Source organism: Eublepharis macularius, chromosome 3 (genome assembly GCF_028583425.1).
Source record: "Eublepharis macularius isolate TG4126 chromosome 3, MPM_Emac_v1.0, whole genome shotgun sequence".
Taxonomy (NCBI): domain Eukaryota; kingdom Metazoa; phylum Chordata; class Lepidosauria; order Squamata; family Eublepharidae; genus Eublepharis; species Eublepharis macularius.
Window position 1 is genome coordinate 106069253 of NC_072792.1, and position 72089 is coordinate 106141341.

The window sequence follows — 72089 nt, forward strand, 5'->3', positions numbered from 1 at the left end:
TAGTAAAAATTCATTTTATATTGAAGATGGATTTTCTTAATCTTTCTGAGTGACAGCTGGAGCTTTCATTGATTGGTAATAGCTAGAAATTCATCATAATGTGTTAATGATCTGTTGACAATTTCAAAAACATTAGCAGCCCTATAGACAATGGATTGGATCTAGGTTTGCTATTCCACTAGCATAATGGAAATTATGCTTGTTGACTAACACCGGTCGACAGAGGAGACTTGTTGATTTATGCTAGGAGGGATTTCCCCCTCCCATGCTGTTCCTGAGGACTTTTGACCCCCACTCCAATTATTTTAGAGGCATCTGTGGGCAGGTGTAAGATTGGAGAGTTGGGGAAGTCCCACTCTGTGAATTTCACTCTGCCAAACCAATACTGAAGAACACATAGCAGTTTAAGGGAATTGTGTTTTCAGTGCCAAAAATCAATGAAATAGTAAGATCCATTTGGTTAATTAGTACTTATGAAGACCAATGCTGCCCATTTAATTTAATAAATCCATCTGTGTGTCCAGTGGCTGCCCCCAATAGCCTTTGTCACGTACGGAAACTCCTGACTTCCTTCAAAATTAATTAGTTTTAAAGAATAGTATCTCGTACAAGTGACTGCATTAAAGGAAGATATATGAAAATTACTTTTAGAAGAATCTTTTTCTATTCTATCCAGTAGTAGCAATCAAGGCTCAGGCAGAAATTTTAAGGACAATTGACTTAATTTGCCTACAATGAAATGGTGGTCAGAATGAATATTCAGTACCATTACCTTGTCTTTTCCCCCTTCTTTCCACATTTATCTTCTAGTCCCATAAGGAACACAATGTGTGAGCTAGCAGAACTGACACATTCAGTTGCAAAAACTTGCATGATCAGGGCAGGACCAGAATTTATCTAATAAACTAAGAAAATGTCTATGTGACCTTCAGAAGCTTTTAGTTCACATTAAGGGGGATAGGGGGAAAAAAGCAGAATAAGGTAATAAATGAATCAGCCTAATATGTTGTGCTCTTGAATTTTATTCTGAGTGACACCATATTAATAACATAAGAGGTGTCTGGCAGAATAAGACCTCTGGTCCATCTAGTATAGCACTCTGTCTCACATTTTGGCTGTCCAGATACTATGGAAGGCCAAGGCGTACCACTGATATTTCCCTCTAACACTGGTACAATTTTACTGCATCTGGATATGGAAGCTACTTCTGCTTATTGTTTGGACCCATTGATAGACTTATCCTCCATGCATATGTCTTACTTCCTTTTTTCATCATCTCTAATAATTTGGCATGATCTTTTAACTTGACCATTACACTGCTCACTCCCACTTCCAAATTATTTATGAACAAATTAAATACCTCTGGTCCTGATAACAATCCTTGTGAGATCCCACTGTTTAATCCCCTGCATTGTGAGAACTGTCCTACTATTCCTACTTTCTGCTTCCTCTCATTTAAACAAATATCTATAGTTCTCTGTATTAGAGACTTACTTTACCAGTAAGTTATATATTCTGGCTAGAAAAGCTTCACACTTATTTATCTTTTATTTATTTACATTACTTATAGTGTCTGCCTTTCTCACCTGGACTCAAGCAGAGTACATAGAATAAGGCAATACAATCAACAGGATGGGAAATCTAATAGACAATAGGATTTGACTTGGAGAATTCTGGAGTCAACCAGAGATCAGTAACAGTGGTGAAGCAAAGTCCTGCAATTTTGGATGGAAAGCTGGCTGTTTAATGGTTGTTGGGGGTTTTCCGGGCTGTATTGCCGTGGTCTTGGCATTGTAGTTCCTGACGTTTCGCCAGCAGCTGTGGCTGGCATCTTCAGAGGTGTAGCACCAAAAGACAGAGATCTCTCAGGAACTACAATACCAAGACCACGGCAATACAGCCCGGAAAACCCCCAACAACCATCGTTCTCCGGCCGTGAAAACCTTCGACAATACATCTGGCTGTTTAACTTTTTTAAAAAATAAAGTATTAACACAACACATTGAATGATGGGAACATTACATAGTGGGAATATACTTAATATATACTTAATATAACCTATATCACAGGAATGGAATGTCCTCACTACATTTCTGTGATATAGGTTAGACTGAGAATCTGGTAGAGGTGGTATTCAGGCTTCCATCTTCTAGATCCTAGTCAAATGCTTTAATCACTTGTACTGCCAAAGGCAGGGGTTCTTCTGAGGATTTAAAAGGTCAAGAAAACTCACTTGAGGCAAGATACTTTGGCATGATAAGTAGGCTTTTTAATTGGGAAGGGGAGAGACATATAGCACTCTTTTGCTATAGAGAAAACAAAATAACAATCCTTTAACTGAGAGCACCCAACACACTTTTGAGTGGCTCCAGCACAGACAGGCTTCAACACAAGCTCAAGTACATGCAGCCTGGGTAGGGCTCTTCATCCTGGTATTATGTACGGAGCCTCTGCTTACCAGGTGCAGCTAGACATGGGCGTGAACAGCATTATGCACGGAAAAACAACAACAAACAGGCTGCTTGACTGCTCGTAAATGGGCTGTCCATGAGGCGCCATTCCAGCCGAACAGTGGTCATCACATGCCTTGTTCATTGCACTCAGCTGCCATTCGGGAAGCTAGACACTCAGGCACCTTCAATCAATTGCCTCAGCAATGGAGGGAGGGAGTGCCTGAACTCTGTCTGCACTCCCTCTGTCACCCCAGACACCCCAATCAAAGCCCAAATTAGCTTGATGGGCAGGTCATCCTTCCAAGTGTGGAGCTGCAAATTGGTTACAATTGGTAATGTGGGAGAAGACACTGGGGGGGGAGGGAGGAGGGGGGGTGTTCTGTGGCCTTGATTACTCCAATCTCATCCCTGCAAACCCTGTTAGGCACTTCTTACTGCCAACCACAGACCTCCTGCATTTCTCAATGAGACTTCTGCTTATAAAAGGGCACTGCGCTCCCAGTTCTGTCTTTCACTTTCAGTAAGTAGTGGAGTGGAACAGAGCTGTTGATAGCCTTTTGGGAGAGAGAGAGGGAGAGTGCATTGGAACTGTGCTTTTTTCTGTGTGTGGTGGGTGGGATAGGAAACTATCCCCTCTGGTTCCAGGGCTGCTGCCAGGCCCTGGGGCCAAGCTCAGTGGGCACCTCGGCTGAGGGCTCACCCTGATTATTACTGCCTGATCTGATCAGGCCTCTGGGAGTGCTGGGCTAGGGCTGTAGCCCCAGCCTCTGTTTCCAGGGCTGCTGTCAGGCTCTGGGACTAAGCTCAGTGGGCACCTTGGCTGAGGGATCACATTATTATTATTATTATTATTATTATTATTATTATTATTATTATTATTATTATTATTATTATTATCAGTGCCTGATCTGGTGGTCAAGCTTGTGGGTGTGCTGGGCTAGGGCTCTAACTTCAGCCTCTGGTTCCAGAGTTGCTGCCAGGCTCTGGGGCCAAGCTCAGTGGGCACCTTGGCTAAGGGCTCACCCTGACTATTATTATTATCAATATCAGTGCCTGATCTGGTCAGGCTTGTGGGTCTGCTGGGCTAGGGCTGTAGCCCCAGCCTATGTTTCCAGGGCTGCTGCCAGGCTCTGGGGCCAAGCTTTGTGGGCACCTCGGCTGAGGGCTCACAGTGTTCTCTCCTTTTCTGTCCTCCTTAATTCTAGTTTGGTGGCACAATGAGTCTTCATGTTGTGGTGGCCACCTTGGGTGGCCGTGGGGGGAAGTGCAAAGGCAGTCCTCCTGGTTTCCTCATGGCAAGCAGTACTGAGTGTGGCTCTGGGGCAGCAGAGAGTTCTCCCGTTCCCCCAGATTCACCTGTGGGGGCTGTGGAGGAGGCCAAGGAGGTCTTTCTGCTGGGGGGAGAGGATCTCTCTCAACATTTTGAGGAGGATGTGGGTGATGGATCCCTGGAAGAATGGTTTGTGTTTTATGAAACATCCCTCCCATCTCCATTCCAAACTCTCTGTGGTGCTCCTGCCTGCAATCCACCCCTTACCCCATCATCCGTGGCCAGCTCCTCGGTGCAGCCTGTAACCATTCATCCTCCTTCCCCTGGGACAGTTATTGTTCCAAGTTTCAACACCTCCATATGGAGGCACTTTCAGGCCCTTCCTAATGACCCCCGTGTGGTGCGGTGATGTGCCTGTGATGTCCTGGTGCGCAGGGGCAAAAACCCAAAGCACCTGTCATCAACGGTCCTGACTTGGCACCTGAAGACGCTCCAGCCGAGCCTGTGGTCTCCATCCTTGTCCAGCGAAACATCCGTTGGGGGGAGAAAGGGAGCGGCCAGCTCTTCTGAGTGGGGATCAGTGGGAGTGTCACTGGAATCCACCCCAAGCAAGTATCCTTGCCCTGCGGGTGTTGCTGGTGGAAGCGGAGCGCTCAGGCAGGCGGCGCTCATGGAGGTTGTTCCCTCGCTTAGAACGGCGATGTTGAGTGTTCAGGAGGTGGGCCTTTGCATCTTAGCAGAGACGATTGCCCTACACGGCTTGCCCATATCCATCGTGGAGTGTGTGGTCTTCCGCAGGCTACTAAAACATCTTGCCCCTTGGTTCTCCATGCAGTCGCCATGCACCCTTGCCCATCGAGTCCGCTGGGTATCTCGAATGAGGGCTGGCATATTTGGGTCAGGTTTACCCAGGCCTACTCCAACTGCTAACAGTCTTCTGAGGCCTTGCTAGACCTTCCTGGCACAGCCAGATCATCATGACACCTCCTGCGAAGGCAGGAAAGTGGGTGATGCTGGCGGCAGCCTGCTTTGGGCACTTGTGCAACAGCTCAGGAGCTGCTGCACATATAGTTGAGACTCATGGTGGCCTTATCCATTGCAAACGCTGCGCCCTCTGAGCTGGGGGGAATGGGTCCCTCTACTCATATCCTTTCTGCAAAGGCAGGAAAGTGGCCAATGTCAGGTGCTGCAGCTGCCCCGTTTCTTTCTCTCCCTCTCTGAAACCACTTTGACCCATCCAAGCAACCTCTCCAGTCCCGTTCCATCCCCTCCTTTCTACGAAGGCGGGAGGATGGGTGATGCTGGCAGCAGCCTCCTTTGGCCAATTGGCCACATGTAGTTGAGCCATACGGTGCCCCAATCCATTGCGACCGCTGTGCCCTCTGAGCAGGGGGAATGGGTCCCTTGACTACTGTTCTTTCTGCAAAAGCAGTAAAGGCTCTCAGTAGTGAGTAGTGCCTGCTCAGGTTAGGTGACTGAGTAGTGGGTAAATGCACTAGCTCCCCCTAATTTCTCAGGGCTGCTTCCACTCTAACCTTTCCTAGCGACCTCTCCTGTCCTTTCTCTCCTGTCCTTTCCACGAAGGCATGAAGGTGGTTCATGTCTGCACATTTTATCATCACTCACACAGTCTCCATTTCTCCTTCTACAAACCCTTTGTAGACCTCTGCGCTCCAGTCCATCCCATCCTTTCGATGAAGGCAGGAAGGCGGTTGGTGTCTGGTGGTGCTGCCCAAACTGTTATGATTAGTGCCCATATTGCCTGCACAGCTGAGGTGTCTCGCAGTGGTGTGGAACTGCTCTGCCCCCCTCTTATTTCTTGGGGCTACTTGTCCCTCTTTCTACCTCTCCCTCTGTGGAACCACTCCGACACTTATGAATGACTTCTCCTGTCCTGCCCATTCCCTTCTTTCTGTGAAGGCAGAAGGATGTCAGCTACCTCTTCACAAGGGACTATCATGTTACTGCTCCCTCTTTGGTCACTAGGGACAGCTCAGCTGCAATTGCACAGCCAATTGTACCATATAGGGATACAGCACGGTTGCACAGCATGGTGGCTCCCCTGTCTACGGGACTGATTGGACCCCTTTGAGCCGGGGGGGGGATGTGTCCTGCAACTCCCGTCCTTTCCGCAAAGGCAGGAAGGTGGGTGATGGCAGCTGCTGCCACTGCCCTATTTCTTCCTCTCCCTCTTTGGGACCCCTCCGACCCCTCCCAACTACCTCTCGCTTGGGAGCTTTCCATTTCCCAGTCCATACCTCTCCATCTCAGGTACTGCCACAAGTCCCTTCCCAACCACTTGTACCGCCCCATCCCCTCCTTTACATGATGGCAGGGAGGTGGGTGATGCCAGGAGTTGCTGATTTGGGTTCTTCCCATCCCTCTCACAGGATCTTCCAGGTATGGCTCATTGCTGTTGCTGGATCCCCTTGTTCCCCCTCTCCCTGACCACTTTGTGTTCCTTCTTTCCTCCTCTCCATCTCAGGTACTGCCACAAGTCCCTTCCCAACCACTTGCACCGCCCCGTCCCCTTTTTTCCATGATGGCAGGGAAGTGGTTGTTGCCAGCAGCCGCTGATGGATTGGGGTCTTCCCATCCCCCTTGCAGGATCTTCCAGGTCGCCCTGGCTGGAACCCCTTGGTCCCCCTCTCCCTGACCACTTTGCGCTCCCTCTTTTCTCCTCTCCCTCTCAGGTACTTCCACGACCCTTCCCCACCACTTGCACTGCCCCATCTCCTTTCTGTGATGGTAGGGAGGTGGTTGATGCCAGCAGCCGCTGATGGATCGTGGTCTTCCAGGCCCTGTTGCAGGATCTTCCAGGTATGTCTCATCGCTTTGGCTGGAACCCCTTGGTCCCCCTCTCCCTGACCACTTTGTTTTCATTATTTCCTCTTCTCCCTCTCAGGTACTGCCATGACCCTTCCCCACCACTTGCACCGCCCCATCACCTCCTTTCTGTGACAGCAGGGAGGTGGTTGATGCCAGCAGCCACTGAACTTCTCGTTTCTTCTCACAGGATCTTCCAGGTACGGCTCATCACCATAGCTGGAACCCTTTGGTTCCCCTCTCCCTGACCACCCGGCAGCTGCAGTCATCAACCACCTTGCTGCGTAAGTGGATACTTTGTCTGGCTCTGACCTGGAGGCCTGGTGGGCAGGCACATGGGGGGTGCCGCCAGCAAGCAGCCAGAGCCCCTGCCCCTGAGAGGGGAGGTGGCCTGCCACTGCCTCCCCAAGCCCTGGCAGGCGGGCACATGGGGGGGTGCCGCCAGTGAGTGGACAGACCCCCTGATCCCGAGAGGGGAGGTGGCCTGCCACCACCTCCCCAAGCCCGCCAGGCCCAGTTGCCACAGGCCTCACCCACCTTGCTGCATAAGCAGATAAGTGTCCACCTCTGATCCAGAGGCCTGGTGGGCAGGCACATGGGGGTGGCACTGGAAAGCTGCCAGATTCCCCCACCCCCAAGAAAGGACATGGCCCACCACTGCCTCCCTGAGCCCATCAGGCCTGGTGGCCACAGGCTGCATCCACCTTGCTGCTAAAGTGAATAATTTGTCTGCCTCCAACCCAGAGGGCTGGTGGGCAGGCACATGGGGGATACCACCAGCAAGTGGCCAGACCCCCTGGGCTCTGAGAGGGGAGGGAGCCCACCACCACCTCCCCAAGCCTGCCAGGCCCAGTAGCCGTAGGCCTCACCCACCTTGCTGCATAACCAGATATTTTTCCGCCTCTGACCCGGAGGCCTGGCAGGAAGGCACATGGGGGGGGTGCTGTCAGAAAGCAGCCAGACCCCCTGCCTCCAAGAGGGGAAGCAGCCCACCACCGCCTCCCCGAGCCTGTCAGCCCCAGCAGTCATCAACCACCTTGCTGATATGTGGATACTTTGTCTGCCTCTGACCCGGAGGCCTGGCGGGCGGGCACATGGGGGGTGCTGATGGCCAGCGGCCAGACCCCCCACCCCTGAGAGGGGAGGCAACCCGCCTTCAGGACCACTGCATGGGGCCAAAGTGAACTGGTGACGGTGGCTCCATTTATGTTGAATGGGAGTTTCCTGGGGGTGTCAAATTTGAGAATGTATAACTCTGAGATCCACATTGCAATCTTGACCAAACTTGGGCAATGACTGGAGAAGAGCCTGCTGCACATTCCTTGTGAATATGGGCTCTCTAAGTGCTAAGGGGGGCACTCTGGCACTGATGAACACCGAATACGTTTGTTAACGGGACAAGTTTGGTTCCGTTCGTCTGTTCGTGTTCATTGTCAGGAACGAACAACTAACAGCCTGTTTGGGTTTTTTTTCCTGTTCGTGCCCATGTCTTGGTGCAGCTTCCAGGACCAGCAGCACATGGTAGCTTGTAAGGTCATGCTGGACTGGGGCCACTATCTGCAGCTGGCACACTTTTAACCCTTCCTTAGAAGGACACAAGAAGAAGATAATTTTGCAGCTACTTATGGCTATGGGTATGCTTGCAACCAAATTGGTTCGCTTGACAACACCATTCCCTAATCCTCCTCAGGGGTTCTTCCACAATGGCACTCCACCACTATACAACCCAGGCTGTGAGAACTCAGCCAGTGCTGCAAGGGGATTGTGCCCACAGCACAGTGGGATCAGATGATCTTGTCCCCACCACCACCTTTGAAAGTGCCAAAAGAGCCCCTCCCTCAGATCAGGACTGGGCTCTTGTGGCATTTTTAAATGATGAATTTTTTTTCTGAAATGGTATTGGTAGCCATGGGTCAAATCCCTGGCCATTGTAACAACTAGTTTACTCTATTGTTGCATTATAATAAATGTCAAGGGGAGAGTTAGTTGCTGTCCAGGGTCTGGGTCCCAGCCCCCAGACTTGCCAGGAGGGAGCAGTGGGAGGCAACCAGGAGGCAGTGGCCCTACCACCCCAGCCAGCAACCAGGTCCAGAACCTGCCCACTACAGGGGGAAGAGGTGAAAGGTCCAAGCCTCAGAGGGCTGGGGGGAGCAGGGGGAGACCAGCCAGTCCCACCCACCCTCCAGGGGGAAGAGAGGGGGCTAAGCAGGACAGAGGCAAAGGGCCAAGGCAGGGGAAACAGGGACCCAGCAACAGCCCAAACAGAGCCCTTACCTGCCAAAGAGGAGAAGCAGCCACTACAGCCCAGAGCCACACCCTGGCTAGAGGACAGCAGCCTGGCTCAGGAGGTGCTAGGAGCCAAGCCCCTCCAGGTAGAGCTGCCACAGGCATTCTGGGGGAGGAGATGGGTAGCCCCGCCCAGCATCAATGAGCAGGCAGCCCAGAACCTGGCCAGGGCAGCTCCTCGCGAGCAAGGCCAGGCATGCTCAGCAGCACAGAAGCCGGCTGGGGCAGCTCCTCATGAGCAAGGCCAAGGAGACCTCAGCTGGGGATGGCTCGCATTCAACCCCACCCTGCCAGCAAGGCAAGGAAGCCAAGAAGGGATTAGTGGTAGGAGGGAAACATCTGAGGGAAGGCACAGCTGGGCCAAGTCAGGAGAGGGAACAAGCCTAGAAGGAGGGCGGGGCTGGGAAAGGAAACCCTATATAAGGTGGCTAGGAAGACCTCTGAGGTGGTGGGTGTGAGTAAGGAGTGATGGTGTGGAGTGAGAACAGAGCAGTGCGAGAGTGGAGGCTTGGAGAAGAGTTCTGGGAGGAGGAGATGATGGAGGACGCAGAGGGTAAGCAGGCCAGGTTGCGCAGGCCAGCGAGTGGACTGAGAGGGAGTCTGGGTGATGTATACCGCCCCTCCTTCCACAGAGCAGGGTCCTGCAGTATCCCTGGCGCCCCTCTGATGTCAGGGCTGGCCCAGCTGGGGCCCTGCCCAGCGGTGGCAGTGACAAGCCCTGACAAGTTGGTGGCCCGTATGGGGAAAGTTGTTCTGATGCAGGCGCCAGTTGAAGGGATGTATCCCAACGCCCCAGCCCCAGCAGACCTCAGACTGTGGCTGGAGGAATGCTTGGACGGGATGTGGAGGAAGCTGGAGGCGGCCTTCCAAACAGCTCAGGTGGAGCTAATGCAGGCAGTGGAGCAGTGGATGCAAGCCTGTGCCCCCACAGCCTCCTCACCAGTGGTATGTGCGTTGGCTTGGGAAATTAACCCGCCAGCTGGCAGGGTGATGTATACCGCCCCTCCTTCCACAGAGCAGGGTCCTGCAGTATCCCTGGCGCCCCTCTGATGTCAGGGCCGGCCCAGCTGGGGCCCCGCCCAGCGGCGGCAGCGGCAAGCCCTGACAGTTGCTACCTTTGTTATATGTGTACCTCTTTAGGCAAGATGATGATGAAATAATGTTATACATAGAAAATTAATATATAAGCACCTCAAGCTTTGCTTTATAAAAATATAAAGGGGAATTTGACTTGACTAGTCCATTGTATTCATACATTCATATTACAAAACACTTTCCCTGATATTTGCATCACTGTCAACATTAAATCAATGTTCTGAGACAGGACAGGAAAACGCAATCTCCACTGTATCTCTCCAATAGTGAATATGACACAAGGCTTCAGTGACAGTGTGCCAGCATAAAAGTGCATTTGTGATCCATAGGATTCATTTAGTGTTAATGAGCAAGTTATGGAAAAGACTGGGACCAGCATTTGACTTGTTGCCGTAATTGTCTTTTTCCTCAAGATTTTCATCTTGATGAATGAGGATAAGGAATTCATGAACATTTAGGACTCTGAATCTTGACCATATGAAGGAGTTTTTCTCCTCTCCTCCCCAGGTAATTTTGAGAGAAGTCTGCTAATTAATACACCATCCCTAGACAAAACTGATGTGGCCAATTATTGTCCCGTTTCTAATCTGCCCTTTCTGGGCAAATTGATTGAGAGAGCAGTAGCTGACCAGATTTTCTTGGAATACTCTAGTGCTCTAGACCCTTTCCAGTCTTAATTCAGACCGCAGCATGGGACAGAGACAGCACTAGTAGCGTTAGTGGATGATCTCCATCTGAATATAGACAAAAGCCATGCCTCCTTATTGCTCCTCCGGGATCTATCTGCATCTTTGACACAGTAGACCATGCCATCCTGTTGAGGCATTTAGAAACAGAAGTGGGTATCAAGGGATGTCCCTGGACTGGTTTAAATTGTTTCTCATGGAATGGACTCAAAGGGTTGTCTTCAGAGATCAGCTATATCCAGAATGGGAATTATCTTGTGGGGTTCTGGAGGGTACCATCTTATCTCCCATGTTATTCAACCTCTATGTAAAACCTTTTTGCAGCTATGGGCTTGTATGCCATCAATATGCAGATGACACCGAACTCTATATCTTGCTATCTAGATCCCCATAGGATGTACTAGAAATCTTAGATCGCTGCCTGACAGCTGTGGTGAAATGGCTGAAAAATAACAAATTGAAATTGAACCCAGAAAGAACCTGCAAAAAATGCTTTCGACATTCTCACTTTAGCCTGGAAGATGGCTTCTTATCTTGACACAGCCGACTTGATCACCTGGATCCATGCTATGGTAACATCAAAACTAGACTATTATAATGCACTATACATTGGTCTCCCATCTAAGTTAACTAGGGGGCTCCAATTGGTGCAAAATGCTGCAGCTTGACTATTAGAAGGAGCAAGCCGGAGCATGAACATCACTCCCATCCTACAGTCACTCTATTGGCTACCTATCAGTTACCATGCTCAATTCAAGGTATTGGTTATTACATACACGGTCTTTACGGTCTTGGCCTGACATACCTATGGGACCACCTCCCCCTCTATGTCCCTCCATGGCAGCTTTGCTCATCCGAACAGGGTCTCTTGCAAAGGCCAGCCTCCACATGGGAGAAATCAACAGCAGCACATACATGGGCTTTCTCTGTGGTAGCCCATATCCTGTGGAACAGCCTGCCTGAGGAGGTCAGGAGAGCTCCCACGCTCTTGGCTTTCTGAAAACATTGCAAAACTGAATTATTCAAAAAGGCTTTTTACTCAGATAGGAGGCTGGTATTGTAGGGAGGGGGTCTCAGATGTTTCGCTAATGAGTTAGGAACCACAGACTTCACCATTATGTTGCCTTACATGTTATCTGTTGCTTTACATATGTACTCCTATATACTTCTTGTGCTTCATGTTGTCTAATGTCAGTCCTAGAATTGATTATGTTCTGTTTCAGCAGTTCTTCAAGTCTGTAGTGGATCCTTGCTAATGCTATGTCTTTCTAAACTTGTATTCATTTATCCTATGACATTGTTGATTTATGGAAATGTTCTTGACATTTTATGGAAATGCCTGTCCTTGTCCTTGATGCTGATTGTACCAATCTGACACCATGTAATCTGCCTTGAGTCTCAGTGAGAAAGGCGGACTATAAATGACATAAATAAATAAATAAAAATTATGTTTCAGCATATGAAAGCTTGGAAAGAACTTGACTAAAATGAATATTTATTGTCTGCTTCAATGACACAGCTAAAATATTCAGATCTAAAGGATATCGTAAAATATGATTTGAGTAGCTTAAGAATGTTATTTCACTAACTTTTCTTTTTCTTCTTCTCTAATACTCTCCAGAGTTTTCAAAGACTAATATGTCAGTTGTAGAGATCAATAGGATCATGTGGATAGGTTTCCTAATCCCCTTTACCGTATCTATCTACTATATTGTTGTGTATCTTATAGGGAACCATTTATCATTTACTGAAGTTGAGTCCTCTTGGTGTGTACATATTTTGAATCATAACAAAGGCTTTTAAGTTGTTTGCAGTTATGATCTAGAGCAATGATATAAATCCTCATATTATTGATTGGCCTCCCAGAGCTGGATTTTACTTCAGTGGAAAAGCAAGCCATAAAAAACAAGTAGCAGATCTCAAGATAACACTATAATTACTATGCGTGCAGTCTGATTTTGGAAGACTTAATAATAAAATATCAACAAATATAGGGAGAATTCAAAAAGAAGCATTTCTGTCAATTTATTCTATAATGATCTTCATTTTTACCACTCCTCAAATGTCTGGTTGAGCAATATTGACACATAACTGTCAAATCGCCTCTATCAAAATTGATGTGTTTGGTATTCTGTAGGATCCCGTTCTAAGGTTTGAGGTAAGGTGCACAGCACAATGTAGCAGTTCATTTACAGGATTATACAGATGGGATGGAGTTGAGCTTCTAGCCTATTACTGAATCCTGGATGAAGGATACTAACTCCTTCAGGTTAATCAGCAAATGAGGTCCTGTTCACTTTACTACATTGTGGTCCCTGGCATGATAAACAGGTGGTACTGCAAAGGCACACATCCTGCCCCAAGACAACAGCTGATATTAAACATTTGTTAAAGACCCTAAAATCTCTTACCATTCCCTAAATGCTGCACTTTATCGGACCAACATCCATTCCACTCCTGCCCTTTAAAAAATGCCTTAAGGAATCTATTTAAAAAGCAGTAATGACAAGAGGGAACAAGGAAAAAAACCCTCTACTCCTGACTAATATAGGGAACTGGATGCAAAACGTTTCACTTGGAGGTAAAATTTCCAATCAGCAATGAACCACAACCAACACAGTTACCAAGGCAGTAAACACCCTTTCTTGTACAAACTCTAAAATATGAAGAATAGTATTTTGTTCCTGTCATCAAATAGATATCAGTCGCAAAGCAGGGCTTTTTTTCAGCTGGAACCTGGTGGAAAGGCATTTCAGCACCTCTCCCTGCAGCCCAAGACTTCCCTGTGGGCCAGCTGAAGCCAGGGAAGCCCCAAATAGGCTTTAAACTTCAGCGGAGAGGAATTCCCTCCCTCCCGGCTGAAGCCTCCCTCCCTCCCTTCATTTCATGTCTTTCCATGTCTTCCTTCCTTCCTTCCTTCTCTTCCTCTCTTTCCTTCTTTCCATGTTTTTCCTTCTTTCCTTTCCTTTCTTTTTCTTTCTCCCTGGAGGGCAACTGCGCCGTGCACAATTATGTCACTTCCCTGAAATGACATTATCTCACAGTCCTGGGAGCAGATGTGCACAAAGACAAGGGTGCCACCACCTGCTGGGAGTTGCCCCTAGTGAGACTTCCCCCACCTCTTTCCCCAGAAAAAAACCCTGTAAAGTATGTTGTATTTCTCATGCACAGGTTTTGCTCTAGTATTATAAATGTTGTGTGTGTGTGTGTGTGTGTGTTCAATGTCATGTTTTAAAGTAAATTGTTGATACATATAAGCTCCCTCAAGTTATGTCACCCTAGATTATTGATAGATTTGTTTTAATCACTCCAAGTATTAATATTAATTTTGCTTTCTAACAGCATTTATTTGGGTCTCCAGGTATTTAGTAGTAGTAACATCAGCACTGACTTCTTGGTGGCAGCAATTCGGCACTTACCCGGCAGGCTGTGGGCCGGTTAGCCGGGTGCCGTTATTGCCTCCCTGGAAGGATTGGGGCAGCACCGGCTCCTCCCTCCTTCCTGGGTATTGGCTGCTGGGCGGGGCAGAGGGAGAGGGAAGAACGTGCTCTGCCCGGCCCAGCTTCAGTTGCGGCTCGTCGCTTGGTGTGGGTAGTCGGAGCTACCCGGGCGAGCGACGGTCGCAGCGGCGGCAGCGGTTCTCCGGCGGCGGCGAGGCGGCGGAGAGGCAGCGAGGCCGCGGCAACGTCCCGGGAGGCGTCGGCGCAGCAGCGCAGCGCACGGAGCCGGGCGTTTTGCCGCGAGCGCGGCACGAGCGGCGCGGCGGTTGCGGCGCGGCGTTTGCGCGGCCGCCTGCGTATTTGGTTTCGGGGGGCTTGGCTCCTTACGGCCTAAGGCCGCTTTGGGGGGTGGGGAGTTGCCTCCTTTTCGGCCGGATTGTTACCCCCCCCGGTTGGGCTGTATACGTGTGGCCTGGTGGCGTTTTTGCGCCGGGTTCCCCGGGCCTTGTCTGGGTGGCGCCTGCCTGTACGGGGGGCTTAAGGGAGTAAGGGGCCGTTGGGAATTGGCCCTGGTGAGTGGCTGCCTGCACAGCGTGTGGGGTGGTGTGTGGTTGCGTTGGTGGGGCCCTCCCCCACCTTCATCCTACGCCTAATTTATCCCTGGGGAGGGATTTTGGGGGTACCTAAGTGGCCCTTGGCTCGAGCCGTTTGGCTGGGTGGTGTTGGGGGGCATTGCATCGCCTGCCTCCTAGGGCCTGCGGCCAATATTAGACTGCAGCAAGCCCATTCCTGCTTGGGCGGCCATCTTAGAGGCAGTTGGTGGGGGCGGCCATTTTGTGGCTGGCTTATTGGCCTCCGGCATTTGCAGTGGCCTGTTTTGCTTGCCTTTTGGGGTGTTGGGGGATACAGCATGCCGCCAAAAAAGGGCAGGGGTCCCCCCAAGGGGAAGCAGCCTGCTGCGAAGCAGGCAGTCAAGAGGCCGTGTCCAGTTTTGTCTTCATCAGAAGATGAAGGGGTGGCTGACCAGCAGGATATTTTGAAGCGCCTACGCGCTTTGGAGCAGGGGAAAGGGTCTGTAGGTGTTCCATCACTGGAGGCTGATTCAGCGAGGCCGGTACGGAGGGCGTCCAGAAACGCTGTTAACAGAGATATTTTGCGGCGTTTATCTCTCCTGGAAGGGGCAGCTGGAGGAACAGCGGGCGGAAGCAGCAGCAAGAGCGGCGCTGGGCCCCCTGAGCCTCAAGTGACGACTGGCGAGGAGGTGCAAGCATGGCAGGATGATTCTTCCCCTGTGGCTGTTGCGGTGGAACCTGTGGAGTGTGGAGGTAATGACACGACACCACATTCAGCTAGTACATGGCCTTGGGGGCCGTGGGGCCAAGCAGTGGCAGGCCCTCTGCCTTCTCTCTCAACGGGGGCTTACATGCCTTTTGGGGGGCAGGCAGTCAGAAGTAGCCCGGCTGGCACAACTGCCGGGGCGGGGTCCCCGCTCATGCAGGCTGCGCCCGGTACTGCAGCTTGGGGAACTGGAACTGCTATGCCCTTCCCCAACCCGTATTTGGGGTGGCCTGGGTATGCGGGAACCCAGTGGGGGTTTTACCCCCATATGGCGATGGCATATGGACAGGTTCCCTTTAACGCTGTTCCATTTGGGGACACAGCTTTGCCGTTAGGCGAGCACCTGACCCAGGCAACCAAAGATAAAATATTGAAAGGGGAGTACGTGGACCTTTTTTCTCTGCTGTTTAGAGAGCTGGAGAAAAAGAGTAAGGACGAAATGGATGATAGGGATAGGGAGCGGATCAAAAGGAGGAAAGTGGACAGGACGTGGAATAATTGGCTGCCCGGTTTTTTGATTTATGCGGGGGTCATCGTTAGGGCTCAACCTAGCCGGGCTATCCAACTATTTCAATACTTGGATATTGTTTTTAAGGGGTACACGGGCTTCTCAGGTGCTGCATGGATGCAGTACGATGAGGAGTTCCGTATGCGGGCTGCCATGAACCCTAACATTCCTTGGGATCGGGTTCATCAGGAATTGTGGCTACAGGTGATGTCCCCAGCTAAGCCGAACGTGTTTGATAGGTCAGACAGTGGGCATGTTGTGCATCGGTCTTCCCAGGCCCCAAGCTCCCGCGTTGCCGCGGGTCAGCCGGTTCAACCCCGGCTCCTGTGTTGGGAGTTTGCGTACAAGGGTTCCTGTATGCGGAAGCCTTGCCGGTTCAGACATGAGTGTCCCTCTTGTGGAGGTTCCCACCCATATAATTCATGCCCCAGGGGTAAGCCGGGGTGGGGTGGGAAGAAGCCGGGAGGTGGCAGTGCAGGGGGTCAACACCCCCCTGGTAAAGGGCCCCAGCCCGGTAAGGTTGAGGGTCCTTAGGCGGCTTTTGCAAGGTTACCCCAGGCAGGAGGACGCAGCTTATTTGTTTCACGGGTTTCAGGACGGATTTAGAATTCCGTTTCAGGGTGCCAGGGCACCTTTTATGTCTGATAATTTACGTTCGGTTTTAGGAAAAGAGGACATAGTTCGGAAGAAGATTGAGAAGGAGTGTGCGGAGGGGCGAGTGTTGGGGCCATTTCCTGCCCCCCCAACCCCCAACTTCAGAGTATCTCCTCTGGGGGTTGTGCCTAAGAAGGCACGAGGGGAATTCCGCCTGATTCATCACCTGTCATTCCCTAAAGGGGAATCGGTGAATGATGCCATTCCTGAGCAGTTATGCTCGGTTCGGTATACCACTTTTGACCAAGCGGCCAGGGTGGTCCGTAGGTGCGGGGTGGGCGCTGAGATGGCGAAATGCGACATTAAGTCGGCCTTTCGTCTTCTGCCAGTGCACCCCAATGACTTTGAGCTCCTTGGCTTTGCCTTTGATGGGGAATTTTACATGGATAGAGCATTGCCAATGGGCTGCTCCATTTCATGTGCGGCCTTCGAGTGTTTTAGTTCTTTTCTTGAATGGGAGGTGCGACGTAGGGCCGCCTCTCGCGATACGGCTCATTATTTGGACGATTTTTTGTTCGCTGGGCCAGCGGGGTCAGGACAGTGCGCTCGGCTAATGGCCACGTTCTTGGCCTTAGCGGAGGAGCTGGGTGTGCCGTTGGCACATGAGAAGACAGAAGGGCCTTCTCAGGTGCTGACTTTTTTGGGGATAGAATTGGACACTGTCCAACAGTCTTTTAGGTTACCGGCAGATAAGGTGGCAGAGCTTAGATCCAGGGTGATTAAGATGCGCTCTCAACATAAGGTGTCCCTGGTAGAGCTACAGCAGCTGGTGGGTTACCTTAATTTTGCTTGTAAGGCTATCGCTCCTGGTAGGGCCTTTTTGCGCCGCTTATGCGACGCTATGGCGGGCTTGCGTGCACCTCATCATAGGTTGCGGGTTTCAGTGGGTATGCGTGCGGATTTAGCAGTGTGGGAGACCTTTTTAGCTGAATTCAACGGGGTTTCTCTGTGGCGGGAGGTTCTCTTGCTTGAGGCGGAGCTGCAGGTGACGTCGGACGCATCTGGATCCACTGGTTTTGGAGTTTATTTCCAGAATCATTGGTGCGCAGAACAGTGGCCGCAGGATTGGCGGACATCTACCTTAGTGAGGGACCTTACCTTTTTGGAGTTTTTCCCACTTTTAGTGGCGGTGCACCTATGGGGGCATGAGCTGGCTAATCACACAGTACTATTTTGGTGTGATAACCAGGCGGTTGTTCAGGTGGTTAATGCCTTAACGTCCAAGTCCCCCATGGTTATGCGGTTGGTGAGGGAATTCACTCTGGTGTGCCTCCAGAGGAATATTTTGTTCAGGGCCAGGCATGTGTCTGGGGTGGATAACGGTAAGGCGGACGCTTTGTCTCGCCTACAGATGGAGCGTTTTTGGAGCCTCGCTCCGGAGGCCGATCGGCTCCCGGCTCGGATGCCACCGGAGCTGTGCAGCTTGGGAAACCGAGGTATGTCGGGCTATTCAAGCAGCCATCGCACCCAGCACACGGAGAGCTTACCAGCGAGCGGTAGGCCTGTTACGGGAGTTTAGGTCGGTTGAAGGTTTGGCACATAGCTGGCCAGTACCGGTGGAGCATTTACTGCGATTTTGTATCTGGCAACGGGGCAAAGGGTTGGCGGTGCGATCCATTAGGGGGCAGCTGGCAGCGCTAGCGTTTATTAGCAAAGCCCGGGGGTTGCCTGAGGCCACGGGCGACTTCCGGGTGAGGAAGATGTTAGAAGGCTGGGCCAGGGAATGCCCCAGGGGTGTAGATTCGCGGGAGCCCATTTCCCCGGCAGTCCTAAAGGGGTTGAAGGGGGCATGGAAGGAGGTGTGTACGTCGCGGTATGAAGCGTCGCTTTTCCATGCGGCCGCTCTAACTGCCTTTTTTGGGGCCCTTCGGGTCAGCGAGCTAGTTGCGCAGTCAGGAAGGGATTCCTCGGGTCGTGCATTGATGGCCAGAGACTTGACTTTTGAAGGGGACGCCGTTACCCTTTTGATTCGTTGGTCTAAAACAGACCAACAGGGAAAGGGGGCTGTTGTGAGGCTGGGTCCCTGTGCTGATGCGGAGCTGTGCCCAGTTAAGGCATTGAGCAGATATTGGAAGTTGAGGGGGGATGGTGAGGGCCTGCTTTTCTCTCACCAGAGCGGTGCTCCGCTTACGCGTTTTCAGTTTTGGGCGGTGACGAAGCGAGCTCTGAATAAACTGGGTTTGAAGGGGGTGAATTTTGGCACCCACTCGTTTAGGATTGGGGCTGCATCCACCGCGGCAGCCATGGGGTTTACTGGGCAGATGATACAGCAGGTGGGTCGGTGGAGATCAGCTGCTTTCCGTTCATATGTTCGTCCTCTTTCGCATGTTTAGAACGCTGTTAACTGATTGTTTCTTAGGTTCCAGAGCGCGCGGTGCCAGGCAACGGATTCTGATCTGCGGCCACAGTTATGTTTTTTGGGCAGCCCATCAAGCAAGACGGACTTCTGTGGGGTCGCAGCTTGGATTGAGCGAGAAGGCTGTGTTGGAGTGGCGGGGTCGCCGTGGCCTCAGGTGGTCAGGTCTCTTGCCCTTGCTGTTTGGATTGGGGTGTGAGCCCCCCCATATCCTAGTTGTTCATTTGGGCGGCAATGACCTGGGGATGCTCCAGGGTAGGGCGTTGTCTGCCCAGGCGCAGGCTGATTTGCGCCTTATCGCTGAGAGGTGGCCGGGGGTGCTGATTATGTGGTCAGCAATGGTCCCTCGTTTGGTTTGGAGGGAAGCGGGGTGCCGACAAGCCATAGAGAGAGCAAGGATGAAGGCCAATCGTGCCATTCAGAAGGCGCTGGAAGGAGGGTTAGGGGTGTATTTGCCTCATCCTAGGATAAGGGCCGAGGTGCCGGGCCTCTACAGGGGCGATGGGGTGCACCTTTCGGAATTGGGCAACCAAATATTTTTGGACGACTTGCGGCAAGGGCTACAGCTGGCCCTAGATTATCAGTGGGGCGCCAAGGCCTAAGCAGAGGCTTGACCTTGGCGTTGGCAGGTTTTGGGTAGTTAGGGTGCGGGCCGGTGAGCACCCTTGGCGCTTCCCCTTTAGTGGGAAGAGGGGCCTGCCTGAAGGGCTGGTACTGCTTTGACGGCTGCCAGTTGCAGGGGCAGGCTGCCTTTGGAAACCCCAGCTTGCGAGTCCTTACCTCACTGCTATACGGCTGAGGTGTTAGGAGCTTGAGAAGGGGGTGACCACGTTGCCTGGCCGGCCGGGTCCGCGCCGTCCTAGGGATGGGTCGCACCCGGGGCTTCGGGGCTCGCCCAGACAGGTCAGGGCGGTGGTCCAGGGGGACCCCGTGGCCTGACCTGTACCGCTTTAGGCCCTTGCCGCTGTGTGTGTTAATGTTAATATGTATAGTTAATAAAGTGGCCCTTAGTTCCAACAAGGTGTCTGCCTCTTTATTCCAACTAGGGTGGCAATTCGGCACTTACCCGGCAGGCTGTGGGCCGGTTAGCCGGGTGCCGTTATTGCCTCCCTGGAAGGATTGGGGCAGCACCGGCTCCTCCCTCCTTCCTGGGTATTGGCTGCTGGGCGGGGCAGAGGGAGAGGGAAGAACGTGCTCTGCCCGGCCCAGCTTCAGTTGCGGCTCGTCGCTTGGCCCACCCTCCTCTCCCAGTATCGGTGCAGGATTAGCCGGCTGCTGTGTCAGAGTCAGGTAGGAATTTTTTCCTCCCCTCCTGAATTGGCGAAGTGGAGAGGGGGTTTTTCGCCTACCTTGCACCGGTATGGGGGATTGAGGAATTTGGCTGTAGGGTGGTGCCAGTTAGTGTGTCCTGGCAGGTTTTGGGTAGTTAGGGTGCGGGCCGGTGAGCACCCTTGGCGCTTCCCCTTTAGTGGGAAGAGGGGCCTGCCTGAAGGGCTGGTACTGCTTTGACGGCTGCCAGTTGCAGGGGCAGGCTGCCTTTGGAAACCCCAGCTTGCGAGTCCTTACCTCACTGCTATACGGCTGAGGTGTTAGGAGCTTGAGAAGGGGGTGACCACGTTGCCTGGCCGGCCGGGTCCGCGCCGTCCTAGGGATGGGTCGCACCCGGGGCTTCGGGGCTCGCCCAGACAGGTCAGGGCGGTGGTCCAGGGGGACCCCGTGGCCTGACCTGTACCGCTTTAGGCCCTTGCCGCTGTGTGTGTTAATGTTAATATGTATAGTTAATAAAGTGGCCCTTAGTTCCAACAAGGTGTCTGCCTCTTTATTCCAACTAGGGTGGCAATTGATTATGTTTCAGAGGCAGATGTAAAAAGGTAATTATTAAATAAACTCTCATTAGTTTATAGGGTGTGCTGAACTGGAGTTGTAACTATGAAAAGAAATTTGGTGTAAATGAAACTTAATTAGGATCCCTTCATTAATAGAATAGACCACAAAATTCAAAATTTTATTTACGGATGAACAGCATATTTTCCTAGATATATTGTACATGCTTAACAGAGCTGTAAATAAAATTCAAGCATAAAATAAGTGGCAAAAAGGGAGCAAGAACAAGCAATGCCCAGTGGAATGGAGTTGCACTGGATAAAGTGTCATTAAATATCTAAACAATCACTTACGTTTTGTTTTAGGGACAAAAAAATCTTTAGGTCATGTTTGGCTCTGTGGTAGTATAGATTTTTTTTAAAACTGACAATTTTAGACATCATATTTAATTCTCATGCAAGGGGCCACAGCTCCTAAGTATACACTCTTATACAAACAATATGATGCAATTCAGGTAACTGCTAGCCTACAAGTCTTTGCAATTGTATGTTTTGATACAAAACCACCCATGATACATGATTTTGAAAGTTTGGTAAGTGCTTTGTAATGTGCTATCAAAGTAAAAACTACACTAGAGCAAAACTCCTGAATCCAAAGAGCAACTTTATCTCCAACAGTTGTGAGTATCCATTAGTAGAGAACAGCAACTTCATTTATTGTTATGTTGGAGTTATGGAATGTTAGCTCATATCATAGATACCTGATTGCACATATTACATTTGTACATGCAAATTTCAAACATAGGCAACAGTTAAACTCCCTTAGGAGGAAAATACTGCTAAATACAAGATGTTTCTTGTGTTAACCATTACTCACTAGAATTTCAGACATGATAATGTCCAGATTATTAATGATTATATAACATACCTGGAATACCTTCATTGTGAAATAACACCTGCCAACAGTATGCGATTCTGCTTGTTTTTTTTCAGTGCCTTAGATAATTTTCATGCATATCACTATTCTTTGTGCAATGAGATTAGCTTTGGAGAGCATCTCTTGAGGTCTGATGCGTAGCACATAAAAAGATGCTTGATAACTTCAGTTCTTATTGGATTACACACTGAAGTATTGCCTGCTTATGAATTTGAAAGTAAGTATGCTACTAGAAAGATCAGTCAAATCCAAGACTGACTAGATATCATTGAGTTATTCAGTGACCCTTCCTTTAAAAACAAACAAACCCAAAACTTTAAAGCTTTTATTTACTTCTCTGAACACATGTGCAAGTCTCTGTAAAGGTGGCACATAAATTGTATAAATAAATGTCTAAATTAATTGCAACAGTTATGCAACTTGTTTTTAAGACGTCATCCAAAATGATGTGGGGCTGTCCATACTCAGGTTCCTAAAACATTCACCTCTATCACCCAAGAACACAGGTTGTACAGACTCAGGAAATGGAAGAAAGAACAAGGTACTCATGTTGCTTGTAGGTATTCACTTTTAAGTGTTCAGTTTTGTGGGAGAGTAATTTCCTGTGATGACATATGTTCAGCCATACTACCCCCCCCCAATCCTTTTGTTCCACCAGGTATCAGGCACCATCCTTTAGTGTTGATTAAGAATTTAGGAACTCTGCTGATAGTTAAAGAATGCAGCATTCCCAGCCAGCGGCAATAGCAGCTGCAGCCAGGGATGGCCCTGGAGGAGGGGTACCTGTTCATTCAGTATAAGCATGCCATGTATACATGCACACACAAGTATATGTGTGTGGGTGTATGTATGTGCATGTGTGTTTTTACACATAGGAAGGTAGAACACAGCGATACAAGAGACTAGTATTTAAAGATGGAAAATAATACAGTCTATGTTACCCTTGAATACTGCGTTTTTTGTCATACTTATCCAAGAAATGGTTGCAATGCAGCAGGAACCTTGCAACATAATGATGTTATATCATTATATTATAATGCAATTATGCTTCATTTTTTTAAAAAAAAATCTCCAATACATGACTGTCATGTGCCAAGTAAATGATTTGTTTAGAATTTATGATCCCTCTCTTCCTCCTCCCCGGAGAGCCCTGCCCAGCCTGACCCACAGCTAGGGGACAGTAAAAGGGGAGCAAACAAAAACAATACAATAAAAATGAAATTTTGATGTTACAATGTCATTAATTTTTCTTTACAAAAAGAAAGGTGTGTCATGACTAGACATGGGCACGATCCAAAAAATAATCCTGATTTAGCTGATCGTGATTCCGTAGCGCTGCCGAACGCAGGTACCTGATTCTAACTGATCAAGTCTCGTTTCCAGTCCAAAATCGGATCCCAAATCGGAAATTGGGGAGGCCAGTGCCCAGAGCAACCGTTGTCAGGCTGTTGCATGCGCGCACGCGTTCCTGAGTCGCTCCCGCCCACACAGCAAGCCGGCTGTCTCGGTGTGCTGTGGAGCTGGCAGCAGTGTGAGTGGCTCAGAGGCTGCCCACACCGTTCACCTGCCCCGCAAGACAAGGGGCTTGAATGCCCCTTGGAAATAATGGGAAACTGGAATGCCTATTGACTTGCATGGGCTCCATTGAAACACATTAGAGCAAAAAAAAAGGTGCAAAGAAAACGTGGAATGGATTTTGAAGGAAACTCTCTGGGCCCAGATAGACTGTTCTGGGACTGGATTGACAGGCCCCTGAGTGCAATGATGGCCCCTGGGTGTCTCAGAAGGGCTCTGGGACTGGAATGACAGGCCCCTACCTGGAATGAGGGTCCTTGGGTGTCTCAGATGGGCTCTGGGACTGGAATGACAGGCCCCTGACTGGAATGACGACCCCTAAGTGTGACAGAAGGGTTCTGGGACTGGAATGACAGGCCCCCTACCTGGAATGACGGCTCCTGGGTCTGCCAGAAGGGCTCTGGGACTGGAATGACAGGCCCCTGACAGGAATGACGACCCCTAAGTGTGACAGAAGGGGTCTGGGACTGGAATGACTGGCCCCTACCTGGAATGATGGCCCCTGGGTCTTCCAGAAGGGCTCTGGGACTGGAATGACAGGCCCCTGACAGGAATGACGACCCCTAAGTGTGACAGAAGGGGTCTGGGGCTGGAATGACTGGCCCCTACCTGGAATGATGGCCCCTGGGTCTGCCAGAAGGGCTCTGGGACTGGAATGACAGGCCCCTGACTGTCACCCAGGGACCATCATTCCAGTCTCAGAGCCCTTCTGACAGACCCAGGGGCCGTCATTCCAGCGTGGGGCCTGTCATTCCAGTCCCAGACCCCTTCTGTCACACCCAGGGGCCGTCATTGCACTCAGGGGCCTGTCAATCCAGTCCCAAAACAGTCTATCTGGGCCCAGAGAGTTTCCTTCAAAATCCATTCCACGTTTTCTTTGCACCTTTTTTTTTTGCTCGAATGTGTTTCAATGGAGCCCATGCAAGTCAAAAGGCATTCCAGGTTCCCATTATTTCCAATGGGCATTCAAGCCTCTCCCATTATTTTCAATGGGCAATCCTGTCATTCGTTTTAGTACATCCCCCCCTTGTCCTGGGGAAAGACGAACGGCATGGGTGGCCTCCCATGCTGCCTTTTGCCTTTCCCCCGGACAAGGGGTGGCTGGCTTGCCCACACGTCCCTTGTCCTGGGGAAAGGCGAATGGTGCAGGCGGCCTCCCAGCCTCCCATGCTGCCTTTTGCCTTTCCTTTGTGCCCAACCCCTTTCCCCTCCCTCCCCTGAGTTGCTGCTCCGTGGTTGGAAGGAAGCCTGCTAATCAAGGAAAGCTGGGCTTCCATTCGTGTTTCAAGGGCGACAGAAGGAGGGCAAAGACAGCTCATTCCCCCCCTGACTCCGTTGTCCCGGGAATTAATTACTGGTGCCTTAGTGTCTGCAATTCTGAACAGAAACCGATATATCCGATCAAGTCCCAAACAAGCAAACTCCCGACTGCTGGATCGGTTGCCGTGGACAGAACCAATTAGCTGAGTCATGATGGAGCAAACGCCAAAATCGGTGACTTCTTGAAATCGTAATTCAGATCATGCCCATGTCTAGTCATGACAATCTATTGATAGTCTTAATTTGTGTTGTGGTTATATAGATTGCTTTTACGTTTTCAAAGATTAATTTATCTATGCTTTTTGAGTAAAAAGGTCTGTGTTTGAGGTTATTCTGCACCAACACAGCATGTGCACCATGTTGGGTTTTCTTTTACTTTTTGTTTATTTCAAGGTGGTATGGACAAAAAATAATGGCACTCACACCAGGATTAATCTGATCCTTGAGAAGTGAACACTGAAAAAGAGAAGAGTTTATTGCCCATGGATAAAAGGCCTAGCTCTCCAAAACAGAAACTCTCAGAAGTTATTGGTGTTTTACAACATGTGAATATTGCTGAAAATGTCCCTGTACAATTGGGAACTGCAATGTGATTCTGTGATATGATGGTACACTAAAATTATGACTGCAGGCTATTCTGCAAATGAGATTAATAATAGATTTCTGTGATGTAATAAAGTGAAAGAACAATTATAGCAATGAGAGAATAACTGCTTCAAATTGAAGAAATTCATCATATTGTTAGGGACTGGGAAAAGAGGCAAAAGAATGGTGGTTGATCTAGTAAGTCAGAATGACTGGGTACAAGACCAAGATAAATAGTTTTGTGCCATTGTAAATGTTGGAATACTTTTACAGAAAGACAATTCTTCCCCATAGATCCAGAAGCTCCATAAGCCAGTGCCATGGTATAATTAGATAAGCTCTTCAACTATCTTAAGGGCTATCAGTACCCTGAAACAGGGCTAAGACACGTTATTTCTGTCTGGGGTCTGAGGCCTAGCCCCTGGACTTACTGGGAGGAGGGGACAGGAGACAGCCAGCAGACAGCTACCCAGCCACTCCAACTGATACCCTGGTCCAAAACCAGACAGCAACAGAGGGAGGGAGAGAAGCACCAAAGCCTCAGAGGGTCAGATGGAGCAGGTGAAACCCAGCTAGCCCCACCCTCTGGTGGGAGCCTAGGAGCCCAGACAGGGGGAATGAGAACAGCCAGGAAGGGACCCCACTGGTGGGAGAGGGCACAAGACACAGGAATGGCCAGCCAGCAGCAAGCCAGCCGGCAACTTTACCCGTAGTGGAGGGAAGGCAGCAAAGGCAACACAGGGCCACACCCCAACCTGCAGGCAGGCTAGAAGGAGGTAACAAGAACCAGATGAGGCTGGGAGCAAAGCAGCCTCAGGTGGGGCTGCCTAAGGCATTCAGCAGAGGAAGCCCAGCAGCCAGCAAAGAAGGCCCAGAGCAGCCAGCAAAGCAACCACAGGTGTGGCTGCCTAAGACAGCCAGGGCCATGATAGAGGGCTGGGGGCATGGTTGGCAGGCGGAGCTGGGAATGGGAGAAGGGATATAAAGAAAGTTCACTCACATGGTGGGGTGGTGAGTTAGGAGTAGGAAGTGGGAGAAGGAGGATGGTGTGGATTAGGATGGAGTTTCGTAGAGTGAGAGAAGAGCTGGAAGGAGGAAGAACATGGAAGATGGAGGCGAGGAGGAAGATCAAGCCTGGAAGAGACAAGGAGTCCAAAGGCTTTGGAAGGTAAGAAGTAAGGAGAGGTGGCCAGGACTCTGTCAGGTTGAGTAGGCCTGCAAATGAACTGAAAGGGAGCGAGGGTGAAGTATACCCCCCTCCTTCCACAGAGCGAGAACCTGTGTTGTCCCTGTTGCACAGTGCTTTATCTTGTTTTAGCCCAATTGGTAAAGAAAAATACACAGGAGTCCTGCTGAGGGAAATAAACATAAGCCTTTTTATCTGCTTATAAGCAAAGGAAGAATAATAGTTACCAGAAACAAACAGGCTCCTTGAACTGATCAGTTCTTCAGAGCTACAATATTACAACAGAAGAATTTATACCATCAGATCAATTAGCATAAGTTATGTAAATTACAACCTTGGGACTACATTGGTCCAAGCAAGAGATCACCCCAAGTTCACATTGGAAGAACAATTCTGGATGTCATTGCTTATCGTCTCAAGATTATCTTTGTCAAGGAACATCTTTTATTAGCAACATTTTGTGCTTCGCAGGCAAAATACTATCTTTGAAGCTTCTTAGGCTCCCTTCTGACACCTGGGAGCTCTTCATGTCATTGACAGGTTCTGTTGGACTAGGGGAAAGGACGCAAGTCCTTCTCTCTGTGTCCTTGTTTTCTAGAGCAAAGTTCAGCTGGTATTCTCCATCTCCTTCAAGCATTATTAACTCAGGAGATTTCTCTTATTTGCATAGTGATACAAGTATATCATTTTGATAGCCCAAACTACAAGTGTTTAGCACTTCACATTAACAGGTATACATTCACATGTCTTTTGGTCCCTTCTCTGCTTTGCATAGTGAGAATACAATGAGAGCCCTGAGAATACAGCAGGATTGCTTAGAAACAGAAAAACCCATGAAAAACATTTTAGCCCATTAAATTCACATTCCCCATCCCTGATGACCTCTCAGAGTCAAGATCAGGCACAACGGCGCCTGGCCTAGCATCACCCAGGGCAAAACCTGACAATCTGTTCCTCCAAAGAACAAAACGAATGTAAAGAAACTTGTCTATCCTATCCTATCCTGTTCCTTGACTATCAGACCTTTGGTTCAGGTTTCTAGGTCTGGTTAATCTGCAAAGCCTTCTCTCTGGAAAAGTACTATCAGCATGACTTATAGTGAAATCCTAAAAAGATTTACTCCAGTATAATCCCATTGAAATCAATAGGCTTAGACTGGAGTAACTCTTAGGATTTCACTGTTTGTCATTTCCAGAATAAAACTGAAATACACAGGTGCAAAATTACATCAGAACTTCAAGGTTAGAGGCTAGAGGGAGTCTTGCAGCTACATTTGCATCATCTACAGCAAGTATGGAGTATGTGCAATATTCCTGACTGGGTAATAAGGATCAGGCCAGGTGCAAGCAGTTTGCAATAAAGCTAGTGTCTTTATTCTGGCTTAACCCTTTTTTGTTCCGAGTGATTGGTGGTGGATACTTCTGCTGTATGTTCTTCGTTTTGGTTATTATCTTACAGCAGCAGCAGCAGCAGTAGGAAAACACTAGGCCTCCTTCCCATAATAACACTATCCAGATCATATCTTGCACTCACTAATGAAGAAGAAGCTGCCTACTGTCTTTATGAATGTGGTTTCCATTTGGGAGTGATGGGAAAAACATAGTAAAGCTGCTACAAAACTGGACTTCTTGTTAGTAAGTTCAATTCTTACTAGAGAAGATTAAGTCAACTCCTTTAATCTTTATCCCACAACCACTTCCAGTAGGTTGTGACATAGATTTAAAAGTGCAGAGATGAAGGTGGCCCAGCATTTGCTCTTGATTTTGAAATTTAAAAAATATAGATAATGTGAAAAAGCATACCTCTGACTACTGTAATTCATATACCTCTCCACTACTCTAACAGGATATAATCCTCCTCCATCTAAGTCCATATTTATTATTGTGGCTGCTGCGGCTGCTACTGCTACTACAACTACTACGGCACAACTATTGTAGAATGGTCTGTAAGCAACAATGGTAAAAAGGTTTCTTCATTGCTGACCTGAAAGAGATGAAAGGTGGTGTCATTCAGAAGGGCTTTTCAGTTTGGGTTATTTATTTATTTAATTATTTCATTTATAGTCTGCCTTTCTCGCTGAGACTCAAGGCGGATTACCAAGTGTGAAATTACTACAGTCAATATCAAGAACATTTTCATAAACAATGCCATAGGGTAAATAGTTTATGAAGACATAGCACTAGTAGGAATCCAATACAACATAGTGGTGAAGTCTATGGTTCCTAATTCATTAGCAAAGCATCTGAGAGCCCCTCCCTGCAGTACAGCCCTACTTTCTGAGTAAAAAGCCTTTTTAAATAATTCAATTTTGCATCATTTGTGGAAAGCCATGAGAGTGGGCGCTCTCCTGACTTCCTCAGGCAAACCATTCCACAGAGTAGGGGCCACCACAGAGAAAGCACATGTACAGGCTGCTGTTGATTTTGCCTATGTGTAGGGTGGCACCTGCAGGAGACCATGTTTGGATGAACGAAGCTGTCATGGAGGAGTATAGGGAGGGTGTCAGGCTATGGATGACAGGATATGATAGACAGGTCCCTGTACCATTGCAACAAGAAGTCCAAGCTCTTGGATAAATGACCTCACTAACAGGAAAAAACCCCAAAACAATACATTGTTTTCCAGGAAATGCATCCTTTTATATGTGCATTTAAATGTCAAGATCACTTTGGTAGCTCATATTTTTAGGGGAGAAATTACTCTTTTCATTAATTACAGTTACTTATAAATATTTTAAAGAGGACTGCAAAGTGCATCTAACTAGGAAAACAAGCATAAAAGCAATGTTTGGATTAATGAGTTTAAAAGGCATTCAGAAAAGATTTCAGAAGTCATTCATAATACCAAATCCAGATAATAATGCAACTTAATGGACTTAATGGCATATGAACAGAAGTGCATGGAAATAACACACTTCGGGTTTGTCACAGTTAATTTCATTTAAAAATAAAATATGCTTTATTTTCACATTTTCCATTACAGCAACCCTAGTTCAGGTTATTATTCTCCCCTTCCTCCCCACTATTGTATATATGTTTGAATATATATACAAACACCAAAGCTCAAACTGTTTACATGACCTGCAAAGTCTATAAAATTACTTGGCAAAATCCATGCTTCATTTCTAATTTGGAAGACTATCAGGTAGAAGTGACCATCACAGTTTAAAATATGCCATACATTAACTAAACAAACAGATAAATCCTGCATAACAGTTGAATCACAGTTCACAGTTGCTCATAGGTGCAAATTTAAAGGAGTAATTTTTAATTATTAGGGAAGACAGTATATTTATATTGTCAGGATTCATCCTGTGTGCTGCTGTGCCAGACGCTGGGGTGCCTGTCTCTACTTCTGGGGTGTTTTCAAGGATACTTGGGGTCCTGCTTTGTGGAAGGAAGGGAGGTATACCTCACCCTTACTCCTTCTCAGTCCACTCGCAGGCCTGCTCAACCTGACCCAGCCCCTGCTCCCACCACCCTCCTTCCACTCCTTCACCGACCATCCTTTCCCTCCTTGCTTGGTCATACTCCTCCAGGCAGGCAGGCAGGCAGGCAGGCAACAACTACCACTCCTCCTACACAACCCACCACATTCTCTCTCCTAAGCCAGCCTTTATAGGGTTTCCTCCAACTTCCCCTGCCCTTCCTCCCAGGCTCCTTCCCACTCCTGACACTGTCCAGCTGTGTATGTCCTCAGGTGTTTCTTTCCTAGCACTAGTTTCTCCTTGCATTCCTCTCTTCTCTTGCAGGGCAGGGCTGGATGTATCCCAGCTGGGGATTTCCTCAGGTGTGCCTCCTTTCTCTCTTCCCTTCTCTCTTATTCTTTCCTGCAGGACAGGGCTGGCAGGGCCCTTCCAGGTGATGCGGTGTGGTGTGGCCTCCTTGATCTCTGTTCACAAGGTGCTGCGCTGGTCTCCTAGGGTCCAGCCAGTTCTCCCAGGTGGCTGTTGCTGCTGGTTCTTCCTAGGGCTTGTGCAGGGGCTTCCAGTACCTCCGTCCCAGTATTGGTGTCTCTGGCAGGCGGGCGTGCCTCTTGCCCTTTGGGGCGGGGTTGGGCAGCATGCACCTGGCTGGTTTCTCCCTCTGGCTCCTTTCCCCCTTCCCTCACTGCTGTTTGGAGCTGAACTCCCTGGGGCTTCCTGTGCCTGCAGTTGGGGTTCCGTCAGCCTTCAGGTAAGAGTCTGTGGGAAATCCGGGGTGCTTGGGGCACTCAACCCCAGACAATATACTACTTTTATACTCCGTGTTTTTTACTGAAACTCAAGAGAGGTTACTGTACTTTAAAACACAATAAATAATGGGGATTAAAATAGTATGTATTATCTTGATTGTGGTCTCTAGGGACATTTTTTACACTTAAGGATCTTTTCTAATTCCTCCATGGCTGCCCTTCGAAGTCTCAATCTCCTTCTAATTTCTTGTTGCAGTCTCGTTTTGGTTGAAGATTGAGTCAAGGAATAGAAAATCTTTGACAATTTCAGTTTCCTCATTATGTGTAATTCCTCAGTAGTTACTCATTATTTTGTCTTCATGTTCAGCTGTAATCTAGTTATGATACTTTCTCTTTTAACGTTCATCAGTTGTCATTTTAACTCTTCACAATTTTCTATGAGTAATGTGGTGTCTTCTGCATATCTCAAACTGTTTATGTTCCGTCCACCAATTTTACTCCACATTCATCTAAATCAAATCTATCTTTCCTTATTATATGTTCTGTATATAGACAGTTCAGGTAAAATACATCCTTTTCTGACACCTTTGCCAATTGAGAACTGTTCTCCATGTTTCTCTGTGTTCTTTCCTAAAAAGTAGCCTCTTGTCCAGAGTACAGATTGCACACCAAAACAATAAGATATTGTGGCAGCCACATTTCTTTAAAAACCAAATTTAGCTTTTCATGATCCTCACAGTTGAAAGTTTTGCTGTAATTGGCTGCTGAGGCAGCTGGCTCCGGCAGTGCACCTGGGCATCCCCAACACCCACTGGGAGCTGGCTGAGCTGGTCAAGCACATGCAGGAGCTGACAGAGATGCTAGCCAACCTGGGGCAGCAGATCTACATGCTCAAGAGCAGCTTCCTGGAGGACACGCAGATGTACGGCAACATCATCTGTGTCTGGGACGGATACCTCACCAACCAGAAGAATTCCAACATTAAGAACGACTGGCAGAGCAGGAAGTTCAAAGAAGCCAAGTGCCTCTTCAGCAAATCCTCAGTCACCTCGGCCACCACATTCAGTGCTCTGGCAGGAGTTCAAGAACAGCTCATTGAAAAATGGGAGCCTAGGAGTGGGACCAAGAGTGACACTTCCCCTGATTTCTACAACCAGGAAAACGAACCAAGTCAGGGCTAAGTGGAAGAGCTAGATGGCTCTGTTCAGGGTGTCAAGCCCCAAAAAGCTGCTTCTTCCACTTCCTCGGGAAGCCACCACAATAGCCACAAAAAATGGAAGAACAAAAAACAACACAGTCCATTTGGCATGTTTGATTATGACTTTGAGATTGATCTCAAGTTGAACAAAAAGCCCTGTGCTGACTACTAAACTCATCCATGGTGAAACTTCTAGGAGTGGTCCTCCTTCTGCGCACCCCAGTAATCCAGACCAAGAGACTCAATAAGCACAAAGCCAACTTCCTCCAAGACATTACATCTTCTGTTGCTTTTAGCCCAGATCTGGTGGTGACAATCCCTGGCTCCTGGTACATCTTGCTTCCTTGCTGATTGGAAATAGAAGGCCTCCACACTTAATGTTCTTCCATATGTACAAGAACCATTGAGAGATCCTCCTGTCGATGTTTCCTCATGCCACTTATTGCCTCCCGATAGATTTTTATTTTTTGTCTCTTGTATGTTTGGTGGTCTTTGTGCCACTTGCTTCCCCTTAGTTGATTTTTTTTGTTGTTTTTTGTATGTTGGGTGGTTGTTGGTTATCTTTTTAAAATAAATCTTATTTAATTTTCAAAAAAAAAGTTTTGCTGTAATCTAAAAAATGCAAATTGATTTTCTTCAGAAATTACCTTGCATGATCCAGTAACCAATGTAAATTTGCAATATGATCTCTAGTGTCTCTTCATTTTTTGATCCAGCTTGAACATCTGGCATTTCACATTCCATATATGGAAGGTCTCTGTTGTAAAATATTGGGCATTTTTTTTGCATGTGAAAGTAGTGCAATGGTCTAGTAGTTGCTGCAATTTTTTATATCTCCTTTAAAAAAATTATTTTAGAAATTTATGAACAAGACTAGCTTGATGCCCATGCTTCACTACAGTATTTAACGACTTTAATTCCAGTTATAATACTTATGGATATGTAACATTTTTCGGTTTGTGGGTTAGTTTTTTCAGTTGGTTTTGTAGTATAATGGCATAGTACCCGAGCGTCACAAAGGTGTTTATATAAAGCGAAATGTGTTGATGCTGAAAACTGATGAAGTGAATTTTGAAATGTAACATTTCTTGAAGAGGTTTTAAAAAGAAAAGATTGTAGTGCAATAAATAAAGTGAAAAATATGTACAACCTTTTTTTTCTACTGAAGGACCTCTTTGTAGACCTCATTGGTGGTTTCCCCCTACTTTGAAGCCCCCACTTTGAGGAGAAGCTTGTGGGCTTGGAAGCCAGGAGGGTTGAGCATGTTGAGGAACTCCACACGGTAGTGGACCTCATCATCCATTTGCACCACTGAGTCCATCTGTACTCCATTTCTGCCCCTTTGAGGGAGTTAAGTTGTGTTTCATTAATGATGGCAGCCTTGTCTTTCTTGGGGGTCAGAGTGGCATGCTTGCACAGCCCATCCATGGACTTCTTTGTGATAGTGATGATATCAGGGTATATCATGGCTGTCAGGTCTGCTAGGGCCGTCACAACTGTGGCCAGGCCTGCAGGGATGATCACCTTTCTCTTGGACTTGGGACTTGCTGGTACTTGGCCACTGCTGCTCAATGCACTGCAGGAGTATGATGTGCATATTTCTTTGCCACATCTCTAAGTTGCTTCCTCCTTTTAGCATTGGTATATCTTGCACAACGTCTGCCAGGAGACTTCTTGGGGGCAGTCAGAAGCGATGGCTGCAAGAGGAGTGAGGTGGAGTTGGACTGAGGGAGGGGTGGTGTGGTGAGCACTTCGGCAGGTTCATGTGAGAGGTTTGCATTGAAATGGCCCCTAGAAAGGCCATGCACCATCTCCACATAAACATTTAAAAACTCCACTGCCATAATGACTTTTACATAAAATCCCTTTTCAAGAGTCTTGTACTGTTTTTCTTCAACTGTCTGCAGTTTCCTTGACCTAATTTTCACCTCAGAACACAGTTCCACAGGTGACCCATCAGCCTGCCAGCCACAAAGGAAAGCCAGGACCCACAGGGAGATTGGCAACCCTAGATGGGAGGTGCATTTTTACCTCAGGACATGTTGTGTCCTGAGTACTGCATGTGTCCTGCATACTCTTTAGAATGTTGGGCTGATGACCTATCAAGTCCGCATATGCAAATGACAGGGCAGAGTGACTGAGTTGGCAGTTGGCGGGGGGAGGAGGAACAGCAGCCTCCCAGCCACACAGGGAAGCTGTATCCCTATGGGAAAACACATTTTAACCCTTTTTACCCCCTTAGGGGGTGAATTTCTTAAAACCCCTTCTTAGTGAGTCTCTACATCACAAAAGAAACATCCTGCCCAAATTTCACATTTCTAGGTCCAGAGGTTTGGGCTGGGCATTGATGAGTCAGTCAGGACACTTGTCTTTATATACATAGACTAGCTTGATGCCCATGCTTCCCTACGGTATTTAACTACTTTAAATCCAGTTATAATATTTATGAGCATGTAACTTTTTTTGGTTGGGGAGGGGGGGTTGAGTTAGTTTTGTTGTACAATAGCATAGTACTCAAGCGTCACAAAAAATATTTGAATAAAGTGAAGTATGTAGATGCCTAAAACTGATGAAGTGAATTTCAAAATGTAACATTTATTGAAGAGGTTTTTTAAAAGGAAAATACTGTAACACAATAAATTAAGTGGAAAAATACATGCAACCTTTTTTTTTCTACTGAAGGACCTCTTTGTAGACCTCATTGGTGATTTCCTCCCACTTTGGAGCCCCCACTTTGAGGAGAAGCTTGTGGTCTGGGAAGCCAGGAGAGTTGAGTATGTTGAGGAACACCACAAGGTAGTGGACCACATCATCCATTTGCACCACTGAGTCCACAGATCTGTACTCCATTTCTGCCACTTTGAGGGAGTTAGGTTTTGTTTTATTAATGATGCCAGCCTTGTCATTCTTGGAGGTCAGAATGGCATGCTTGCACAGCCCGTCCATGGACTTCTCCGTTATAGTGACAATATCTGGGTATATCGTGGCTGTTAGGCCTGCTAGGGTCATCACTACTGTGCCCAGGCCTGCAGGGATGGTCACCTTTCCCTTGGACTCGGGACTTGCTGGTACTTGGCTACTGCTGCTCAATGCGCTGCAGGAGTATCATGTGCATATTTCTTTGCTGCATCTCTAAGTTGCTTCCTCCTTTCAGCATCAGTATATCCTTGACCTAATTTTTAACTCAGAACACAGTTCCAGAGCTGACCCATCAGAGAAAGGATGGTGCAAGCAGGCAGGCCTCACAGTAGGATTTCCAGGTCCAGGTTGGATAGAGTGGGGTTTGGGGAGGGGCATCAGAATGGTATAATACCATAGAGTTCACTCTCCCAAGCAGTCATATTCTCCAGGGGAACTGATCTCTGTCACCTGGACATAAGTTGTAATTCTGGAAGATCTCCAGCCACCACCTGGAGGCTATGCAAAAAACAAGCCTGATATCCAGTACAAACTGTGAAGAGCAAAGTGAAAATCACCCAGATATTGAACAACTCCACTGTATCTATCTCTCAAAACACATCTCTTATACCAAAATGCAAATATATTTTTGTGCAAACAGTGCAAACATTCTAATTAATGCAATCATTGTATAAAGTACTAATACATTTCATATCCTATAATGCATATCTATAGAATTTTCCAAAGTCCAAAAGTTACAGGAGGCTCCACGCCCGACTCCGTTCCTTCTTTGAGCAAGGTAAGTATTCCCAGGGTGAAAATGATGGTAAATATGTCCAAATGAATTCTTCTGTAATACTTGTTATTTCTTTTGATTACAGAGTCTTCCTGAAGCTGGTACAGAAGTCGGGCAGCCACTGACAGTCCTAACTGCAGCCAGCTTAGTGGCAGCTTTCGTCAGGATGACTTCCTCAGGGACTGGTGGCTCACTATACAAAAGCAATTAAAAGCATGTCTATAATGCCATTTCATGAACAACAATGAACTTCATTCCAATAAATTTTGTTCCAACAACCCCATTGTCCTCTTTTGTATATCTATTCATACCCGGTCGACTCACCCTGATGTTGATTCAGCCCAATAAACCCTGGAAAGACGCAGAGGAGCAAATCCACGCATCCTTCCAGGTGTGGCCAATCTTTATATGGGAATTATCCTCTTGAAATAATTAAGAAAACCAAGCACATCTTTAAAGGAGCAGTGACTAAGATCTTCCTATTGGCCAAAACCTAAAAGTAAGAAGGAGAGACTATTTTGGTCATTGGATTTTACACCTTTATCCAAAACCTTACAGAATATTGTCAACAAACATTGGGACCTTGTAACAGACATTGCTGGCTGTGAGAATCTACCGTGTGTCAGTTTCAGATGTACCGGAAACCTTAAGGAAATGATTTCACACTCAGATATAATCTGGTCTGTAACGGACATTAATATGCCCAAGGGCAATTATAAGTGTGGTCATTGTGCCATATGCCCATTAATCATAGAGGGCAGAGTGCTTGAAATACCAGACTCCAATAGGAGGATCTATTGTAAGCATTTCGCGACCTGTCAAAGCTCTGCCGTGGTATATCTCTTCATATGCCCTTGCAATAAGCTCTATGTGGGCAATACTATCAGACCGTTAAAGGTGAGAGTTTTGGAACATCTCTCACGGTTAAGAAAAAAGGTAATGGGGGCGCCTCTGACAGAACATTATTTAGAGGCACAACATACCACTGCTGACATCAGTGTAGCTGTACTTTATGTAGCTCGACCGGCTCCCTCTCGTAACGTCAGTAGGGAATTACTCAGATGGGAGACAGAATGGATTTTTTCATTAAAAACTCTTAAGCCGCAGGGGCTAAACACTGAACTTTCTTTTCAGTGTTTCCTGGGTTAAAATCTTACTCACTGCTCCTTTAAAGATGTGCTTGGTTTTCTTAATTATTTCAAGAGGATAATTCCCATATAAAGATTGGCCACACCTGGAAGGATGTGTGGATTTGCTCCTCTGCGTCTTTCCAGGGTTTATTGGGCTGAATCAACATCAGGGTGAGTCGACAGGGTATGAATAGATATACAAAAGAGGACAATGGGGTTGTTGGAACAAAATTTATTGGAATGAAGTTCATTGTTGTTCATGAAATGGCATTATAGACATGCTTTTAATTGCTTTTGTATAGTGAGCCACCAGTCCCTGAGGAAGTCATCCTGACGAAAGCTGCCACTAAGCTGGCTGCAGTTAGGACTGTCAGTGGCTGCCCGACTTCTGTACCAGCTTCGGGAAGACTCTGTAATAAAAAGAAATAACAAGTATTACAGAAGAATTCATTTGGACATATTTACCATCATTTTTGCCCTGGGAATACTTACCTTGCTCAAAGAAGGAACGGAGTGGGGTGTGGAGCCTCCTGTAACTTTTGGACTTTGGAAAATTCTATAGATATGCGTTATAGGATATGAAATGTATTAGTACTTTATACAATGATTGTATTAATTAGAATGTTTGCACTGTTTGCGCAAAAATATATTTGCATTTTGGTATAAGAGATGTGTTTTGAGAGATAGACACAGTGGAGTTGTTCGATATCTGGGTGATTTTCACTTTGCTCTTCACCACCTGGAGGTTGGCAACCCTACACTACAGGGAGATTGGCAACCCTAGTGAACTTTTAGGGGAAGACTAGAAGGTGCATTTTACCTCAGGACACATACACTGACTCCCTTACCAACGATTTAGAATGTTGGCCCCATATGCAAATGACCCTGAAAGCTAGCCCAATCAGGGAAGAGTGGCTAAGCTGGCATTTGGCAGGGGAGGAGAAACCTGCCAGCCACACAGGGAAGCTGTATCCCTATGGGAAAACACATTTGACCTCTTTTACCCCCTTAAGGGGTGAATTTCTTAAAATCCCTTCTTAGTGAGCCTCTACATCATGAAAGGAAGGTCCTGCCCAAATTTCACATTTCTAGGTCCTGGGGTTTGGGCTGGGCATTGATGAGTCAGTCAGGACACTTGTCTTTATATATATATATATATATATATAGATAGATAGATAGATAGATAGATAGATAGATAGATAGATAGATAGATTAATAGTATCAATAAACTTAAGCACTAATGTCTCCCTTTTGGAACTGGAATGTACTCTTTTTTTTCCAGTCTGTGGGCTATTGCTTTCCATATTTGTTGGTTAGATTTTGATGGAAGTAGGAATATTAGTCTGATTTTTTAAAGGCAGCTTGTTCACTGTTTTAATACTTTTTATAAAGTACATTTAAAAAAAAACAAATATTTTTAAGTGTCCTGCTCTTGTATTTATCAAAAAGAAGTCTTTTTGTATGCATATGCACGCACATACACTTATTTTTCCTGTATTTATTGAAATATGCATGGGTTCCTATGAATATATCACTTTTAAAGACTGATTCGATATTGATGCAAGAATAAGAAATCTCATGTAGCCAGCCTGTGTGTAATGGAAGAGGGACTGATTTTCCCTTTGATAAAGTCCTTTCTTTAACAAAGGAATCAAAAATACAAATGGTTTTCTCTGTAAGCCAACCACTATCTTTCTAATTGGTAAATGAGCATCTGTCTTCTTTAGGAAAGACAAACATCTTTGCATATTTAAACTCTTAATTACACATGTGAGAAAGGTAGTATTAGTTACTGTAAATTTAATATTTAATTATTTATATGTTACTTTCTTTTTAAGACCTAACCAAGAGGAATTCTCAGAAAAGGAAGAAGCAGATTCCAAGTGAGTTTTTTTCTGAAGTTTTTGTATGTCATGTTTGGTGTGTTTTTAAGAAATAAAAGCTGATGTTTACTATATTACCTGTATTTCCCCACAATGGAGTACAATATATGCAGCAAAAAGTCCAAAGTTTGGAACACCTCTCGCAAGTGATTATATCAAATGAAGCCTTGTTGCATTTTCTTAAAACTTAGCTGTAATATGCAAATTGATTTATAAGAAGAACAGATAATTAGAGGCCAACTTGAATGGCCAACACCAACAATGGTAGATGTATTCATTGTGATAATTTTATTGACCTAAAATATTTAAGATTAATCTTTAAATGGATTGATGCATTGAAGCTTTTCCAATACATAAATAATTGTTGATTAAACAATGAAGTTTTCCCTGAATAGAAGAATGGACTCAGGAATATTGAAATTGAAATCTTTATGGTAAAAAAAAAGATAGTTTAATATGTTCCAAGATACTGTTGATGACGGTCAATGGATTCAGCCTGACTAAAAGCAGATATTCAGTGTGTGTATTGGGGTTGTGTGGGTGTGAACTATCTGTATGCATGGCTCATCAATGAAAAAAATCTCCAATTAAGTTACATAATTACCTTTTGAACAGACTTGGATGGAGCATTTATCAGGAGGGGGTTGTGCGTAAGATACCTTGCCAGTTTAGGACCGTTGGCTCTATTCCATCTCTATAGTTTTAATGACCTATACTCTATTAACACAGTAATAAAAGACCTGTTAGGCAGAGTTGCTGGTAATGTCAACATTTCATTCATGACACGATGATGAAAGTTCTGACTAGTTTTAGGAACATTAACAGTGATTTCAGTGGGCTTAGACTGGCTTAACTCTGTTTAGGATTACACTGTAAGTTTGCTATAGAAAATTATTCAAAATAAATGGTAAAATTGATTTAAATAGCTTGTGTTCACAATTCATAGCTTAGTGCAGGTTAATATTAACTACAGTTAATATTTTACACTATGAATTTGCTCTTAACAACACAGAAAGCAACATTATTACAGTTAATGTATACAGAAACAGATGTGGTAGGTTATTTTCAGTTGTCTGAATGCACTAATTCAGCACTATCACAGCATTCTACATTGAGGTTTCATCCCTCCTGCAGATACAGAAAATCACAAGATGACAAGATGAGTTTAGACTTGAAGGAAAGAACAACACCAGCACACAGTGTTCATATCTCCTTGTACCCTCTGCATACAATAATAATCTTTCTATATAAAAAGCAAGCTGTATTGCTGATGCCACAGGAGCACCAGGATAAAAAGTGCTTCATGGCCAACGCAGCCTCCAGAAGGTGCTGCTGTGGAGGGAAGTAAGTGAGCCAGCCCATCCCTCTGGAGGGCACTGCTGTGGGGGGAAGGCCAGGTGAGCAGGCCCATCTCTTCAGAGGGTGCTGTGGTGGCGGGAAGTCCAGTGTACTTGGGTTTTCTAGGGACCTTTAAAAAAAAATGGTCTCTGTTGCTAGTAATAATAACAACCTTCAATTTATATACCACCTTTCAGGGCAACATAACACCCACTCAGAGTGGTTTACAAAGTATATTATTATTATCCCCACAACAATCACCCTGTGAGATGGGTGGGGCTGAAAGAGCTCCGGAAGAGCTGTGACTGACCCAAGGTCACCCAGCTGGCTTCATATGGAGGAGTGGGGAATCAATCCCAGTTCTCCAGATTAGAGTCCTGCCACTCCTAATTACTACACCAAACTGGCACCAAGCTTACTTCATATACTTACAGTGCAATCCTAAACAGAGTTACACCCTTCTAAGCCAATTGATTTAAGAGGGTATAATTCTGTTTAGACTTCATTGTTAGTCCATATCACAAACTCAAGCTATTTCTAAGCATATGCAACTGCAAATGTGTATTTTCATTCTACTTTTCTAGTATTTTCTATTCCTTCCTACCCCTCAGGTATGGAAAACATTGGAACTTTGCCCCTAACTTTTATATCCCCCTAGATATCTAGAACACATTAGAGATACATAAGACTTTAAAGAAAACCAAAATATGTTTAAGTCTCATGAGACCTTGGTTACAATTTTGGGTTACCATAGCAACCTGGCAGTCACTAAGGTGATGATGATGATGAGTGGTGTGGGAGAAAGAGAAAAGGAGAATGAGGAGAAAAACTCTCTTCACACAATTTCTCATGGGACAATTATTTATATTTATAACATATATAGCAGATTTGTTTACTTACATACTTCAATTATATCCTTTTCTCCCAGTTGGGGATTGAAGGGGGTTGATGTTAATCACTCCTTCTCCATTTTATCCTCACAACAACCCTGTGAGGTAAGTTAGTCTGAGTGTATGTGACTGGCCCAGTGTCACCCAATAAGCTTTCATGGCAAACTAGGAATTTGAACTTGGGTCTTGACTCAAGATCACCCCTATTATCCGAGCCACCCTGTACTTACTCAGATGTTGTGTGATGGTCATCAGGAAACCTAGAGTGGCAGCAACAGAGAAGCCTGCCATGATGGCAGCAGCAAGGAGGATTGCTGCAACATCTCAGCTTTTAAGGTGGCAGTGTAGTTGCCGCCAGTAGCAATCACTGGCCTAGGCAATAGGAGGGAGGAAAAAGGATGCAGATGAAACCTCCGTTTCCCCTAAAGTCTTGCAAGACTGCTGGCTGTAAAGAGGCTTCGAGGAAGCTGATTGGGTATGTTATCGCCTGCTGTACTAGCCCCATAAATGGCTTAGAAGCAGGGCAGTGAGGTGGTGGCTGGAGCCTCTATGCTGTACAGGAGAGATCCAGTTGAGAGGATGAGGAGCTAGGTGCTGCAAACTCTTTCCCCTTTCAGGCTCTAAGGCTCTGTAAGCCCTAAATAGTGCAAAAAGGAGTGTAACATATGAGGGGACTTCTGTAGGAAGGAGACACCCCAGAACATCACTCATTTCAATGGAACACTCCGGCACCCCACACATATCAATGGATGATAACCAGTAACTTTGATTTTCAGTCACATTGAATATTCTAACTCCATTAATACTAGTTTCCTCTAGCCAAAGGATTATTGTGCTGCATGCTGTACAGTCACCTGCACACAGATTAGTACATTTGTGGGGTTCATTCTGAAATATAAGTTCCAGTTTAAAATCTAGTACAATTAATGAAATTGTACAAGGGAATGACACTTTGATATCCTAGTATTTCACACAATACATTAACTCCCCCCCATCTTCATATTAAACATTTCTGTTGTATTAAAAATGAGTATTCCAATCTCCTCTGAATGAAAACATGCTGAATACCACCATTTGTCAAGTATCATGCAAATAGCAAAAGTATTTGGTATTATTGTGTATATTTTTCCTCCTCCATCATATCAACAATAAAATTAATAAGAATGAGGATATTACCTGATTGTGTTTTTTCTTCAGCTAACCCAAATGTGTTAAAATATAATTTTTCATGAATAAATTTTCACATTTCATTGAACACCCAGTGATACTGATGAGAACAAATGCAATTTGATTGCTGTCTTGCATAAACCTGAAAAATGCAATATTTTCTGAACTATGTATTCCTTTCTGAAATCTTGCCTTCATTGACAGTCAGTTCCACATCACTCTGTAATGGAACCCTATGGCTGCAAATATATGTGAAGTAAATAGAACCAAAATGAGCCGATAAGATACTGTATACAAAGAGAAAAAAAATAAAAATTCAGGAATTAAGTGAGCTAATTGGGGGCTGTTCAGGGACATGATAGTGAAATTTGATTTTTTTTCCAGAATAGCTGATCATTATTATGCATACATGATAGAAACATTTATTTAAAATATTTATTCACTCGCCTTCCTCTTTGACAGCTCCCCCACTGCAAAAGTCCCAAGATATTACCAGTGGTAGTGGGGTGAAAGTGTGTAATGAATCTACCCCTTTGAGGAGGTGTGTTTGAATGCTGTGTAATGCTAGAGAACAGGAGGTGACTGACAGGAAATTGTGAACTGTGATCCTACTAAAGAGTAAGTCCCATTGAACTCACAGAGAGGATTTTTCCCCCTTTAAAAATGATATATTATTGTATACTTATATTTGGATCCAGAGGAGCTAGCCATGTTAGTCTGTAGTTGCAAAATAGTAAAGAGTCCAGTAGCACCTTTAAGACTAACCAACTTTATAATAGCATAAGCTTTCGAGAACGACAGTTACTACTGTGTTCTGGATGTTACTACTAAAAAGTTGAGAGCCTATGAAAAATGCAGCAAGGGGAAACAGGTTGGAAATCCCACACAAGTCCCCTAAACTTTCTCTCCAAGAAATCTATTAGCCTTTATAAAGGTTTTGTGATCACAAAATATTCACTTTCATAATTTTTTTTTTAAATACAAAATTATATTCTATATATCTCTATCTAAATCCCCTGGTGATGCAGTAGAGGTCTTGATTTGCTGCCTGACATCTGTGGTCAAATGATTGGAAGTGAACAAATTGAAATTGAACCCAGATAAAGACAAAAGTGATGCAGAGAAGGAAGGCAGAGACCTTGAGGGACATTGTTCCCCAATTTTGATGGAGTTCAGTCTCTTGCAGACTCAGGTAATGGCCTAGGTTTTATATAGGTAAGTATGATCCTACTGGGTAGATCGTATGTTGTCTGTTTCAGCATTTATTCAACTCTGTATTTGATTTTTGCTGGTTTTAAATCTTAAAATTTGTATGTATATACCCTGTCTTGAAATGTCTTAAAAATTGAAGGTACTGACTTACACTTTGTAATCTGCCCTGATTTTCAGTGACAAGTAATGTAAATAAATAAATAAACTGGATCCAGCATTGCTGCTAGAGTTAATGCAGCTGCAAAAATGCTTTCCTCCAAGTTAGTCTAGCCTGAAAAATGGCCTCCTACCTTGATCTTGGCACCTACATCCATGCCACAGTAATATTAACACTAGACTACTAAAATGCTCTCTACATAGGTGTCTCCTCTAAGTCAACTTGGAGACTCCAGCTAGTGCAGAATGCTGAAGCTCAGTTATTATGAGAAACTAGGCAGACCATGCATATTACTCCTATTCTGCAGTCACTCTATTGCAACCCCAGCTAGAAGGAAGAGACAGACACAGATTTGGAATAAAGGGCCTTTTATTAAAATGACCATAAATGTAATGCATGGCAAGAGCTAACTAAGCGGTACAGGTCAAGCCCTGGGGTCAGCCCACTGACCACCGCCTTGCCTGTCTGGGCGAGCCCCAATGCCCCAGGTGTAGGCTATCTCATGAATGGCTGCAACCCGGCAGCCAGGCCATGGATCCCCCCTCAAGCACCCTTTACGCCCCAGTCGACTAGCATGAGGTTAGGCCTTGTTCCTGGGGATCCCCTCAGGTGCCTGCCCGCCTGACGGAAGCCGTCAAAAGCATCCCGCCCTAATGGCAGACCCTGCTCCCCACCCTTAGGGAAATGCCACAGGGGCTCACCGGCCCTCACCCTATTCCCAAAATCTCCTGCCACCGCAAGGGTCAAGCCTCTGCTTAGACCCTCGTGCCCCACAGGTGGCCGAGAGCCACCCGAAGCCCTTGCCACAGGTCATCTAGGAATATATCATTGCCCTCAGGTGCCAGGTGGACACCATCGCCTCTGTAGAGGTGGGCAAACTCGGCCCTAATCTTGGGGTGTGGCAAATAAATGCCCAAGTCTTGCCCCAAAGACCTCTTAATGGCATGGTTAGCCTTGCGTCGGGCCCTCTCTATCGCCCTGGTGTCAAACGCCTCCCACCAAACACGTAGTTGTAGCATCTCTGACCACACAATAAGCACGCCTGGTCATCGGCTGCTTACATAACTCAGGTCCTCAGCTACTTGCATCAACAGGGCCTTGCCTTGTACCAGCCCAAGGTCATTACAACCCAGGTGAATGACCACAATGTGTGGGGGAGGACCTTTCCATCCCCTAAACAGGAGGGGCAGCAGGCCGGGCCATCTGAGGCCACGCCGGCCCTGCCACTTCACAGTGGCCACAGCGCTCAAACCCAGCTGGGATCCAATCGGCATTCTCTTGGCTTGATTGGCTGCCCAGAACACCATGCTGTGGCCACAAATCAGGATCCTCTTCCTCGTTTGGCCCGACACGGTACCTGAGGAAAGAACAATTAGTTTGCCATTTAAAACTGAGGCAAGGGCCGGATATAGGACCAAAATGCCCTTGACTGCCACCTGCCCACTCTCTGAATCGCCTGCTGAGGGTATCCCATAGCAGCTGCTGTCAAGGCCGCCCCAATCCAGAAGGAGTGGGTGCCAAATTTGACCCCCGACAAGCCCATTTCCTTAAGAGCCCTCTCCGTCACAGCCCAGAATTGATATTTAGTCAATGGGGCCTGGTCATGGTGGCGGAATAAGACCCCTTGGTCATCACCACGAAGCATGACATAATCCCTGAGGGCCTTAACAGGGCACAGCTCCTGCTCAGCGCAGGGGCCCAAGAGCAAGGTGTTCCCCCGCTGCCGCTGGTCCGTTTTGGACCTTCTAATCCCAAATGGAGACTTTGTCCCCAACAAATTTAATGTCCTGGGCGTTCAAGGCCCAGCCAGATGTGTCCGTACACGAGGAGGCCACCAGCTCACTGACTCGCAGGGCCCCAAAGAATGCCGTTAAGGCAGCAGCATGAAAAAGCTTCTGTTCAAAAACGGATGAGCAGACTGCTGCCCATGCGGTCCCCAGCTCCTTCAGCACTGCTGGGGAGATGGGCTGCCTCGGGTCACTTGGCATTTTTATCTCCCTAGCCCAGCCTTCCAGCATCTTTCTAATCCTGAAGACACCCGTGAATTCAGGTAAGCCACGTGCTTTGCTGGCAAAGGCTAAAGCGGCCAGCTGACCCCTGATGGACTTCACAGCAAGGCCCCGCCCCTGCTGCACTACACAAAAGTGCATCAGGTGCTCAGGCAGGATGGGCCACAACTGCTGAAGCCCCGCCGATGCCCTGAACTGGTAAAGCTGCCCTACTGCACGGTCGTAGGCCTGGCATGTACTGGGGGCAATGGACAGCTTGATCGCTCTATTTACTTCCGCCGTCCAAGCTTCCATAGCTCCTGGGACATCCTCGCTGGCTGCCTGTCAGCCCAGGGGGCAAGCTGCCAGAATCGTTCCATCTGTTGGCGAGACAAAACGTCTGCCACGCCGTTGTTAACACCTGGAACATGTCTGGCCCTAAACAAAATGTTCATCTGCAAACATTTCAGTGTAAATGCCCTTACCAGCCTCATTACCCTGGGGGATCTAGATGCCATGGTGTTGACCACATGCACTACAGCCAAGTTGTCACACCAAAAGTGGACAGCTTGGTTCGCCAATTGTGATCCCCAAAGCCACACGGCCACTAACAAGGGAAAGAACTCCAAAAACGTAAGGTCTTTGGACAATCCCTGGGCTACCCAATCTGCAGGCCATTGGTCAGCACACCAATGCCCCCTGAAAAAGACTCCAAAGCCTGTGGACCCGGAGGCATCCGAGGTGACCTGGAGTTCAGCTTCTAACAGCAGATCCTCCCTCCAGAAGGTCACCCCATTAAAGGTGGCAAGGAATTCCTTCCACACTAATAAATCCTCCCGCATACCTTTGGTAATTCGCAAGCGATGATGGGGCAACCGCAAGTTCCCCATAGCATCGCACAGCTGCCTAAGGAAAGCCCTCCCAGGCGCCACTGCCTTACAGGCAAAGTTTAAACAGCCAACTAATTGCTGCAACTCAAGGAGAGATACCTTGTCTCTACTCAAGCAGTCTTCCAACCTAGCTCTAAGGTCTACCACCTTTTCCATAGAATCATAGAATCATAGAGTTGGAAGGGGCCATACAGACCATCTAGTCCAACCCCCTGCCCAGTGCAGGATCAGCCTAAAGCATCTCTGACAAGTATTCATCCAGCCTCTTCTTGAAAACTGCCGGTGAAGGGGAGCTCACCACCTCCCTAGGCAGCTGATTCCACTTTTGAACTACTCCGACCATGAAAAAGTTTTTCCTAATATCCAGCCGGTACCTTTGTGAATGTAGTTTTAGCCCATTGCTTCGCATCCTACCCTCTGCTGCCAACTGGAACAGCTCTTTGCCCTACTCCAAATGACAGCCTTTCAAATATTTAAAGAGAGCAATCATGTCCCCCCTCAACCTCCTCTTCTCCAAACTAAACATTCCCAAGGCCCTCAGTCTTTCCTCGTAGGGCTCAGTCTCCAGACCCCTGATCATTCTTGTCGGTCTCCTCTGCACCCTCTCGATTATGGCCACATCCTTTTTGAAGTGAAGCCTCCAGAACTGCATACAATACTCCAGGTGTGGCCTGACCAAGGCAGTATAGAGAGGGTTCCAATGGCAACCTCAAGGTCTGATGGACCGTGTCCAGTTCAATGCCTAAAAATGTCAGGACAACAGCTGGTCCCTCCGTTTTCTCATGAGCCAAGGGAACCCCTAGTTCCTCAGCGAGCAACATGAACCCTGCCAGTAGCCTGGCACACTGCCCCGTGCCAGCAGGCCCAGACACCATAAAGTCATTCAAATAATGAACGGTGTCTAGGCAGGCACAGCGGTGACGCAACTCCTATTCCAGAAAGGAACTGAAGCGCTCAAAAGCAGAGCAAGATATGGAACACCCTATAGGAAGGGCTCTGTCCATATAAAACTTGCCCTCAAATGCAAAACCCAGAAGATCAAAGTCTTCTGGGTGAACAGGGAGCAGGCGAAAGGCGGACTTGATATTGCACTTCGCCATTTCAGCTCCCACCCCACACCGGCGCACAACCTTGACCGCATGGTCAAAGGAAGTGTAGTACACCGTGCAGAGTTCATCAGGGATGCCATCATTCACCGATCCCCCTTTGAGGAAAGACAGGTGGTGAATGAGACGAAACTCTCCCGGCGCCTTTTTTGGCACCACCCCCAAAGGAGAGACCCTCAGGGACGGAACAGGAGGGGCATCAAAGGGGCCTAAGACTCTGCCCTCAGCACACTCCTTTAAAATCTTATGGCGGACCACATCTTCCATGCCAGCCACTGACCTAAGGTTGGCTGCCATGAAAGGTGTCTTGGGACCCTGAAAAGGGATCCTAAAACTGAACTTAAAACCTAAACGCAAACAATCAGCGTCCATGCGTCTTGGGTATGCTAGAAGCAACCGCTCAAGTACCCTCAGCCTTACTGGACTGGGCCCCTTTACCAGGCCCCTGCTGCTGACCCCTGCCGCCCCCAAAGCTTTTTCCACCCTGTCCTCCCTGTCGTCCCCTGGGACAGGCAGAATGTGCGTGTGGTCCAGCGCAGTTAGGGCACTCGTGCCTGAATTTGCACGCCCTTCTATGGCACACCTCCTTGGACGTAAAGTCCCAGCAGAGCAGCCGTGATTGAACCTGCTGCCCCGCAGGGGTGCGGGAACCTGAGCCCTGAGCGGGCCGAATAATCATATGACCACTGTCGGTCCTATCCCCCATGGTGGACTTTGACGGGGCCATAATCTGAACCCAGAGCTGGACAAGTATTTGATCCCAAGGCAAGCTCGGGGTCAAAGCCCCATGCATGCGGAATTCCTCGTCATAACGAAGCCAAGCCCCCCTCCTCAAAATCCGTATACCCCCTATATATTATATTCATGTACTGAAAGAGGGGGAGGGACCTGTGTGGTTGTGCCCTGGCCAGAACCCCGGCATAAACCAGGAACCCAGGCAACCAATGAGCCCAGGTCCTGTCAATCTGCCGCCAGCGGATCTTTTCCTTGTCCCTGTCCCCAAGATCGTCCGTATCTTTCTTCTCCAGTTCCCTGAAGAGAAGGGTAAAGACGTCCACATACTCACCCCTTATTATTTTCTCCCGAGTGGCCTGCGTCAAATGATCTCCTAACGGCAAAGCAGTATCCCCAGGGGGCAATGCCCTATAAGGGACCATGCCATATCCTTGAGCAGCATAAGGGGTTAAACCCGTCGGATTGACATAACCGTAAGGCCATCCAACCGTAGAAGTTGAAAGGGGATGTCCGTCCCAACCGGCTGCACCGGCCGCAGAAGACAGGACTGAAGCCTGCTGCTGGTATAAGGCGCCACCAGCATAGGTCGGCCACGCCACTGGGCCAGCAGCAGGCCAACCCTGTGAGGGTAAGCGCTCACCACGGAAGGGGCAGAAACACCAGAGGCAGCTCCTTGCCCCCAGGGGCCCCAGGGCCACGCAGTGCTCTGTTGAGGCAGAGGATCCTTACCCTCGGGTATAGATGGTTCCACCGTGATGGCGACTTGCCCGCTGTCATCCTGGCCCTCCTGGCCGCCGTCAGCCACACCCTCCAGTGCGGTCGGATGTTCCAAGGCTCTGCCACCATCACTTTCTGCTACACCTGATATTTACTTGAGGGCAAAAAGGCGAGAAGCAAAGTCTTTGTTAAAACCCACCTTAGCCACCCGTTTGGCCCCCCACGCGGCTGAGTGGACGCCACCGCAGACACCACGCCCCCTTTAGCCCTCTTGAGAGCCATAAGGTGCTCCAAAAGTTCCTGCCTGCTCAGTCCTTCATCCTCGTCCAAAGAAGACAAAGCTGGAAGTGAGTTCCTTGGCGCTGGCCTTTTAGCAGGCTGCTTTCCTTTAGATGGACCCCCTCCATTCTTAGGTGGCATAATTAATATCAAAGTTTAGCCCAACAACTGCATCTGTAACAATAACGCAGACTGTTCACAGCGCAACCACTTAACCGTACCCGACGCCCACCCTACAAGGTAACAGAAAGCCCAAACCATCACAGCAATCCAATTACACCATTAGGTGGCTCCGTATGTCACACTATGCTAGAAGTGAATAATTGTCAAAGGAACAGTAGCTGTGACCCGCCTCTAGGTGGCACTAATACCACCCTCGAGCCCAACTCCTTTTTTTTTTTTATAAACCAACTATGAGCCACCACCAGATGGCGCCAAATCCCCTGGATGGGAACCAAGTTACTGGCACAAAATGGCTGCAGGGGCAATCAAACCAAAATGGCCCCTCAGGCCTGTAAGACAGGCTCCAAGCACCATCCCCACCCAACCTCCACCCTTCCAGGTGAGGTTTATAAGGCCCACACTGGGCTTTTGAACAGTGCAAAAAAAGGGGGGCAGGGAATCAAACCCCCAACCACCTTAAGCTCCCCAAGACCGCCCGACTTAACGGGGGTGGGTGGGATTACTGAACCCTACTTGGCCTAACTCAAAGCCCGCTTAAACAACGGCCCCTCAAGGCCGCTAAACCAGCCTCCACCTACAGCCCAGGAGGCCCCAGTGATTATACTGTAATGCCGCCGCCGTCACTCCGGCAGCAGGAAAAGGCCATGGCGACGCGATGCCAAAAAAGTGGCCCTCAAGTGGCCCTCCTGGCCAACAGATGCTCCTCAGCCGCGGCGACCCTCGCCGTGAGGGCCGGGGATGCACGCCCACACATGGCGGCTCCCACTGCAGGCCGCTTCAGCAGCCGCAGCAAACAGCCACACTGACATCCTAGCTTCCTCCTTCAGCTACCGCCGCTCGAGGTGCTGTCCCGCAGCTGCGGCGGAGGCCCACAGGCTCTGTCTTCAATGCTCGGAAGAGGCAGTGGAGAAAATCTCCAGCCTCTCCGAGCGATCGAAGAGACTGAAGCCGGGGGAAAGCGAAGCCACCAGTAAACGGCTCCTGGCTCCGCCCCCCGGCAAAGCCCCGGATGCCTGGGAAGGGAGACTTTCTCCTTTCCACTGGGCGGGGCTTCAAAGGACGGCTCCCAGCTTCAGCGGCATTCTGCTGCGCTGGGAGAGCCGCATTGGCTACCTATCAGTTACCAAGCTCAGTTTAAGTTATTAACTGTCACATACAAAACCTTTAACAGCTTTCTTTCATGTCTGTAAGACTGCTGCTCTCCCTATGCTCTACCTCAACAGCTTCATTTATCTGAACAGAGCCTTCTGCCCATGCCACCCTGCAAATGGGCAATATCAACAACTGCCTGTACGGGTGCATTCTGTGTTGTGGCACCAACCTTATGGAATAGCCAGCCTGATGAGATTAGGAGAGGTTACATTTTCACAAACTATGCAAAACTAAATTATTTGGGGGCTTTTCTACACAGGTAGGAGGGCTGTACTGTAAGAAAATTGTTCAGAGAGATACTCAGGTAAAAGGACTGAGACTGTGGACTATACTACTGTGCACTGTATGTTGCTTTAAGTATGCTTCTGTTTTATTAATTTATTTATTCCATTTTTATACTGCTTCTCTTCCATTAAGATATCAAATACTCCTGTCAGACAGGCTAGCAAGCCAGCCTGCCTGCCATACATGGAGGTGTCTAACTATTGGGGGGGGGGAGTGGAGAATAGACTAGCTGCTTCACTGTTTTCTTTGCTGGGATTTCGCTGCTGTCTCTGCTGAACTGTGTTATCAGTGAAGGTGGGAGTGAGCATCTGGGAACTGACCAAACTTGAGGACTCAGCTCTGCATCTCTCCCTGGGTTTTCTCACTTTCGCACCAACTTCAACTGACTTTCATTTAAACTAGGAGGGACTGGGGGTATAACTCCTGAGAGGGCTTCGCTTTGGCATTCCAGGCAATTGCTCTGTACAGCATTCTACTAGTAGAAATCTCTTAATAAAGACCTTTGACGCATACAGTCATGTTTGATGAAGTGGAGAATCTGAGAGAGTCCCCTAGCCAGGCCTGACCACTCCTACTGGTTAGCTTCAGCATCATTTAATATGTCATGCTTAAATCACTTATGCTTTGTTTTAGCATTATTTCAGCTTTCTCTCAGACACCTTGTTTTTAAATTTCTGCAATCTATATCCTACTGTATTGTCTATTGAATATCCCCTGTATTAGATTTGTAAGTATGTTTGTTTATTTGTTTATAGTACGCCTTTCTATCCAAGAATCAAGGCAGATTATGCAGTGTAAGTCAATATGATCAATGGCTTGGACATTCAATCAACAATTCATTCAATAAACAATGTAACAGAACTTTTAAAAAAGCAGAAATCTGGTAAGAGTTGAAGCAATGCTGAAACAAAACATACACAAAATTGACATGACATATTAAATGACATGGAGAAACCATCCGGTAAGAGCATAATTTCAGCAAGGAAAGGTCACAGTACTATAGCCAACAGTCCCTATCCAATGGATCTCTTTGAACCATTTCCTTACAGCACAGTCCTATTACCTGTGTAAAAAGTCATTCTAAATAATTCAGTTTTACATAGTTTGTTGAAATGCCAGGAGAGTGGGAGCTTTCCAGACATCTTCAGGTTTTCCTGAATAAAATACAATTAGCTTTAAGACTACTGAGAAAGCAAATTCCTCCTCCCCCTTTTGTCCCTTTAACTGACTTTCACCTGTTCTCGGTGTCACACACTTCTGCCATGACTGCCATTTGGGGTAGTTTTCCAGCTCCCAGTTAGGAAATTCCTGGATATTAGGGGCGGGGGGGGGAGAGTCTGGGGAGAGCAGGGTTTGGGAAGGGACCTAAGCAGGGTATAATGCCATAGATTCCACTTCCCAAAGCAGCCATTTTTATCAGAGAAACTGTTCTCTATAGTATAAAGATCAATTCTAGCTCTAGGGTTAACAACCCTGTTTTGGTGGGTTCTTATTTAGCAAGATTATACTACTAAGATTATGCTACTAGATAGAAAGGTTTAAGCTTCTAATTATATAGCTGACATGAAGAAAGAAAGTGTGAAGAAACAGAAAGCCTTGAATGAACAAGCAGGCACTTTTCCTTGGCCCCAATCTCAGCCTCACATGAGTGAGGGTGCTGGTCCCTGCCTCAGCCTTGCACCTGCCTAGTACTCAGGCAGAGAGATGGGCAGCAGAGCAGCCTCTGCTGTGTATAAGAAGGCACTCAAGGAGACAGCAAAAGACTGGCGGCAATGCCAGGGGGTAGGGCGAGAGCCTGGAAGTGATGCCAGGAATAGGGCTGGGACTGCATGGCACTTAATGTGCACAATGTTTAGTGTCACAAGCTGGGTGGCCAGGCTGCTATAATAAAAGTGGGTGAGAGATGGGGAACAGAAACTGTTATGGGCTCTCTCTTGGTGTGTTTCCTCCCCTCTGCCTTGCTGGAGCCTCACTGCCCCTCTTTGCCTTTAAGTCTGGATTACTGGAAGGCTTCTCATTGCCTCCTTTCTTCTAGTGGAATCACAGGGACTTCCTCCCCCTCTCCTTAATCCTTCAGGGCTTTGCCCCCCCACCTGCTTTTATGGCTAGAGTCACTCAGGGTTTCTCTTGCCTTTCTGGCAGAAATTGTTTGGGGCTCTCCCCCTTTTTTGTTGCTAGCCAGAATTGATGCCCTCCCCCCATTCTGGCTGGACCTTTCAAGGCTTTAAAAGCCAGTAGGGAATTATGCCAGGGTGGCACACTGGAATCCTAGAAACCTGGGTCTATCCCCCCACTTTGCTTTGACAGCAGGTTGGGGGTGTCATGTTTGACTGTACCCATTCATCCATGCCAATATTAATTCTGATGTTTATATGCTTAGGTGCCAGTTAATGCCAGTTGTAACTCAATTATATTCTACTGCCAGTTATTGTAATCATAAGCCTGGTGTAACTCAATTTCTTGTTGCTAGTATTATAGTGGATTCTCAAACGTTCACAAGTGGCTGTCTGTTTACAACTTTGAACTTTTCTTCTGGACTATGATATGTCTTCCCTCTTCATGGTGTGATAGCACAAATATGCAAAATGTTCTCACACAGAAAAGAACAACAATGAATTGGGAGGAGGAAGGAAAGTTGGGTAGAAAAGAGATGTGTTTTTCCCATGTCGCCATTCTTGTCAAACTTCTACTAGAACTACTTAGTTGCTTACCTTACTCCTAAATAGACCTTTGGACCTGAACATGGAAAAGATCTGATTTCTGAATCAAAGTCATTTAACCAAGGACCTGTGTCTTGCTATAATGAACCAGGGATCTGTCTCCTGTATTCTGTCATCCAGAGCTTGACAGGGGGAAAGTTCTGCACCAAACCATTTTCTGGACATGCAGTAAGTGCCAGATTCAACCCTCGCCATTTCCAATGATGGGATGGTGGCTAGTGAATGAGGTCAAAGTAGGACCCATGGAGCAGCTGCCAGTCTGAGTAGGGAGACCAATGGTCCAATTCAGTGTGAGTCAGTTTGGGGGGCATTCCATCCTTTCATGAGCAAGGCCTGACATGGGCTTTCAACAAGCCCATCACAACCACTTCTTGTAGGAATTGTTTGGTCATTCATACATATGTGGAATTGTTGATTTGCACTGTTGTATATTTGTCACAAACTAGTAGCACATTGCACTTTGAAAATACTTTTTGATAATTTGTAAGTGTGCGCCTTTTTTTCTCCCGGGAGTTCTACTCTATTTGCACTACACATGTGGGGGGGGGCATGTCAATCATCCACTCTGTGATTGGAAATCTCAGCATCTGAAGCCAGGTCCGTCACAAGGTCAATCTTCCCTTCAAAAAAAGGCATGTTGCTGTCACATATGTTCCAAAACAACCTTTGGGCGGGCATACATGAGGACAGCTGGTTTTACATTTTGCTATAGAATAATGCAATTCCGAAGGAGAGTTTCACCCCTGCCAGATCCGTATCTGTCTATGGACAGAAGCTTAACAGCGACATTGTCTCAGAATTGTTAGGCGGTACCTTAACAGGCTTGTTGGTGGTAATAGATAATAAACAGTTACACAAACCTTTGTAGATCCTGTGCCAGCCCTGAAGCATTGAGTACAAGCCTGGTGATGTCTCCATCAGGGTAGCTATATTGGCACTTGAACATTACAGCTTGAAGTGTGCCATTTTACTCAGACATTGGACCAGGAATTGCAATGGGGCTTATCCCCAAATACATGCTTAGGGGAGTACTCTGGCACTTCTGTGCTTGTTACATGGGAGATCCTTTGGGATCTAGGAACACCTGTTCCCAGGCTGACATGTGCACTGGTAGCCACTATAGAATACATAAACTGAGGATGACACACTCTCAGAACAAAAAGTGCTCAGCATCTTTTCTCGAAGATTTTGGTCAGAGGAGGGATGCTGCAACATGTTTGAATTTGAGTGAACGGGTGTTGAAATCTGTGTCCTCCCTTTTCATGCTTTATCTCTGGGATCTGTCTATGCTCAATGAGAGGTGGCAAGAATGGGAAGGGCTGTCTGCAGTTGGATATGACATTGGAAGGGAGGAATGAAGGGAAGCAGCTGCTCCTAATAGTAAATTTTCCAAAACTGTCTTGGATTCTCTCACCCTGATTGCTTTTGCCAATAGCTCTCCAATACCAACAGTGAATGACATGTCCCTGAGCATAGTCATTTGTTGCCGTGCAGATTTACCAATGAGAAACTGGGGAGGAATGCTAGGAAGCAGTATCATTGATGTAAATGAGTTGAGGATTTTCCACCCTCATTGGCAAGAAGGGGCTGGGGACCACTGACAAAGGCATCCTTCCTAAGCAGTCAATCCCCACTTAGTACAGACTTTGTGCTAGTACACAAATTTATATCAGGATGTTGTATGCTAATGTGTTGTCTATAAAGTAGTAAGAATGAAGACTGGGATCAGCACCATGGATGCAGCAGTTGAGGTTCTTCAGCATGGCACCATAGAGGAGTCAAACCCAGGACCCATTTCCAGGGGAACTGTGTGAACTAAGGAGTGCTCAGTGATACAGGAAGCTCTTGGCTTTTTCACTCCTGCTACCCTGCAAGCCTTATTGGCAATGGCTGAGCTTCTGGCCTTGGTCGGCATGGGTAGGTCAGCCTTCTGACCACCATGTAGGCCCATGAGCAATCCAGCTGATCTGAGAGTCAAGACTTTGCTTTGAAATTATGTGCTGTCACCTGGCAGTGATTTCCTTTCACCAAGGACCCATGGTACATTCAGGGGGCCACAACATTGGGGGCATTGGCCTGGGGAGCAGAAGGCCCCAGGTTCAGTCCCTGGCATCTCCCCAGGAGCATTCCAGTGGTCAATGACATTGCCGTATAGGACATTAGGGCCTGCAAGGTCTGTGGCAGTGCAAGACTAGACATGGAAACATACCAAAAAAAATTAACTAACCTGTGGTTCATGGTTCAGTGCCACTGATGAACCCGAACAAATGAACCGTAATGAATATTTCCCGTTACTGAACCGGTTTGCGGTTCGTGGGCATCGGAACACCTCCTTGCACTTAGAGAGCTCATATTCACAGGGAGTGTTTAGCAGGCTCTCCTTCAGCCAGCACCCACATTTGGTCAAGATTACAATAGGATCTTGGAGTCATACCCTCTCCGAGGCCCCCAGGAAACCCCCCACTCGATACAGTTAGAGCCACCTGTTGACGTTGGCCCAGTGTACAAGGGGTTGGCTGTCAGAACTGCCTATCAGGGTTTGCAGGGATGAGATTGGAGTGCCCATGGCTACAGAACACCCCCCTTCCCCCTCCCTCCCCCAGGTGTCTTCTCCCATGTAACCAATTGTAACCAATTTGCAGCTCCATGGTTGGAAGGAAGACCTACCGATCAAGGTAAGCTGGGCTTCGATTTGGGTTTTCAGGGTGACAGAAGGAGTGCAGACAGAGTTCAGGCATTCCCCCAGCTCCGTTTCCAAGAGAATTGATTAATGGTGCCTGACTGTCTGGATTCATGAACTGCAGGTGAACGCAATGAACCGGGTTTCCAACGAATGCTGGTTCATTGGCCATGGACCCTCACGAACTGCCGGATCGTGAACAGATGATCAGGTGGTTTGTGGGTTTTTTTGGTTCATAATGCGGTTCATGCCCATGTCTATCCAAGACTGCTTGTTAGGGGGGTGGGAAAATGCATTAGCCTGAGATTCATGGTTAAGGCTCTGCAGGGTCCAGTTCTGGCTACCTTGGCCTGCTCTCCTCAGGTTGGCCAGCCACCATGGGTTTTCTTGCCAGCAGAAGAGAAAAGGGAGACAAGCCAGGATTGGGGTCAGGTGGCCCTTTTCCATTTGCTCAGAGTAATGCCACTCACCACTTTGGGGTCAGGAAGGAATTTTCCTCCAGGCCAGATTGACTGCTAGATCATGGAGATTTTCCACCTTCCTCTGGGCACAGAGCAGGAGTCACAGATCAAGAGTGTGTGGGGGTCAGCCTTGAGTTCACAGCATGGGCAGGGGGTTGGCTGCAGGACTCCATGGGGTGTTCCCACAGCTCTCTGTTACCATGACCCAACTTAAGGACAGCTGGCCAGGATTGGGGTGCCTATCACCACGGGTTCTAGTCTCTAGTCGTCCATGTCCAGGCCAGAGACAGGTGGTGGGTGGAGGCATATGTTCTTGCGTTCTTCAGAGCTGAGGCTCTCCCACATTTCTCTCTTGAGAGATTGGTTGCAGCTCTGGGAGCTTTGGTGGGAGCCATTTTGGGGCTCTTGTGCTGGTTTTGTATTAGGCATGGATCCTTTTGAAGAAATCATGGCCTGCAGGCACTGTTTCCCCATAGATGGGATCCTCTTAAGGGTCTTGGGGTGAGGCATGGCAGGGACAAACCCAACTTGAAGGCTGTTGGAGCATGCTCACCCCCAGGTAGCAGAGAATCATGCAGAGGCGTATGCCCATGTTGAATCCCATTTACTGTCATTCTATGATTTCTGCCTTGGCAGGCAGGCTGAGGGAATGTGGGGTTATTGGCTGGCAAATAGGGCAACTGATGCAGGCATCCAAGCTCCATGCAGTGTCAAAGCTCTGTAAGCTGTAATCAATAAAGTTGTGGCCTTTTAAACTCCACTGGGTGTTCTGTGTCTTCTGTCACTCTGCGCTTGCCCCTCACCCCATAGAACTGGCCACGCAAATAATTGTGCACTTCTTAAAGTTTTGATCCCTGGCCATCTTCAAAACATCAAAATGGACTATAATGTAATAAATATATAGCAAATGGGGTACAACTTGTATAATTTAACTTTCAGCACTATATCAAGGAGATCAGATGTGATCCACATACCTAATTACTTGGAAATAGGTCAAAGGAAGTTCAGGGTAACTTACTTTAACCAACGCATGGCTAGAAATGTAATCTAAAATACAATTTTACTCAACTTTTGCTTAGTGGCAAATTATGCATGCAAGACAAACAATGTTGTAACATGTTACATTCGTTTAATCAACCGTCAATTAATTTTTCTTGGCTGGCCTCATTTTTATAATAGAAAACTGTCATACTTGTAGGTGGTGACTTTTTGTTTATTTATTTTTTCTTGATATCCAAATGAAATTCTCCATCAAATTTGATCTGTCAATTTGCAACAAGGAGTCCCTTGGTCCTTTTTGACTAGGTGTCATTATCACCTCCTCCATAAATCAACATAATGGAATTCTATAGCATGAGGCTGCTGTTGAGCATCAGAGGATGAATTCCTAATAAATTAGTCTGAATTTCTAAAACAAGAAAAGCTTGGTCTTTTGAACATAAATCCTCTGAAACATGGCTGAGTAGTGGATACCAGTGATATATAGACTTGTTTTTAAGGGATACAACTATGGAACTAAATTTATATTAAATGTGTATAATTAGAACTTCTGTCTTCCTCATTCATTTTAACCATTAATATATCTCATTCCTATATAACTGGTTTTTTTAGGACTTCGGGTTTTCAATTTCTACTACTTACAAACTCTTTGACTGACTATGAATTAGATTTCATTTCTGAATTTTCCACATGCCTTACAAAGTGGCTATGTAGATAAATTAAATACAGTAAGGTACTTTGGATGGTAGAAAGCAATGCTATAGAATGGATTCTGTTGCAGATAAGCATGAACAGGTCTGGTCAGTGCCTGGATAAGAGATCTGCTAGGAATCCAGTGTATACCACCTTCATTTCCATGATAGAATAAATGTGGAATATAGGTATAATAATTAAATACTATGCAAACATAACTTTGTAAAAACTTTTCTAACCTACTTTATGTCACAAACAGCATGTTTTGCAATCCAACCACAATTATATGGAAATTAGTTTTTTATAACTTACATTTGAGCAGCTATCCCCCCATAATCAGTTAAAGAATACTTGGTAGGAACTATACTCATGCTGTTTATATGTTTCCTTCCATTGCTTGTATTTTTAACTTTCATTTTGTGTGTAGTGATCATTCCCCAGACAGTCATTTTAGTGGAACTGTAATGTCAGTTATAGCACATTCAATTACCAGAGAACACATATATCATATCTAATATGAATTAGTTTATAAGTGATTAATATATAATAAATTCCTAGTATAAGCTAAAATAATATTCTTACATAATTTTGAGGGGTTGGCATAGATGGAAATATCTACTGAAAGCAACAGATTGTCATGCAAATTTGAAGTTACATATTTTATCAAGAATCCACATGCCTATCCCTGATTCAGTTTCAGTAAATGAAATTAATATATTTAGAATATTTTAATAATATCATGTCACTAGAGTCAAGCTGCTTATTAAACAGTTGCACTCGTTTTAAAATTTAATAACAGTAGGACACTGTGACTGTATAGCAAACTTAAAAGAAATAAATATAGACGTCAAAAGGTTCCTATCCTTTCATCTTAGAAAATATATAGATACTAAAGAAGTGGACCAAAAAATTCACATTTCTTTAATGGAATTTGAGTGTTTAATATATATAAAATGAGGACAACAAAAGATATTGTACCTCAATTATATAGACGTTTATTACAATGTACACTTCATTGGAAAATTGCTGACCTTGAATGACATACAATATTTATAACAGGCCTATCTAAGACTATAAGCACTATTGTTATTGAGAATGCTACTATATTCCTTATTAATTAAACAACATGCATCCAACAAGACAGTATATTGTGTGGACTTGTTTCTATGGATGTTAATCACATTTTGTCTGTTGGTTCATGCTTTTTGATTAAAAGTTATTAGCAAAGTAGAACATATGACATCGTATAGTTTATCATTTGCTCCAAAGGTTATTTTGCTTGGTATCATAGGTGATGAAATACCTGAAGCAAATAAAATGATGATATACAATTTGTAAAAATGTATAAAACAAACTGCAATAATTTCCCCAGTTTCAAGCCTAATCAGTATATGATTACTGTAATTTCCCTCTTTCATATGTGCTTCAGCTAACAGTCATTTCATATACGACAGAAGTCCATGAGCACATAACTGTTGACAGTTTTCCTTTATTTAAAATAATGTCAGTGGATCCACTTCCACTATTAACTTCATTTTTAAAATCTCATTAACCACAGATGAAACTATTTCCCAAATTTCTCTGGCCTTTGTAATCTGCTCAATAGTAACATTTACAGTTTTCAGTTTTATAACATTGGTGCTTATACCATTGATAAATGCTAAAATGTCATCTCATTACAAATTTTTTTTTAAAAAAAAATCCACAAACCCACCCACCTTAAATTATTGAGAGCTGTAAACCTTCTTTGGAATTTTCATCCCCTTGAGGTTCACCTGGAGATTACCTTGCTTTCATTTAGCTACCAACCACCAACAACTCCTCACAATTCCTTTTGGACAGGCTAGTTTCTCTGCATATTGTATGTTTACTACATGTTTGATGATTTTTTTTAAAAAAGGGATATAATGGAGATGGAATGATAGAAGTCTTATTCCCCTAACATAAGAAATTTCATGAACACCTCCCACCTTCTTCTATGAACAAGTCTTCATAATATTCCAGTCCCTTTAATTTCCACATATTAAAGTTAGTTGAGTGCTATTTCTAATTAAAATATTCATCACTGCTAACTGAAGGCATTAGTGATGCAATGCAACCCTCTTATTCTTGTATTCATCTAAGCCTATTTTTATTATTAATAAAAATATAAAGCACATGAGGAAAATAAACCACACTAACAATAAACAATTTAGTAATTAATTATTATAATAGAGAGGAGAAATAATGAAGATAAACATTAGCAAAACAAATGGATAACAGGGAACAAATAAATTATTTATAATAAATGCTACCCTGATAATTATAATCCCAGTGTTGTGTGAACAAGTTCTAGTTATTTTCAGATACATTAATTTATTTGTTAATTTATTGAAGCATTTATACCCTACCTTTCCAATTATCCATTGTGACTCAAAGCAGTTTACAAAACAGAGCTAACCAAATACTGTATTAAAACAAAACATATAGAAATACAATATAAAATAAATAGTCCAATATTGAAATCCCACACAAACAGAGAAAGTTTTTTGCCTTTGAATAGAGCAGCTTTACAATGCCTGTACAACCAGGCCAGGAAATGCACTCTCCTCACCTTGTCTGGGAGACTGTTTCTGAGGTCAGCTCCAAAATTTTGTATAACCTATTTCAACATGCACAATATTTAACTCAACCTTGCTAACAGCATTAACCTACGCAGAGTTACACCCTTGTAAGCCTATTTACTTGAGCGGACTTAGAGTGGTATAACTCTGTTTAAGACTGCAATGTAGGTTTGGATCCTATGACCCAAAAACAGATCAGAGTTTGCAGAATGAATCAGTGACACCTTTCCTCTTCCCAAAAGTTGTTCTTCTCTATCTACTTTCTTCATATCATGCATAGTTTTAAGAATTTCTATCAAGTCCATCCTTAGCCTCTTCCTCGCTGAACTAGTAAACTTCTTACCTTTTCCTTATAAGGAAGAACCTCCAACCCTGATTTTTGGGGGGGTGAGGGATCTTGTATGACTATAATATTGCCTACTTAAGGAAAAATAAATTCAAGCCAATGATCTTGAGAGAAACAGCATAAGATGAAAACAAATGTGGTAATTAGGATTGCCAACTACCAGGTGGTGGTCAGAGATCTCCCAGAATTCCAACTGATGTCCAGGCCAGCAAGATCAGTTCCTTTGGAATTTAGTGCTCTTGTGGCCATTATGTATACACATAAAATAGCTGAATTTAGTCCATGCTACCTAAGGAATAAGAAAAAGCTTGAGTTCTTAATTTATATAAGCCCTCACACACACACAAGCATGTGCAAAGACTGTTTAGTTTCCAGAAGTTCTGAATTGGAATACCTCTATAAGCTGTTGTGGTACTAGCAAGTAGTATTTTTTTTAAAAAAAATTCTTGTGGATAATGGTGGAATAGGATTCAAAAGGTAAACTCCAAACTAAGGACTACTAACTTTGGACCATATTTGTTAGGTAAATTCCATGGTAGAAGAGAAATTTTTGTGGGGGTCATTCTGCCACAAGTTTCATTGACAAAAGCAATGAAGTATGAATATAGTCAGGCCCTTGTCTTACTTCATTTATAGCAAGATTTGAAATATATGTGAAAGTGAACATTCTAGTGTTCCCCAGCATTATATGCCAAAATTAGCCTGTTTTCTCAGAATTATGTCTGAGTCTATCTCGGTTTGTTTTTATAGAAAACCTCTATTTGCATACAAGCAGTTAAAGGAATCTATAAAGACCAAAGTGCAGCGATTGTAGTGAATGACGATCTGACAAAAAAACTAAAAATATACAAAGGTACAAGGCAGGGCTGCCTGTTGTCTCCATTGTTGTTTATATTGATCTTGGAAATACTGATGATCCAGATACGAGAGGACGATACAATTCAAGGTATACAGATAAGAGAGTTTACCTACAAGGTCAGAGCATTTGCAGATGATATAATGTTGATTGTAGAGGATCCAATCGACAATATGCCAAAGGTAATAAAGAAGATAAAGGAATTTGGAGACTTGGCCGGTTTTTTCGTAAACAAAAAGAAGTCGAAGATACTATGTAAAAATATGACTAAACAGAAACAACAAGAATTGATGGAATTAACGGACTGCGAGGTAACAAACAAAGTAAAATATTTGGGAATTGAATTAACTGCAAAAAAATATAGACTTATTTAAGAACAAGTATGAGAAATTGTGGATACAAATAGAGAGAGATTTGATAAAGTGGAACAAGTTGAATTTATCATGACTGGGCAGAATCGCAACAATAAAAATGAATGTTCTACCTCGTGTGATGTTTCTGTTACAAACGATTCCGATTATCCGAGACTCTAAACAATTTGAAAAATGGTAAAGAAAAATTTCGAACTTTGTGTGGGCAGGCAAGAAACCACGTGTTAAAATGAAAGTGTTACAAGATGCGAAAGAAAGAGGTGGCTTGCAACTGCCCAACCTAAGATTGTATTATGAAGCAATTTGTTTGACATGGATAAAGGATTGGATAACATTGAAAAATCGCAAACTTCCGGCATTGGAAGGCCATAAGAAAATATTTGGACGGCATGCATACCTATGGTATGATAAAATAAAAGCGGACTCTCTGTTTCTGCATCACTATATTAGAAGAAGCCTCTTCACAATCTGGAAGAAATATAAGATGTACCTGGAAGGTCAAATCCCCTCTTGGGGGGTCCCGTATGAAGTAATAGACCCGAGAACTGTCGATAACGAACAGCAATGTTTAACTTACAAGGAGATAACACAAATACAACAGTTAACGTTAAAAATAAAATCAGAAGAAGAATTGTCTCCTTGTTATAATTGGTTTCAATACAGACAGATCAGAGATCTTTACAAATCGGACTGTTCAAGAGGAGGAATAAGAATGGAAAACTCAGAATTGGAAGAAGTAATGCTACAAGAAGGCAAGAAACAAATTTCAAAGATCTATAAGATACTTCTAAAATGGTAGACTGAGGATGAAACAGTGAAAGTACAGATGGTGAAGTGGGCAATAAACTTTCATAAAGAAATAACGATGGAGTCCTGGGAGCACTTGTGGAAGAATACAATTAAGATTACAACGTGCATGAATATTAAAGAAAATGTGTATAAGATGATATACAGATGGTACTTAACACCAAAAAAAATTGCGCTGGGGAATGCTAATATGTCAAGTGCTAATATGACAAGTGCTGGAAATGTAAAAAGCACGAAGGATCACTATATCATATGTGGTGGACATGTGAAGTAGCTAAACAGTATTGGGGTGAAATAATAGAAGTAATAAATGAGATTTTACAAATACAAATAAATAAAAACCCAGAATTGTTGCTACTGAACTTGGGAATGGAGAATGTTCCAGTGCAGTACAGAACATTGTTATTTACATGACAGCTGCAGCAAGATTATTGTATGCGCAGAAATAGAAAGTGCAAGAAGTACCTACTGTAGAGGACTGGATTTACAAATTGCTGTACATGCGAGAAATGGACAAAATGACAAGAAAACTGAAAGACCAAGACCCAGAACAATTTATGGCAGACTGGGCGAAAATGAAACAATATTTGGAGAAAAAATGGGATGTGAAAGGAGAACTGTGGCAGTTTGAGAACTTTTAAACTATGATATTACAAACAGAAGAGAGAAGTGACTTTACCAATAGAAGAAATGTGTGTTTATATTAATCTAAGCTAGGATTACAGTTAACTATAGGAGAGGTAGAATTTATAACTGATACTTAGAAGTGGGATTGATATATTAGAAAAAGTAATATAGCATACATATAGTAAGGGAAGAGGAAATTATTAAGAGTAATAAATGTTATTAAGTTAGAATGTTAACTATCATTAAGTTTGAATTATGGTTAAGTATAAGATATGAGAAGCATGCTGTTAATTATGGGAAGAAGTATTAGTAAAATTAATTTGATAAGTATGTTATTAATTTTGCAAAGAAATATCAGTAAAACTAATATAGTATGTATAGATTATGGAGTAATTAGGGCTTAGAGTAAGGATTGTTATGTAGGGATGCTTGATTGTTTAATATAGGATATGTTAAGTAATAAAGGGGGTAGAGGGTTGGAAAGCTGTTGGAAGTCAAGAAGGAGGGGGGAAAGGGTGGGGGTTAGGTTACATTTAATCAGATAGGGTTTAATTGAAATATTGTTTGAAATTATGCTCACCAATAAAAATTAAAAAAAAGAAAAGAAAGCCTCTATTTGCACATATTCTAAACACCTAGTAAAACACAAATAATAAAATTAACTTTTTATTATAGATGCTGTCTCTTAGTTTCACATATCCATTTAAGCTCCCTGCAAAACAATTTACTACCATGGTTGTTGGGGGTTTTCCGGGCTGTATTGCCGTGGTCTTGGCATTGTAGTTCCTGACGTTTCGCCAGCAGCTGTGGCTGGCATCTTCAGAGGTGTAGCACCAAAAGACAGAGATCTCTGTCTTTTGGTGCTACACCTCTGAAGATGCCAGCCACAGCTGCTGGCGAAACGTCAGGAACTACAATGCCAAGACCACGGCAATACAGCCCGGAAAACCCCCAACAACCATCGTTCTCCGGCCGTGAAAGCCTTCGACAATACAATTTACTACCATCTTGTAATGAACACCTACTGGAAAAAAAATGACTCTGAGCTTTCCCTTTAGCTAATTCTCCTTTTCCTCAGAGGTCAAATATGATTTTACAATTTACTCTCAGCTTTTTATTGTTCATATTAATTTACGATGCCCACAGGAACATTTTGAACATGAAATTTCAGTGGGCAGAGATATTAAATTCATGGCTCCCCCCCCCCCCCATTGACAAAGGAGATATTTAAGCTGGAACAATATTTTAAGTTGTTGTAAATGATTTTCAATTAATGCTGTGTAATTTTATTCAATACACTTTGGTTGTTTTTATAAAATAACAAATATATTTATTATATTGCACAAGGTTTCTAGCTCTTCCTTTCCCTGTAACAAATGCATAAGTTACAAGTTGAGAATTTATGGAAAACTAGGGCATAGATTTGCCTGATACATTTTGTTTGCTCTGGAACATTTCACAGAAACAGTGACTGTCCTCTTCTGGCATTTCTGCCTTCAGAAATTTTGTTGATGCAATCTGACAACTGCCTGTGCCCTTCTGTTAAAGCCAAGTTCATAACATTTCTGTATAACTTTGGACTCATTCCTGTGTTACCAGAACTGCTTTTTATAATGGGGAAATTAGCTCAGCAGTCTGGAACTAAAATTAGCGCGGATCTAACCAACGTTTATGGAGGTCCCAATTCCAGACACTCTAGTGACAAAGAGGCAGACTACAAATAGGTTCAATAAACACGTGTATTTACTAATAGTGTGGCGTAAGCCTGAACTTGCACATACACACAAAAGAGCATACAAGGACTAGGAAATGCAGAGTAAGAAATATAGAGACGGTCGCTTGAGCAGGTACCCACGATGATAAGGGAAATACTCACAATCCTGAAGCGGAGCAGAGACACGACAGCGAGGTGGTCCAATGCCAGCAATGGATCCACGGACAGACAGCAAGGGGGTCTGGATAGGAATGGCAAGAGCACCATGTGGTCTGAGGGACCAGCTTAAATACCCCAAAACGTACCCTGGGGCTGGTGCTGTACTTGGTGGTTCTCACAGATTAAAACAAAGGCTTTAATGGGTCACTGAATGGCTTAGATGGGCCACTTTAGGAATCTGATTGTGTTAAGTGACACCTCAGGAAAAGGGGACAAAGGAGGGAGGGGGAGATCCGGGCGTGTTGAAAGGATGTTCCAGCGGACAGGGCTTGCCCTGATGTCATCAGCTCTGGAATGCGGAGGTTTCTTTGAGATGCATTCTCGAAGTGCTTGGGATGGTCGGCACTTAGCTTCTTCTCCGGGGCAGCTCTTAAGATATGCAGAGCGGGGCGAGGTTTTCTCGCTGCGGATGTGGTGTGTCCGCTTCTCCGAAATGGCTTCCCAAAGCAGGCTTCTTCTCTTGGTCTTCTGGCTGCCTAAGAACATGGTCGCCGTCGGGGCATGGCGGGGGCTGGTTAGCAGGCTGCCCGGTAGTGAGGGCAAGCTCGGGGACCGGCCTGTGGGAGGCTCCAGGCGGGAACTGACCAGGGAGCGCCTAGCCAGGCTCACTGGAGGTTTCCCCGGCAGGCGCCCGGCTGCTAACAGCGGCTTGGGCCCAGATGAGGGCAGGCTTCCATGGAGGCAGGGGGAACAGCACATGGTCGCCGGCGGGGCATGGCGGGGGCTGGTTAGCAGGCTGCCCGGTAGCGAGGGCAAGCTCGGGGACCGGCCCGTGGGAGGCTCCAGGCGGGAACTGACCAGGGAGCGCCTAGCCAGGCTCGCTGGAGGTTTCCCCGGCAGGCGCCCGGCTGCTAACAGCGGCTTGGGCCCAGATGAGGGCAGGCTTCCATGGAGGCAGGGGGAACAGCACATGGTCGCCGGCGGGGCATGGCGGGGGCTGGTTAGCAGGCTGCCCGGTAGCGAGGGCAAGCTCGGGGACCGGCCCGTGGGAGGCTCCAGGCGGGAACTGACCAGGGAGCGCCTAGCCAGGCTCGCTGGAGGTTTCCCCGGCAGGCACCTGGCTGCTAACAGCGGCTTGGGCCCAGATGAGGGCAGGCTTCCATGGAGGCAGGGGGAACAGCACATAAAACACAGTCCATAGCAGGGAAAAGTCACGGTCCATGACGGATGGCAATGCAAGCACGGGGCACACTTGTAATAAAGTCCAAACACACACTGGGAGGTCCAGGTACAGGTCTGGGCAGGGTTGCTCAGGAAGAAAGTCCTTTGTGGAGTTATCCAGACATGGAGTCAGGCAACTAACACAGTCTATTGCAGCAGCAAGGTAATTAACAAGCAGGCAGGAAACTGACACGTGTCTCAGAGCACACACGTGCAGGGCAATCTTTGGTGCAGCAGTAAAACAGCAACGCAGGAAACTTTAACACAGTCCATGGCAGGCCTTAAAGCAGGAGAGGGGGCCTACTTGGCAACACCTGTTACAGAACCTTGAAAGCAATCTATATTCTTGCTATGTAACCATGATTCTTCATTAGGTTTGGTCATCATCATAGGCACAACACTGAAATTCAGTAACATCGACATTCTAAATGAGCCTTTGTTTGCCATGAGATCATATGATTTGCCCAAAGTTATGTTGAGTCATCAAAATAATGGTGCAGAATGCCACCTGTCCGTTGCTCTTGGGAGCTAGGCAGAGCATGCATATTACTCTTATTCTGCAGTCACTCGGTTTAGCCTTCATGGCCTTGGTCCCTCATATCACCAATGCAGCTTTGCTCATCTAAAAAGGGCCTTTGCAGATATACACACAAACACATTCTCTGCTGCCCCCCCTTTATGGAATTGCCTGGCTTTTCACAAACTTTGCAAAATGGAATTATTCAGAGTGGCTTTTTACACAGGTAGGAGGCTTGTATTGCAAGGAAATGGTTCAAAAATGCTTTGGTAAAAGGACAGGGACTGTAGGCTATATGCCTGTGTGCTGTCTGTAGCAGTATGTTCTTGCTGGGTAATTTCTGCATTATTTAATATGTCAGGATTAATTGCTTATGCTGTGTTTCAGCTTTGTTTCAGCTCTGTGTAATATTTCTGGTAGTTTTTAAATTTCTACAAATTTGCATACCCTTTTGCACTGTTAATTAAATGTACCTGTTAGGCTCACCCTGGTTGGGCCTGCCACGGTCAGGTCTAAATGACCCACAATACTTAAAGAAGACAGAGCAACTGAAAAATAACACAATCCTTCAGATAAATACCAGGTATCTGGGCTTCCCATTTGGGATTAGAGAAGTGAGGTTACTTTTGCATTTGGAACTCTATCAATGCTCTTGAGAAAGCTTCACTGAAACAGGAATCCAGCTTGCGCCCTGTTGAGCGGTTGATAGCTGTGATTCTTCCCCTGTATGTCCATTGCCTCGGTTGTGAGTTCTCTGACTCAGGAGTTGTGTTGAATGGAAGAGGTTTGATAACACAACATTCCAGTTTCTCTGTTACATGTTTTCCATTATCAAGATTTCAGACCAATGTAATGAGTTGTCACAATGTTCTATGGAAGCATAACATTAGACACTGCTGTCTTTGTCTATGATACTGAGGCACCTTTTCTAACTAGAACTAGAACTAAGCTTCAAGGTCTTGTACCCCTGAAACACTTGTAGCCCCTGAAACCCTTGCCTCATTTTAAACCCCCATTCTGGTTCTAACATGTACTTAGGGCTAGAAAATGGAGTCAACAACCTGATAAAGCTAACAGGAAGCCATGCTGCTGAAATTAAGCAGCAGCAACCCATGCTGAGAGCAAGGTGGTGAGCCATTAAGCATCAATGGAATGCAGACCTGATCCTCCCTAAAGCCCACCTCAGGTGATTAAATTGAAGAGTCATTCTTCCCAAGGACTTTTGAGCCTCCTCCTAAATAATTTGACACTAATGAATGACTCAGGGTTCCAAGACAATGCACAATGGACTGACCCCAGCTACTTCCCCCTCCCCCTATCTTAGTGAATGTACAGGAAGATTTCTGCCCCCTCCTTAATCTTGTTATTCATTCAGACTTAGGTCTGTGTTTCTCCAAACCTCCTCCAGGAAGCATTTTAACTTTTATAAAAACAAAGAAAAAAACCCTTTTCAATTCAGTCTCTTCTCCACTTTAAACTTGGGTGATTCTCTAGAATTAGGTTTTCTGACAGCCTTAATGCAGACAAGATCTAGCAGGTACTCAATCTTATCATAGACCCATCCTCATCCTAGAGACAGCAATCTGTTAGTTCCAGTCTTTTGTTCAATTATCATTGCCTTACCTTATGATGAGCACATTCCAGAACATGAACATCTGAACCATAAATATAACCCTCCAAATCCCCAATACTTTGCAGCAAGTTTTCCAGCTACTGCCCCTGTGTAGCACAGGGTCCTGGGAGACATGAGCTGATCTCTGTCTCTATACTCCACACTTCTACTCTTCTTATCAGGACTCTGCAGGATTTCCACACTTTACAGAACAGGTCGTATGCTCTTGTACCCCTTGTTTTCTCTTATAAACTGGTAACTGGTAAACTTGCAATCTCTCGCTCTCTCTCATTTCTTGTAACATTTATTTAATTTGACTTATGTCATTTTAATAAAAGCCTTGACCTGGATAGCCCAGGTGAGCCTGATCTCGACAGAAGCTAAGCATGGTCAGCCTTGGTTAGTAATTGGTTGGGAGACCTCCAACAAAGACCAAGGTTGCAGAGTCAGGCAATGGCAAACCACCTCAGATAATTTCTTGCCCACCAGGGGTCATCATAAGTCAACTCTGACTTAAGGGCATCACACACACCTCAATAAAAACCCTTGTCATTTTAAGAGTGCTTTTCTCCTCCCCCCCTTCACTGATTTCAGTCCCAGATCTGGACCTGGGTAGACACAGGTTAAAGATTCCAAAGTAGTAATTTAAATACCCTACTGTACACATGTTTGTTCCTTGCTGGCATGGGAATGCCTTTGCTTATTGGAGGTCTTCACGTGTATAGCAATTTGGGTAACAGTCTTGTGTGGGCAGAGGAAGTAAAAAACCTGAATACTGCTTGAACAAAATGGCCCTCTCAGCAGGCAGCAAGGCTGTCAAAGCTGGGGGCCACACTTTGGCCCCCTGGAAGGAGGGAGAGGCAGAGCTTTCCCGGGCATCCGGGGCTTGGCTGGGGAGGTGGAGCCAATGGCCTGTGAAGATGACTCCACCTGCCTCAGCCGCAGTTGCCTCCTAGTTCTTGGAGGCACAGGATGCTCGGCTGGCCTGCTCCTGCTGTGCGCGAGGAGCTGTAGGCGAACAAGTGCATCCTGGTTGGCAGTGGCTGCAGCAGCTGCACGGACGGTCCTGGCATTGCCTGCTGGGCGGTGGAGGGTCCTCTGGGATTTCAGTGGCGGCGGCTGCCTTGCACTGATGGGTCGGGCCAGCATGAGGCAGTGGCAGCTGCTGGTGGATGAGCCGGCCCGACAAGAAGCAGCTGCAGCAGTGACACTGCCTTGGCAGTTTCATCTGCTGCAAGGCGCGAGGCAGCAGTGGTGACAGTGCTGCTTTGGCAGTTTGATCTGTGGCTTGTTGCTGTACTTGCCATCTGAGGCCCATTGGAAGCTTTCATTGTGTGCCAGGGGCCCTGTGGGGGGCTTTTCCTTCTGGGAGGCAGATGGTATATTGCCTTGGGTTTGCTGTGTTGAGGGGAGTCTGATGGCCTGGCGGGCTGGTAGCTGATTGTGCAGCCCTCTTTTGGCTTGGCCACGAGGTGGCAGACCTTCATAGGGCTTGTGTGGCAGTTGTTCCCCCCCCCCCAATATCCTTGTGCACAAAGTGGATAAGACATTGCCTGCTGGGTTTTCTAGGGACATCCTCATTTGGCCACGGACCTGTAGCAGTTCTTATAATTGTGCAAGCCACAACCTGAGAGTTGGTCTCATTATTTGGTGCTGTATTTGCTGGGCCTCATTTAATTGCCCACTAGGGGTGTAACAGCAGCCATTTTGTACGCAGTGGCCATTTTCATAGAATCATAGAATCATAGAGTTGGAAGGGGCCATACAGACCACCTAGTCCAACCCCCTGCCCAGTGCAGGATCAGCCTAAAGTATCTCTGACAAGTATTCATCCAGCCTCTTCTTGAAAACTGCCAGTGAAGGGGAGCTCACCACCTCCCTGTGCAGCTGATTCCACTTTTGAACTACTCTGACCGTGAAAAAGTTTTTCCTAATGTCCAGCCAGTACCTTTGTGCATGTAATTTAAGCCCATTGCTTCGGGTCCTACCCTCTGCTGCCAACTGGAACAGCTTCTTGCCCTCCTCCAAATGACAGCCTTTCAAATATTTAAAGAGAGCAATCATGTCCCCCCTCAACCTCCTCTTCTCCAAACTAAACATTCCCAGAGCCCTCAGCCTTTCCTCATAGGGCTCAGTCTCCGACCCCTGATCATTCTTGTTGCTCTCCTCTGCACCCTCTCGATTTTGTCCACATCCTTTTTGAAGTGAGGCCTCCAGAACTGCACACAATACTCCAGGTGTGGCCTGACCAAGGCAGTATAGAGACGGGCTATGACCTCCTGCAATTTTGATGCTATGGCCCCTTTGATACAACCCAGGATTGAATTAGCCTTTTTTGCCACCGCATCACACTGACTGCTCATATTTAGTTTACAGTCCACTCTTACCCCAAGATCCCTTTCACATATACTACTGCCCAGAAGTGTATCCCCCATCCAGTATTTGTGCTTCTCATTTTTGTGGCCCAGATGTAATACTGTGCACTTGTCTTTGTTGAATTGCATCTTATTCACAGCTGCCCACTTCTCCAGAGTATTCAGGTCTTGTTGAATTTTAATTCTATCTTCTTGGGTGTTTGCTACCACTCCCAATTTGGTATCATCAGCAAATTTAATGAGCAGCCCTTCCACTCCTTCATCCAGATCATTGATAAAAATATTGAAAAGTACCGGGCCCAAAACCGAGCCCTGCGGCACCCCACTGGACACCTCCCTCCAATCTGATGAAACGCCGTTGACCACCACTCTTTGAGTGCGGTCCTCCAACCAGTTCCCTATCCACCGAACGGTCCTATAGTTTTCTTTACAGTCTTCCAGTTTGCCCATCAGAATGTCATGGGGGACCTTATCAAAAGCTTTACTGAAATCCAGATAAATCACGTCAACAGAGTTCCCCCAATCCAGTAAGCTGGTCACTCGATCAAAGAAGGAAACCAGATTGGTCTGGCAAGATCTGTTAGGAACAAAACCATGCTGACTTCCCCAGATCACTGAGCGGTCCTTCAGATGCTTACAGACTGATCCCTTTAAAATCTGTTCTAATATCTTCCCAGCAACAGAAGTCAGACTGACCGGCCTGTAGTTTCTCGTGTCATCCTTCCTCCCTTTCTTAAAGATTGGGATAACATTCGCTCTTCTCCAATCTTGTGGCACATCCCCAGTCCTCCAGGAGGCCTTGAAGATGATGGA

General features: G+C 46.0%; 1 pseudogene; it reads left to right on the forward strand.

Moving 5' to 3' along the window:
* Positions 1-14966: 14966 nt before the first annotated feature.
* Positions 14967-31881, forward strand: LOC129326254 (uncharacterized; annotated as a pseudogene).
* The last annotated feature ends 40208 nt before the right edge of the window (positions 31882-72089 follow it).